We start from the raw sequence: 72,089 nt of genomic DNA on the forward strand, positions 1-72,089 counted from the left end.
GGCCAAGAAAATGCTTGAGGTTCTTCTTTTTTCCTCCAATTGATTCGGTGGCTTGAGCGTTTCTGTTCTAATGGTTTTAGATTCCAAGGCACCCAAGGCCCACCCCACCCCCTATTTCAGGCCGGAAGCGCGTTTAGGGGGCCAAGAGCCGCCGGTGAGACTGGAGCCCGGCGGAGGGGGAGGAGGCAAGCTCCCGGCTGGAGCGGAGCCGGCGGCCCGGCGCTTGGGCGCCTGTGATTGCTTCACTCTCGGCCGGGCAGCTCCGGGGAACGTGTCGGAGCAGATTTCTTCCCCGACGCATTCCTCAGCGCAGCTCGCCCGGCCGGCTCCATCTGCAGCCCAGCAAAGCCGGCGCGCCAGGGCCAGACGGCGGGGGTGGCTGGGGCGCGGAGCCCCAGGGCAGACGGGGCTGGGAGGGGTCCCTGGCGGCGGCCGCGCTCGGGACCCTTCCTTACCTGGAAAGGGAGACTTCCAGAGGTGGGCGGACTGCGACTGTTCCTTTGAGCAGTACACCTGACTATCCCAGCCGTTGGAGAGAGCCCAGTGCTGGTAGCCTTCGACGGGGATGAGCGCGTCGTGACGCGGCTCTGGGTGTCCGCTGATCCCAGGCACCACCGACACGTCCAGGTAGCCGGGCATCGCCTGGTAGGAGCTGGCGAAGCTGGGATAGAAGGCGAACTCCTTGGCCCTGGAGGACAGGTCGTCACCGGGAAGGGCGCCCGACGGCTCGGGGTACTTATCGCCCGAGTGATAAGCGCAAGGCTTTTGCTGCAGGTTCACGTTGTGCGACAGGCGGCAGCCGTAGTAGCTGCCACCGAATGGGTAGCCATAGCCCAGGGTGGCGCTGGATGAGGTGGGGGGAGCCGGTGGCGGGGCGCACTGGCGCGCCGCCTCCGGGGCCGGGATGTCCGTGTAGACGGCGCCCTGAGGGGCGCCCAGGGGAGCCGGCGGGCGGCCCAGCACGGGGTGCGGAAGCAGGTCGCGGCAGTGGCTGGCGGGGCAGCTGTTGCCCAGCCCGTCCATGCTCGGGGCTTTGCCGGGACTCGCTCCGCTGCAGCCGACCCCCGCTCCGCCCGCGCCGCCGCCTCCCCCGCCGCTGCCGCCGCCGCTGCCGCTCTCCGCCGCGCTGTCCTCATAGACGTACATAAGGCTCTCCGGCCAGCGCGGATGCAGGAGCAGCGAAGTCGTCATGACATGATCTGCTCGAGCTTTTTAAAAACTCCACTTGCCAGAGGCTGCGAGCTAGGGAGACACCTCGCTCCCTTTTCCCCTCCCCCATCCCTCCTCCCTTCCTTCCCCACCCCTCCCCTCCTCCTCCTGGTGTTTCCACCGCCCTCCCCACCTTCCCTCTACGCATGCGGGTACACTTCATTAAGAAATCACCGGCTCCAGCCTGCCTCCCCTAGGCCACCCTCTCGCGCTCACGTGACGCCGGCAGTGCACGTGACCTCCTGGTTGGGTCTCCTGGGGTTCCCACCCCTAGAGGCGGGGCGGGGCGAAAGGGGAGATGTCTCTGCTGATTGGCTCTCAGGGGGGCAAAGAGGAGGGAGCTGGGAGATTTAAAGGGACAGGGTACCGCCCCCTGGCAGGCCCCGGGGAGGGAGAGTGAGGAGGGTGAGGCTGAATTTGGCCGACGCAAAGGGGTCTGGCGAGAGCAGACAGTTCCTGGGCGCTTCCTCCTAGGCTGAGGAGGCGTACGGGTAAGACTGATTCCAACCCGCAAAGGTCTCTGACTGGATTGGGGCTTGGAGCTAAGGGTGGAGGAGACATCGTATTTTTTTTTCTTAATAAATAAAAAATCTAGAAAGCACGCGGAAGCGCACCGGCAAGGAGTAGGGAGCCCCGGGTCTGGCTGGAACCCGACGCCGACGCCGAGCAGCAAGACTTTGATGTCGGGATTGGGTTTCCATTTCCGACGTTCATACACTTTTTCCAAAGCTCCAATTTTCTGACAGGGACCCTCTCTAGTCTCGTTGCCCGCAGGTCTTCCTCCAGCGGAGCAGAAAACTGGGAGAATATAATAACTCCCAGACACAAACATCATCACACCGAGGGCAGGATGCTCTCAATGAAAAATTGAGATAGAATAAAGGAGAGAAATGGAGGCATTTCAATACACAGTAGAGTTTAAAAGCCTCGGAGTGAGATTTTTCAAAGGAAAGGGGGAGGAGGAGCAGGGATTCGGTCTAGGAAAGCTGAAAAGCCCTGGATGCGAACCAGAGCACGCGCTCTCGGATCCATATACAAAAGGAACGTGGCATGAGGGAGGGTAGGCACCGCTGCCCCTTTGGAGGAACGTTTCCCAGGCGCTACTCTGGGAGACCCCAGGAAGCCCGACCCCAGCCCCGCGGATCTGTCGCCGCTCTCGGCCATAAGCTGAGGGGCCAGGCAGAGTCTGGATCAACGCAATTCCCAGCCGGATAACCCCAACTTTAGCTCCCAGAGCGTTCTTGGGGTCACTCCCTTTTACTGTGAAGTGTTTCAATGCTTTGAAATTACCTAATCTTTCAAGAAAAAAATCAACACCAATTTATTAATTTTCTTAAAAAAAAAAAAGCCACCCTTTTCTCTCCTCCCAATTTCCCGACTTGTCGGACTTCTGTGCTCAGTTTGGATACCCCTTTCCGGAGAGCATCTTGGTGGAATTGAGCCATATTCCCTTTCAGCACAGGGCCTCCCTGAGGAGAAGCGGTAATAAACAGAGAAAAAAAGAGGGGAGAGGGGCTGCGGCATCTCCATCTTCCCTGTCGCTGCTAAACATTTTCAATGCTGGGTGCTCCTGTCCGGACAGCACACAGGCCGTGCTGAGGCAATAGCATCCGGCTAAGCCTAACCCACTGGATCCCTCCAACTCGAGGAGAGCAAGTGGCCAGGTCTGTACTGAGATCTGGCCCAGGGGCCAGCCGCCTCCCTTCTCCCTGTAGGGGCAAGGTCGTGTTTGACGATGGAGAGCGCCCTGGCGTGGGTGAGTTAGGATAAGAGCTGTAATGCTTATCTGTGTGATCTTCATTCGGACAGGCCATCTCAGAATTCCAGAAAGAAGGCTTCGGGCTGGGCTAGCTACAGTAGGAAGAAAAATATATCAGGAATCTCGGAAACGTCAGCAGGCTAGCTTGAGTGCCTGTTGAGGGCAATGATGGTGGAGGGAAGAGAGAGGAGTGGAGGGGAAGGTGGGTCTTGCTGGGAGCCAATTCTTGGCTAAGAAACTGGCTTCTCTTTCTTGGGGGCCCCAAGGTCAAGATAAAAGGAGGAAAGCAAACACGGCCTGGCTAGTCTAGACTGGGTCTTGTGACCTTGGCCCCCAAGTCTGCCTGCTGTCTGGCTGGTGGGGGTGGGTGGGTGGAGAAGTCCGCTGGTTTCCCAGAGGCAGGTGTTGGGGTGGTGAGAGGCCCTGGCTTCCCCTCCTCTGAAGTGCGGGGTCCGGGTCCCCGCAAAGAACCCCCCGGGCAAGGTGGACCAGGCTTTGGGGTGCAGCCGGGAGAAACAAAGGGCCTGAAATGGCAACCCCATTCCTGGGACTCACTCCAGGGTCTGGGGAATGGTCTAGCCCAACGTGTCTTCACCCCACCAGAACCCAAAGACAGACGAGTCCCTCCAGCCTTTGGGAATAAGGGGCAGAATAGTGAAAGGCTCGGTACCGGCGGCTCAGCAATAAATAAAATTAATAGTATGTTCTTTTCCAGGTTTATATAAGGGCATTAACTATTCCTATTGCAATGAGATATAGATTTAATTAACCCAGCAAATTTGCAATTCCATTTATTAGGGGCACGGTGCGGCCAAAATTTAGCGGCTGGTGGAAGGAGGGAAAAGTCGCCTTCCTTCAAGGAAGACCAGCCGAAGATGTAGGCCCCCAAGAGACTAGAGAGAGTGGGAAGGCTGCAGCGAAAGTTCAAGACTCAGGGCGTTTAAAGTGCTGGAGAAGCGTCTGCAGGCTCTGAACGATCCCTCACTCTTTTTTGCTCGGTTCCCCAAGAACTTCCGCGCCTGAAACTGCCTACTCCAAGAGTGGGGCGCCCCGGGAGTGGGGAGCGAGGCCTCGAGGAGAGAGCCTGGGGCAGGAGGCTCAAAGTAAAGCCTTGTCGGTTAACTAACTTTAAGCCTGGGGTCGCTTCTCCCTCCTACCCCGGAAAAAAAAAATGTGGATCTCACTGAGACACAAATAAAAGTAAATTAAGCACTGCAGGAGAATATGCACTACTGGAAAAGTCGTAATTACATCTCAGAGGCAATGAGGCGATCCCGCCCTAGAAAGCCAGGCGGTGAAATCCTCGGCCCGGGCGCTCGCTCACCCCCTACCACGCGGCCACACCTCGCTCCGCCCGGGGCTTCGCGGACGGATGATGGAGCTGGACTGCGGTTGACAGGAAGTCAAGAGGAATGAATAGGAATATGACCCTTCGGTCTCTAACTGTGTGTGTGGAGGAAAGGACGGAGCATTTCATCATACCAAAGGAAAATGGAAAACAGATCCTCTAGCCCCGTATAGAAGCCCCCGGGCTGCGCTGTCCGCTCTTTTTTTCAAAGGGACATTTGTGATAGCGAGACCACGGGAGCCGCTCTGCCCTCAGCGTCCTCTATGGACTGGGTTCACTGCTAAGGTCAACTCTGAAATTCTTGTTTTCAGAGGCTCCAATATATAAAAGCGATATTCGATGTGCCTTCCTACTGGAAGCGTGTGTTTGTGAGTGCGCGCGCACGGTGTAGGTGCGTGCACATGTCTAGCCTGTGTTTTTGGGGTTGTGGGCAGGCTCCATGCACTGTTTCAGCACATGTTCTTGTGGATAAAGCTCAAATGTATGCATGAAGATATCTGGCTCCAATCCTCTCTGTGCAAATAAAGATCTCTGCTGGTCTGTTTCTTTCTCTGGATACACAGTTTATATGCTCATCCTGCTCTCTACTTTGGAGAATGCAATGGCACCCCACTCCAGTACTCTTGCCTGGAAAATCCCATGGATGGAGGGGCTTGGTAGGCTGCAGTCCATGGGGTCGCTCAGAGTCAGACATGACTGAGCGACTTCACTTTCACTTTTCACTTTTATGCATTGGAGAAGGAAATGGCAACCCACTCCAGTGTTCTTGCCTGGAGAATCCCAGGGACAGGGGAGCCTGGTGGGCTGCCGTCTATGGGGTCACACAGAGTCGGACACGACTGAAGTGATTCAGCAGCAGCAGCAGCTCTCTGCTTAGACATCTCCAGGAGAATACCAGGAAAATGAGGAAGCAGATGTCTGTGTCTTTCTCAAGATGAGGGATGAAATTCCTGGCCTGCTGTGTTAGAGACCAAGTCGGAGGGGTAAGTTAGCAGCATTTGGAGCAGGAGCTCTGAAGCTTGCCGCACACACTGCAGGGTGGGTGTAGCTAGAATACCAGGTTAGGGAGAAGGGAATGAGCGAAATGAGGTTGATGTGTCTCATAGTCAGTGCCCAGATCGCCTTCTCTGGAAATCAAGCATCAGTTGATTTCCCTTCATTTCCCTGCCCCCATGCTCCCTTTCCTCTGTATTTCCTCTATATTCTCCAGAAAAAAGAAAAGGGGAAGGAAAAAAAAAAAAAAAGAGTTTGAAGCTCTGAAGCTCCTGCCCCCCTTTTTTATGGGAGAAATTCCAGTTTTAAAAAAAGAGGAGGGAGTGAGTCGAGGCTGCAAGAGAACAAAGAGCCTTACCACCATGGGGTCTGGATTCTTGCCCAGACTTGGGGCCTTGGTGGGCGGGCATAGAGTTTGGGGGGCCCTTTCAGGTCCACGATACAAGCTGCAGGCAGGATGAAAGAGGAAGTTTGTAGAGGACAGAGGACATGGGACTTGAGCTAACTAGGAAAACAGGGGATTTGGGGGATGGAGAGACCACAGACAGGAAGGGGTGGGAGTTGGGGGAGCGGGGGCAATGGTAGAGCCTTCCACACATTCAGCGGAAATTCCTAGTGGGTCACAAAGGGTGATACTGGTGGGGAAGGAAAGGAAAATGCCTGATCCTGTGACTCCCTGGCCCTGCCCGTTGCCCTCCTTGACCCCACCTCCCTGGCTCTAGCATGAAGATGCAGATGCCACTCCCAGGCTCCTGGATCCCTTTGGAACCTTCTCCACTTTCTCTCTCTACCCTCACAGCCTGGACTCAGAGGAGATCCACCCAGGCCTTTCCTCCAGTCTGAAGCATCTCCCACCTTTATTGTTCTCCCTCCTTGGGTCACTCGATTGAGGGAAGATGGGACCAGGATGGGTTGAAGCATTGCTTTGCTCCTAATTTGCTTTCTGCTCTCCAACCCAAACTTACTTTCCTCCAGGCCCTATTCACTTCCCTCTCTTAGACATCAGGGAAACCTGGCCTCTTTGTCAATTTAAGGCTGCAGTGCTGGCTGAGAATTTGGGAAGTCACGTTAAACATTCCTCTCTGGTTCTGCAGGGATCCACAGGAAGGTAGGGGATTAGGCTGCCATCTCCAGTCTTTTTCTGGATTCTCCTCCAGCCTGCCCTCAATCACAGACGCTGCCTGTTGTGCTCTGTGGTGGGGGGGGGGGCGGGGGGGGGCAGGGGGGGATCAGGTAGCCTCCAGTGGGCTCCAGGATTCCTGCCTCAGCCCTCTTTCTTCCAGTGCTTCCCATCCTGGCCCTCTCAGCCCTGCCAGGCTCCTCGCAGAGACCCTTTCCAACCCTCCTCAACCTCTCCTTCCCCAGCCCCACCCTTTTTCTAATTTTCCTTCTTCCTATTCCCTTTTTTTTTTTTCCAGCAGCAACTCTGCCAGTCACTTGCCCTCCCGCCAGGCAACATGGACAGAAGTTCTGGGAATAAACAGAGTTAAGAAAATTAACAAAGTATCTCTCCCTCTTCTTACTGCCCAGAGTCCCTACCCCTACTCCGTCTCTGCAGTGGAAGAGGGCCCCCTGTCCCCCTCCTCTTCCTCCAAACACCTCCTCCTTTTTGGAAACGCTTTAAAAATAGACAAATAAAAATCTCTCCTGGTTTTAGGGCCTGTCTGAGAGGGAAGTCCAAGTTCATTTTCAAGTTAGACAAGGGAGCTGAGGGGGGTTGGGGAAGAGGTGGAGGGGTGTTTGCTAGGGGGCTGTATTTTACTTCCTTGCAGAGATCTAACAACAGGCACTTTTGGTCAGAAAGCCAACAAACTGAACACTTGAAAAGGTATTTATCACTTTTGATAATTTCTTCCATCTTTTAAAGTTTAAATTTGGGGCTTCTAGAAAGGCGACAGACCATCTCTTCTCTTCTCTTCCCCACTTTCCCTTCCCCCTCGCCTTTCTGTGTGTTTCTTTAAGATTTCAGATTACTTTAAAAGAAGAAAATGGAAAATAACATTTTTCTGAGAAAGGATTATAAACCTCAATACAGCATTTTTCTCGATCAAAATGGACTGTTTTTCCTGTACCAAATAAGGAATAAATATAAAAGGCATAGCTGAAGGGGTGAACATTTCTTCTCTAACTAGGTGAAAGTCTGCCCTCAATTCCATCATGAAGCTGATTCCTGGAGTTTAGTGGCTCCTAAGAGGTAGACAGAGACGGTAAGAGGTTGTATGTATATTTCATTATGAGGAAGGGGGGAAATAATACTCTAAATGGATTACAACCTAGTTCTCCCCATGACCAGATACCCTCAGAAGTAACATTAGAAGATACATTCTAATCATTCTAATTGGAAAATAGTTGAGCTGGACACTAGAAATTAAAGAACTTTCAGAAGATCCCTCACCAAAAGAAAGAAAATGTAGTTTTCCTATCTCCGAAAAAGAGGGAAATGAAAACCCAAGACTCAGCTAAAGGAGGAAGAACACCTCTTTGGCAAAATAGCTGATCTTACTTGAGAAATATGGAGCAAAAAGGCAGGAGGAAGATTCAGTAGGTACTTGGGACAGGATTTCTGCTGGTGACAATTAATTCCACTTTCCTAAAAAGATAGAACTTGGTGAACTATTAGTAACTGGAAGGAAACTGTCCCTATGATATCTGTAAGGAGGGGACTGCTAGATTTTCTTTCCCTCACTGTCTCCTCCTTCTAACCCCAGTTTCTCCTTCTCTAGAGTGTATTTAGAAGAATTTTCTCTCTTAGTTATGGTCTTGTACATTCATGCAGTAAAGTCGATGAAATCTAAAGAACTAGAAAGGATGATTCGGACATCCATTTTCTCTCTTCTGAAAGATTACCACACTCACTTGCATAGTCAGAGGAAATTTAACTTAGATAAGAAAAAGTATATTTCAAGGTACAGAGGACACCTCAGACCTCTTGCACGTGATGGTCTTCAGCATTTCTGGGGAGCATGACTATAGGGTCCTGGTTTTTGAACACTGTTGGACAGTTCACAGGCTGGGGAACATGCATGGCGATGGCTGTGCATTGTGCTAGCATGGAGACAGGTTGATCATGCAGAGGTGCTGGTGGGGGTAGGCTGAGGATGGTGAAAGAAAGGGAAACACAGCTAGAATTTGAGCTTGGGGAGACCTCGAGAGGATCCTCTGACTCCAGCTCTCTACAGTGGTGGTCTTCTCTCCTTCAGCTGAGCCACTATAAGCAAATGGATGGGAGAAAAGATCACCCTTATGTCCGCAGAGATGCTATTTCTAAGGGGTTAAGGAAACCTTGTGCAATTCCTCTCTTACTCTGAGGACTTAGGACAACTTTTTCTGCTAGAATCTTCATCTGTGATTTGAAGCACTAGTAATTTTTTCAGTGCTTGGTTTATTAATGAAATTCTCTCCAAAGAAGTACTATAGATGTATTTCTCTCATCTATTATAGACCTATCATCACTAAACAAATAAATATGTAATATATGCTTTGTTAGATGTTAAGGGAACTTTAGATAAATATTAACATAAGATATGTACCCTCAGATACCCATCTCCATCTAATTAGGTACTCTTTGTAAAAAAAATTAATAATATTTCCCTTGAATATGAAACATAATCACATTTAATTTTTTTAAAATTGAAAGCCAAGCCTTTAATTGTCTTTATGCCAGTGCTGAGATGTGTGTGGGGAGTCTGGTGGACTTGTGGTTTGGTGGGTAAAAACATTGACACAGACACATGGGTTTGATAATCCACCCTCACCAGCGTTTTCCCTGATGCAGTTAGCTATTAATCAGAGATGATATTCAGGCATGTATGTAAGGCAGGAATGCTTTTTCTTAACAATTTTGCTAAAAGCCTTCTGTTTAAGAGAGAATAAAGACACCATGTCTGACGATATCCAGGATGAACTTTGCAGTATATAATTCTCAGACCTATTTCACCCCAGCCATCACTTAGCAGAATTACGTGCCTGCCAGAAACCAAATTGCCATCTAGCCAAACTTGGCAGAGTCCAGGCGTTGGCACTGTTCTTTCAGAGCGTTTTTTCCCTCTGCACAGATTTTTAGGAGATTCAGGTCACTTCTGGAGCCTGGATGGCTAGTTCCCTCAGTAAGAGCAATCACTGTCGCCTGGCTCCACCAGGAACGCGGCAGCAGCATCTAATTCCTTTCTCTTTTCTTTGTGGATTGCTCCCAAGACTTCGAGAACTCTTCCGTTAATTTTAACAGGCTGATTTTGTTTGTGTTTGTTACATGATAATTATTTAGTATTTGATTTCACTAACTCCGCCTAAACTGAAGCTTGGCAAAAGCCGCTTCACTCGGGAGCATCAATGACCGAGCCATGAAGACAGCGGGACTAGCGCCCGCGCCGAAAAGCTCCCGCTCCATTCCCCGTGGCGCCAGAGCAGAACCAGGGGACAGTCACAATCACAACTCACACCCATAATCTTGACTGATGCACTTGGGTGCCCTCCGTGGGCACTGATGGCCGAGCACAGCGGTGAGTACACTTCTCTGTGGGGCAGAACGGACTCTAATGAGATCCCAGAGAGCTCTGGGCGTGTGGGGAGGCGCGGGTCCGCGCGGGCGCCTAGAATTCAAGGGCGTGCTGCTGCGATCTGATGGTCCTGGAAGTTGGTCCCTGTGCCTCCGGGGGTTCCTGTGCTTATTTGAAAGGACGCGGATTTTTTGTTGATAACCAGCAGTGCCATGTCCAAGAATCAGCCAGCTTTCCTTTGCTTTTTTCTGTCTGCCTGCCTGCTCCTGTGGAAAGGGTACCTTCTAAATAGAGAAAGAAACCCCTCCCCTTATTCTCTATGCCTTGTGTCCAGTCTTGGGATAGGAAAGTGGTCTTCTAAAAAATCATACACTTACAAAGATTTCTCCCAAAGAGTTGAGAGAATCCCTGTTTTTTGTTTTTTGTTTTTTAAGTGGGGTTAAGTGGGTGGGTGGATGGGTGGGTGGAAAGGCTGGAGGCCAGAGGCAGAGAGCCCTGAGAACAGACTTCTGCAAAGCTTCCTAAATGTTAACTGGCCTTAGGGTTAAGGAGGAAAGCAAATCATTCAGATGTTAGGGATCTTCTATTAAATTATGGGTGGCTATGTGTTTGTTTCCATTTGCATATTTACATGTTTGTCACCATTTGCTTATATAATATGTATGAAGTGGCACAGTCATGCATGGTTCATGTAGAAACTCATGAAGACAATATCCCCTCCAACTGGATATGTTTCGGTTTAGTTTAGGTTTAGTTGTACACCTAAACCTAGTTCATATATACTATAGGCCTATAAATTTATGATACTAAGTGTTTTCTTTAGAATACTTTGTCCTTCAAATGGCAGGGGCAGGGGCACTGATAAGCAGTGGCAAATTTGTCTTTTCAAACACTGCCAGTAAGAGCGGCCTTTTAAAGTTTAGCCTCCTCATTCTTGTGGGGATAAAAGGTTTCTCAAATGTATTTGTCCTAGGAAGAAGAAAGTCCAGTCCCATTCCTTCTTCCCTCAAAATAACTGCTCCATTAGTCCCTGGGTTCTGGCTGTCTGGGTGCAAACAGAAGAGACTTCCCTCCCTTCTGCATGCTGGCCGCTCAAGGCTCACTCCTTAGGCTCTGAACCAGGCAGGAATCTCTCAGATGTTTTGTCCAGTTTGGAATATGGATCTGAATCTACTAGTTCAAGTGGGTTGATGCCCCAAATTCACTCTGCGATTGCATTCAGCCTAAGGGTTTTGTGGAGGGGGCTAGCCCTACCCAGCTGTGATCAACCTGGAAAAAACCCTGGACGTCCAAGAAATATGTTTTCCATTGACATAAGAAGAAAACCCATGTTTTCTCTCCCTCTTGCTCACTTTCTCTTTCATATATATATGCGTTCTGACAAATGTGTCTAGTTCTATGCCCTTCATCACAGCAGAAGCCATATCCTTAGAGGAACTGGTGCCCTGGAAAAGCAGATTCTGTCCTTTTAAGCCAGGAAAAAATGCACAAAGGACCCGTTCCACCATTGTGGAGCACAATGCACTGGTCTCTATTAGATTTTCCTTTTTTTTCCCTCTCTCTTTTTCCTCTCCATCCAGGAGAGTCTCCACAAGCAATCAGAATTCTCCTCTTCCTAAATTACACAAATAATCAATCCAAAGGTGAGAAGAGTTGTGAGAATGTTTTCAGGATTTCATCGTGAAGATGCTTTCTAGTATTGCTCTCCCCCGGCACCGTCCACGGACAACCTATGACCCGCCCCACACGGTGAACCAGGAGAATGCGGGCCATGCTATTTGAACAGGAAACATACCTGTGAAATTTCAAAATCTGCCTTGATGACAAGGTAGCTTCAGTTTCGAGAATCTAAAACTGTGTGTGTGGGGGGGGAGAGTCCCCCATCTCAAGGCCGAAAAGGCACCTTTTCCTGCCCTCGGGGGACAGAGCGACCTCAGGGGGTACAGACTAATGGGGGAGGGTCTTCAGTGGAAAAGCCGGCGGGGTCATAATCTCGCTCCAGACCTTTATTTAAACTTCAGTCGAATTATTTGATTTTTTTCTCTCCCAGGGCTTTTCAAGTTGCTTGCGAATCTTCTCTTCCTATCTAATTACCCAACAGCTTCCTCATCTTCCCTGGAGAACTGATGAAATCAGGCGCAGAGAATGGCCGCAGTTGAGCAGGAGAATCCTTCCCCTTCCCGCCCCGCGGCCTCGTGTGCTGACCCGCGCCTTCCGGGCAGTGACTTAGAGGGGTGCGGGCTGTGACTCCCCCACCGGGATCTGGGATCCAGCGGTCCCGACGCCTACTTCCATGGAACTTCCTGAGTCTTTGGGCAGCCGGGGTCGCGCGCCCCTCTCGAAGGAGCCCCAGACGGTTTGCACAATTTCAGACAGACGTCCCCGCTCCCAGCCTGGGGCCTGGAGACCCTTTTCTTCTCAGCCTGAACCAAACGAAATCTGCACGAGTCACAACCTCAGTTCCCAGACCAGGTGGCATCTACCCATTCACATCTTTGTTTTTTTGAGGGGAGCAGATTTAAAGAAGAGGGGAAAAAAAATCCTCGAATGGGGAGAAACGTGTTTCCAAACATTCCTAGCGGACCTTGTGTGTATGCGCGCTTCACTAGGGCCCGGCATCCGCCCAGCGCCTCCCGCCCTTCCCAGAAGCCGAGGCCGCCAGCACCTTCACTGCAGGGGACCGAATCACTTAACCGCATTCGCCCTTCCAGGACTGATGGCTCCTCAAAACCGTTTGTCCAGAAGTTCGCCTCCTTGTCCAGGCAGCGTGCAAGCTTCGGCCGCTGCGGGCGGGTACTCATCTCCCGCCTCTGCGGGGTGCAGCACCGGGAACCCCAGATCCTCCACGCCTTCGAACCCCCGACGCCTCCGAAGACCTCAGTTCGCAGCTTTGGAACTCCCAGAAACGACGTTCTACTCTATCACGGCGTTGCGGGGAACCCGGAGTAAATTCAACCCTTAAGTGTCTACACTAACGAATTCTTTCCTCCCTAAGTCCGTTTAATTTTACTTAGAGAGCCTCCGCTGCTCTTTGCTTTGGGATTTGACAGACCCCCGTCTCCATCAGTGTGTTTTTCCTGCGTGACTTCCAGATTATTTCAAGAAACCCAGCGGGGAAGGGTGCTTAACATAAAACTCCAGCGAAACTAGGGGAACAGGAAAACGTTCTCTTCCCACATACATGAATAAGGTAATGAGTGTCTCTGCAGAATGGAACATCTAGGGAAGAACGGAGATACCCTTTTATTTTTAATAGCGAGCCAGAGGCCTGAAATTTAGATAACAAGTTGCTGGAAACTTTGCCTTAGGTGATAAATCCAGTGAAGAAGCTGTTTGCTCCCATCAGGAGTGAGAAGCCAAGAGAGGCAAGTGTTTTTTTTGTTTTTAATTGTAAATATTCAAACTCTTCTTGAGATGACCTCATCTCTGCCAGATGTGTCTTCTGATCCTACCAGAATGAAGCATTTAAAAAAAAAAAAAACTTAAATCCAGTTTTGGAATTACCCTCGTGTCAAATATGATTTTGTTTAGGGTTGAAAGACCAGGCAGTTCTTCTGCTTTCACTGGATTTTTATGGCCTCTGTGTCCAGTGTTAAGCTGTATTGGATTCTTTTCAATAACAAAAAGTTTTTTAGGGTTGTGTTCTCTTCCACACTTCCCAAGACCTAGGGGTTTCAGGCACATCTTCATTACACAAGAGGCCAGAAGTTCTGTGGGAGAAGAACCCAGTCTCTTGTGAGTGGAGGGTCTGGGTAGGCAAGCTGCAGGACCCTGTCCATCTGCATGGCCACCTGATTGCCGTACCCTCTGTTCTTTCCCAGGAGTCCTCTCTTTTCCTCCCCATCTTTTCTCTCCTGCATTCACCAATACATGCCATCTTGGAAAAAAGATCTCTTTGGAGAATGATGCTCTTCCTTTTGAAGAAAGAAGTATTTTTACAAAGGTGCTGTAGAACCATTGGTTCTTCTTGAGGATTTTCCAGGTTGGTCTCTGTAGCAATTATTTCCCCCAAATCTTCACAGCTGGACTACATTCCCCAGTTTCCTTTACATTTTGAAGTGGCCACGTGACTAAGTTTTTGTTAACAGAATGCCATTTTCTAGCCAAAGCTTTTAATAAATGGATGTGCCCCTATCCCCTCCCCCAATGCTTTCTGTCTCCTTCTGTTTGATGCTAATCTTGAGGCCCTAGGGAACAGTGGAGATTCTCAAGGGAAGAGCCTGGCTCATTGAATCACATGTGGAGAACTGCCCACTGACAGGTATCATTTGCCTAGGACTTTACCCAAGGGAGAAATAACCTATTGTGTTTGATCCACTGTACATTTTGGATTTTATTATTGACTAACATGCTCTTTAAAAACAAAATCGTCCCTTATAAATGTCAATGGATGTTAGGTCACCTTTACTGGGGATAAAACCCCAAGAGGCTCCAAGATTCTTCTGCCTCTTCTTAGGTGACAGTCTGATAACAACTTCAAGTCATATATACAATTTCAAATCTGTAATTAGAATATCCAGTCTGTTGTATCTTCAAGGCCCTGAGTTTGATTGAATGTGATATCTTCTCCTCTCCCTAATTCAGGATTGCTTCAGTCTAGATGCCTATAGAGGGAAGGAGGGGGTAGTTTTGACTTATTACTTAGCATTGAGTTTTTCCTTCCCCCTATCCTCAGCTGCTGTTTCAGATCAACTAGTGGTTTGAGAGGTGGAGACAGTGGGGGATTGGTTTGAACAATGTCCAGTGACTTTGAGTTTAGATAAACTAACCAGATCAGGGCTGCTGTAGTGGCACACAGCACCAAATGAAGCAGAACTTTGGCCATTAGTTACTTAATTGGATATATAGACAAGAGAGTGGAGGTCTAGACAATTTATGAGTTTTAAGTAGATTTTCTGAATTATTAGTCTGATGTGTTTCCAAATTTGAGTAAAGAATCACCATTCATTCACTAGGTTGTATAGAAATGGCCCCCACTGATCTCCTGCAAAAATGGCTGGTATGTAAACATTTCTCCAAAGGTAAGGAGAATACATTGTTTTGAATTAGTTCACCCAAACTTCTCCCATCATCTTGCCTAGACTGTAGACTAGGCTCATTCACAGAGAATGAATTCCTGGTTTGCGGCCCTTTCCAATATTAGGAACTGGGCCCTTTCCTCTCTGCAGTTCTGTTTTGCATTCTACTTCTTCTTTTATGGAAATCACAGCAGTTGTCTGATAGTTAAAATGCCTGCCAGACTCTGGCATTTTTGAGATACTGGCATCCCTCTTTATAGCCAGTGCCAAGGCATTCAGGCCAGCCTTGCGGTCACCAGGTGGGGAGAAAGCCTGTCCAGCAACAGCATGCCAAGTGCAGAAGTGTTAATGATACTGTTTACTCTATCTGTGGATCCTGCTTGGCTATAGGTTTTTAGGGCTGTCTACATCCTGATAAAGGAAAACTTCAACCCTTCATTGGGTTATTTCAAAAAATCTAGATATATTGTAGTGAGTGGATGGATTAACCAGATGACATTTTCTTCCTGCTTAGGAACAGTTGCTTGGCATAACAGAGACCTTTTAAGTGTGCATTTTATTAAGTGGCATTTTCTGAGCCTGCTTAAGGGGAAGAGCTATTGAGTGGGATGTAGGTAGACAAAAGGCATTGAAATGTTGCCTACCATTTCTTACCACCTAAGAAACCTGCTTACAATTGTCAGCATGGAGGGATTTCAGATGTCCACAGAGAGCAACTAAAACAGTCTGGAAAATAGCCTGATCTTTGGAAAGAATGGCAGATTGGGTTAAAGATTGAATAATCCATCATGGATGACCACTTGGCCCATTTTCTCTGGATCATGTCCAATCTTCTAATTCACATTTTCAAGTGTACAGTAAGCTATATTCACTATCCTCCACTTTCTGAGAGCAGCCAAAGTGGGAAGGGACTTTCAGTCAAAAGAAGAGGCAGGTCTCTTTAATGAAACATGTTTTTCATACAGTGAGGGCTGTTAGACAATGGAATGGGAATTGAAGAGTATGTATCCAGTTTCCTTGTGTATCACTTTGAATACTAGATCTTTTCTAATTTACCTGAGCAGAAATGGATGAATACTAGACCAGAGACAGGAGCATGTCCAGGATGATCTCTCAAGACCCCTTTCCCCCCTCATTTTTGCTGTTGGCTTCTATAATTTACTGACAACGGTAGTACCTGTAAAATGTGTAGGATTCAGTAGCAGGGTCAGGGTTGCCGTCACGTCACTTGGCAGTCTTCAACAACATGACCCTGGCAAAGACTTTTGAATGAAAACATCAGGAAAGTGAACCCTCAGTGCCCCATCACCAGAGGACTGGCTGGGAGCTGTCAGGTTGAAATACTAGTCTATTTGGGAAGGGAAAGAACAGGAAGAAGGCCTCCGGCACTCCTCTCCTCCTCGAAAATGCCTCTCAAGCAACCAATGCCAAACACATCAAATTAAATGAGAAAAGAGATAGGAGAGGTATCAAGGCTGAGCTTCTACCCTAGCCAGTCTGTCAATCAACACCCCTATGGAGAGCAAGGCACTGCCCACCCTGGGGGCGGGGACACCACAAGAGGTGAGGTTGGTTTCCTGCACAGTGGGAGACTTATCCAGCCTGTGCGCAGAGGTGGAACAGGGGCTCAGGACCCAGCAAGAAAAGAGGAGAAGGCTGAGAGACAGAGGAGATGACAGAGACGTCCACGCACAGGGAGGAGGAGGAGGAGGAGGAGCGGGAGCTGAAGAGAGGCTGGAGGAATCTGCCAGAGAAGACTCCTCAAGGAGCGGAGGTCATTCAGAGCTGAGATGGAGCTGAGGGCAGATGTGGGGAACAGCTTGTGCCCCAGGTTGGGCAATGGCTTGTGCAATTTAGAGACTGGAGACTGTGTTGGTGTGCAGAGTGCAGGAGTCCAGTTGAGCAGAAATTCTGCAACAGGAAGTTACAGGAGAAGAGGGTAAGAAGCTGTTGAATTATAAAGCTGGCAGGAAAAGATGGGCCGGACTTGAATTTCTGGGTAAAAGCGTTTGTGGCCATAATGCTGACAAGGGAGGAAGATTTTGCCCTGGCTACCTTTCAGAAAGAAGTAAAATCCAAGCAAAGGAGGGCAATGCAGTCATCTTCGGTTAGCAACAGAGGGGTAAACAGAAAAAGCAAGCTGCTTCCCCAGTTCCAGCCTGAAGTAGCAGTAATATCTTCTAGCTACTGCAGGAGCATCCAGGGAAGAGCTAAGGAATGTGTGGTAGCATGTGCCTGTCTGTATGTCTCCATCAGTGTGTTTAAGGCTACAGGTACATGTCTTTATATGGTCTGATTGTGTTTCTTCTGGAACCCTTTAGAAAAAGTATGCAGAAGATGCACCAACAAATAGAGTAGTGCAACAGATTAGCAGGCATACCGCTGAAGGAGCTTGAGAAGTATACATCCCATGGAAGAAAGTGTAACACTGACCCCTTCATACACGCACACATGCTGAATAACATTCTCATATATATATGGATGTGTTTCTAATATATGTAGATCTGTATTAGAAAAGCACAGATGTGAAGATACACCATTTCAGATCCGCACAGAGGCACAAGTGCTATTAACTGCTGCCCATTTCATATACTATAGAAAAAATTAAAAGAATAGTAGACTTTAAATGGTGTTTAAATCATCTTATCTATTTTTTTTTTTTTGTCTATAAAAACGAACATCAGCTAACCAACTACTTCAAGCCACATAGTGCCTAATTTTTTTTTTGAACGAACTACAAAAAAATCAGTCCAATATCTAACTGGCACTAGCATGTGTGCTACAGAGGAAAGTGCACTGGACCCTGTAGGAGTAAAAATATATGAACTATTAGTCCATGTCTCTCACCTAATAGCAGACTGTCCTTTGGTAATCTACTTTCTCTCTGACTCTGTTTCTTTATCCATTAAGTGTGAAAGTTGTTTATAAACTCTAAGCTTCCTCTTAGCTATTGTCAGAATGCACATATATCACATATGCCGTGTTATCCACGTGGCCAGAAAGTTTGGTGAAAAAGATCAGAAGATGACCATAGTTATCCACAAAATGCCCCAATAATTTTTTAGTTCTGTTTTCTAATGGCAAAACTTTATTTTTTGATATTGTGAGGACTTTTGATATTGTCAGGGGTTAGTGACTGAAATTTTCATTTTTTAACAGCTGCATTGGTGTCACATAATGAACCTGAGAATGACTAGGTCTATAGTCACCTGTTCTGCCCAAATGTTGGAGACTGACTGCAAGTTACACGATGGAATGCTTTAGTTAAGTCAATGAAAAAATCAGTTATGTTGGCCATTTGGCACTATGTAGTCAAAAATTTTTTTTTTTAACTTTTTAAGCAGATTGAGTGTCTGTGTTACGGATGTGTGCCCATTTCCTCCAGAAATGGTGTTCAGGCCCTCTTCTCTCTGGATCTCTCTCTGCCTTTATCCTGATTAATATCGAACGCAAAGACTTTGCTCTGGTCTCCCAGAGCAGCCACATTCTGAAAACCTATTCATTTCACTTCAGTTCAGTCGCTCTTTGCGACCCCATGAATTGCAGCATGCCAGGCCTCCCTGTCCAACACTAACTCCCGAAGTTTACCCAAACTCATGTCCATTGAGTCGGTGATGCCATCCAGTCATCTCACTTCTGTCGTCCCCTTTTCCTCCTGCCCCCAATCCCTCCCAGCATCAGAGTCTTCCAATGAGTCAACTCTTCGCATGAGGTGGCCAGAGTACTGGAGTTTCAGCTTTAGCATCATTCCTTCCAAAAATCACCCAGGACTGATCTCCTTTAGAATGGACTGGTTGGATCTCCTTGCAGTCCAAGGGACTCTCAAGAGTCTTCTCCAACACCACAGTTCAAAAGCATCAATTCTTTGGTGCTCAGCCTTTTTCACAGTCCAACTTTCACATCCATACATGACCATCTAGACGGACCTTTGTTAGCATACTTTAAAGTTCCACATAGTTATGCATGTCGAACATACAGACCAGCAAATAATAGCACACTCTTTTTTTTGAAGGCTCCTATTAGAGCCCTGACACTTGCCATAATATTCCATTGCAAAAAAAAAAAAGTAAATAAATAAAGTCTGCAGCTGGTAAACTTCATCCTGAATGCCAGCAGGGTGCTGATCCCATAACACAACAGTCTGAGATAACCTGTATCACAAAGCTAAGCCTGTGTGATTATTTAGCATTTATAAAGCACTTTATCTGTGTTCTGTATGTCAGCATCATTAATGGGAGATAACTCACCAGGAGTAATAGCGAAGAAAAAAATTCATGACCAAAAAGGAAGAAAGAAGGGAAAGCTTAAAGGATCTGAGTGATTCAATAGGGGCTTGCAATTGCAGTTACTGGGTAATGGGGAGAGAGCAGAGATGCTATTTTGAAGAGGACAAGGAAAGCTCTTTTGTCTCTCCCCGGTGAATAGGAATGACTGAAGGTACACAAGGAGAGAATGAGTTCAGACAAGGGAGAAAACCCTGCCAGGGAGACTCACTAAGCCTGAGCTTGACCTAAAGAATTTATAGTTTGTCTTCTATAGCACCTTAGATCCCAGGGAAATTATCATCTAGCAAAGATTGTGAATAATGGTTGGAGGGTGGTTCTGCCTGGAGGCAGGGGGATGGACAAGATGCCCTTTTAAGGTGGCTTTCAAGCCCAGAAGTCTATTTTTGAATAATTTCATTTATTTTAATTTATTTGGCTGCATCAGGTCATAGTTGCAGACTCTCTGTTGTGTCATGCGGGATCTTTCGTTGTGGTTTGCAGGCCCTCTATTTGCAGCACACTGGCCTAGTTGCCCAAGGCAGGTGGGATCTTAGTTCCCCCAACAGAGATCGAACCTGTGTCCCTGCATTGCAAGGCAGATTCTTAACCACTGGACCATGAGGGAAGTCTCCAGAAGTCTAGTTTTTAAAATATAACATTAAAAATTCATTAACATTCCACTGTGGTTTGTTTTTTGTTCTAAAAGATTTTTTAATTGTAGTTGATTTACAGTGTTGTGTTAGTTTCTGGTGTACAGCAAAGTTATGCAGTTTTATATATATATGCTTTTTCATATTCTTTCCTTTATGGTTTATTACAGGATATTGAATATAATTCCTTGTGCTATATAGTAGGACTTTGTTGTTTATTTATTTTATATATGCTGCTGCTGCTGCTGCTAAGTCGCTTCAGTCGTGTCCGACTCTGCGACCCCATAGACGGCAGCCCACCAGGCTCCCCCGTCCCTGGGATTCTCCAGGCAAGAACACTGGAGTGGGTTGCCATTTCCTTCTCCAGTGCATGAAAGTGAAAAGTGAGAGTGAAGTTGCTCAGTCGTGTCCAACTCTTCACGACCCCATGGACTGCAGCCCACCAGGCTCCTCCGTCCATGGGATTTTCCAGGCAAGAGGACTGGAGTGGGGTGCCATTGCCTTCTCCGTATTTTATATATAGTGGTTTGTATCTGCTAATCTTAAACTCCTGTTTTATCTTTCTTCACCCGCTTTCTCCTTTGGCAACCATAAATTTGTTTTCTATGTCTGTGAGTCTGTTTCTGTTTCATAATCCATTTGTGTCATATTTCAGATTCCATGTGTAAGTGATATCACAGGGCATTTCTGTTTCTCTTTCTGACTTAGTTCACTTTGGATGATAATCTCGAGGTCCATTCACGTTGCTGCAAATAGCATTCTTTCAATCTTTTTTATGGTTGGACAGTATTCTGTTGTGTATACATCTTCTTTATCTGTTCCCTTGTTGGTGGACAGTTAGGTTAGTTCCATGTCTTTGCTCTTGTAAATAGTACTGCAATGAATTAGCTTTTTCTCCAGATATATGCTGAAGAGTGGGGTTGCTGGATCATATGGCGACTCTATTTTTAGTTTTTTAAGGAACCTCTATACTGTTTTCCATATTGGCTGCACCAGTTTACATTCCCACCAACAGTGCAGGAGAGTTCCCTTTGCTGCACACTCTCTCCAGCATTTATTTTTAAAATTTTATTTATTTAATATATTTTTGGCTGTGCAGGGTCTTTGTTGCTGTGTGTGGGCTTTCTCTAGTTGTAGCGAGCAGAGGCTACTCTCTAGCTGCAATGCGAGGGTTTCTCATTGTGGTGGCTTCTCTTGTGAGCACAAGCTCTAGACAGTTCAGCCTTCAGGAGTTGGGGCTATCAGGTTCTAGAGCATGGGCTCAATAGCTGTGGCACTCAGGCTTAGTTGTCCCAATGCACGTGGAATCTTCCCGGACCAGGGATCAAACTCGTGTCTCCTGCATTGGCAGGTAGATTCTTAACCACTGGACCACAAGGGAAGTCCCAGGATTTATTATTTGTAGACTTCTTAATGATAACCATTCTGACCAGTGTGAGGTGGTACCTTATTGTAGTTTTGATTTGCGTTTCTCAAATAATTAACAATGTTGAGCATCTTGTCATGTCTAACTGGCCATTTGTATGTCTTCTTTGGAGAAATGTCTATTTAGGTTCTTTTGTCTATTTTTGATTGGGTTGATTGGTGTTTTTTTTTTTCCCCAGTATTGAGTTGTATTAACTGTTGGCATATTTTGAAAATTAAGCTCTTTTGGTTTCATCGTTTGCAAATATTTTCCCCTAGTCCGTAGGTTGTCTTTTCATTTTGTTGATAGTTTCCTTTGCTGTGCAAAAGCTTATAAGTTCGATTAGCTTTTGTTTATTTTTTATTTTTGTTTTTATTTCCATCATTTCTGGAGAATAGCTTAAGAAAACATTGCTATGATTTACATCAGAGAATGTTTTGCCTATGTTCTCTTCTAGAAATTTTATTGAGCCTGTGGGCTCGGTAGCTGTGGTGCAAGGGCTTAATTGCTCCAAGGCATGTGGAATCTTCCCCAACTAGGAATAAAACCCGTGTCCCTTGCTTTGGCAGGAAGATTCTTGTCCACTGAGTCAACAAGGAAGTTCAAGACCTCAGGTTTAAACTTGGTTCTACCATTTGCTATCCGTGTAAGCTTTGGGAAATGATTTAATCTCCTTGAGACTTAATTTTCTCATTTGTTAAATGGAAATTTTGTAGAACATATTAATGAGATAGGCTTTTCTTTCCAGCATTATAGCAAGTAAAAATGCTTTACTATAAATCACTTAGAAATACTGGATAAAATATAAGTTAAAAAAAATACATATAGCTGAACTTGTTAGAAAGAAAATTCTCCTAAGGGACCAAAAATAAGAAGAGAACTGAAAACTTGAACCATAAATGGTGAGAACTGATCCTGAAGCTTCTTCTACAGTGTATTTAGGAGTGATTGCTGATCCTGGTAATCAAAGGATTGTTTTTCTTTTGTTTGTTTGTTTTGTTCTTAAAGCTAAACACCAATCAGAATGTTAATTTTAAAATATTATAAATACAGGAATATAAATAAATATTATAAATACAGGAACAAATATAAACTTTAGATTTATTTAGGTTTACTTATTTCTTCCAATTTGATATGTTTAATTAGATTAAGTAATTTGTATTCTATTGCTCCAGTTGATACTCACTATTTTTTTTTTTTTTTTTAGGATTTTAATGGTCGTATTAGATTAGGAATCAAAATTTGGCCCAAATAAAAAGGAAGATTAGAAAAAATATCTTAAAAACAAAGAAACAAACAAACAAAAATATCTGCTCCCTGAAAAAAATTATAAAACGACTGTACTCCAACTAGTATATGCGCTCCTTAGTAAAGGGAAAGAACAAAGAAGTTTATCTTGGTCTGGGTTCTGGTCTGGAAAACAATTGCAACATGTGAAAACACATTCTCCTATGATATGTGTGTGTGTGTGTGTGTGTGTGTGTGTGTGTGTGTTTTGCCTCCCTTCATGCCAGTTTGGGATTCAATTTTTTATTAGTGGGGCATGGTATAGGAATTCTTTAGTTGAGAAATATAACAGCAACATTGAACAAATTCTGGAGGCCATGCGGGGCACTCTTGGGAAATGCCCTTGAGATCACAGAGGATACCATTACATGCAAATGCATGGCATTTTAAAAGCACTCAGAATACATGGACTCCAAATGTGAAGACGTTTTAGAAGTGCCTTAATTCATTTATTCCCCTTATATATATTTCTTCTCTTTTTGCTGCACTGTGCAGCTTGTGGGATCTTAGTTCTCCAACCACAGATGGATCCCAGGCCCTTGGGAGTGAAAGCATGGAGTCCTAACCACTGGACTGCCAGGGAATTTCCTACTTTTTCTAATGAATACACAAGTAATAAACTATAAAACCTACGTCTGAAGTCTGAACTAGTTCTTTAAATAGATAGCAAAAATTTCGTGTCGATTAAGTATTTGTCTTAGTTTAATTGCAGTAATGGCTTTCTTAATTCAGTAAAATAATGTTGCTTCTTACCTTTGATATCATCTTAGATTACGTGATGTACAAGAGTCATTGTATGAGTCAGGATTCAGGACTGAAAAAAATATCTCCCTGGGGATTTTAAACAGGAAGAAATCAAGGAACTAAGTCCTTACAAATTATTGAATGGACTAGGTCAGGAAGCATCAGTTAGAACTGCACATGGAACAACAGACTGGTTCCAAATAGGAAAAAGAGTACATCAAGGCCTGCTTATTGAACTTGTATGCAGAGTACATCATGAGAAACGCTGGGCTGGAGGAAGCACAAGCTGGAATCAAGATTGCCGGGAGAAATATCAATCACCTCAGATATGCAGATGACACCACCCTTATGGCAGAAAGTGAGGAGGAACTAAAAAGCCTCTTGATGAAAGTGAAAGAGGAGAGTGAAAAAGTTGGCTTAAAGCTCAACATTCAGAAAAGTAAGATCATGGCATCTGATCCCATCACTTCATGGCAAATAAGTGAGGAAACAGTGGAAACAGTGGCTGACTTTATTTTTCTGGGCTCCAAAATCACTGCAGATGGTGATTGCAGCCATGAAATTAAAAGATGCTTACTCCTTGGAAGGAAAGTTATGACCAACCTAGACAGCATATTCAAAAGCAGAGACATTACTTTGCCGACTAAGGTCCGTCTAGTCAAGGCTATGGTTTTTCCTGTGGTCATGTATGGATGTGAGAGTTGAATTATAATGAAAGCTGAGTGCTGAAGAATTGATGCTTTTGAACTGTGGTGTTGGAGAAGACTCTTGAGAATCCCTTGGACTGCAAGGAGATCCAACCAGTCCATCCTAGAGGAGATCTGTCTTGGGTTTTCATTGGAAGGACTGATGTTGAAGCTGAAACTCCAACACTTTGGCCACCTCATGCAAAGAGCTGATTCATTTGAAAAGACCCTGATGCTGGGAAAGGTTGATGGCAGGAGGAGAAGGGGACGACAGAGGATGAGATGGTGGGATGGCATCACCAACTCAACGGACATGGATTTGGGTGAGCTCCAGGAGTTGGTGATGGACAGGGAGGCCTGGTATGCTGTGGTTCATGGGGTTACAAAGAGTCAGACACGACTGAGCGACTGAACTGACTGAACTGAGGGGAGCGGAAGCCTCAGTCAATTCTTTGTCTTTATCACACCTCCTTTCACAAAGATAAATGCATCACTGAAAGTAGAGAAAGGTGGTCCCTGCTCTGCTCTGCCTTCCAAATCTTTCATGCATACATCTTCTGGATGGAATCTAATTCGTACGCAGAATCTGGGAAATGTAGGTAAATACTTATTGTTTTGCACTCTAGATTCTCTTTTATGAAAAGATAAGGGAATGAGAAGGGATTTTCAGCTCCAGCAGACCATATCTATGAGGGTAGCTAAGTATAAAAACCAAATGGATAGAAGTGTATCATTTCATTAATTGCAAGTTAAATTATTAGCTATAAATTAAAGCCACAATAAGATACTATTAGATATCTACCAGATTGGCTCAAATAAAAAATTCTTCTTATAATACCAAGTGTTGGTGAGGTTGCTGAGCAATGGGGTGCTTATATATTGCTGATAGGAGTATAGTATATCTTGAAGAACAGTTTGGCATTATCAGATAAGTTTGAAGGTATGCGTATCTTAGGACTCAGGAATTCTTTTCTAAGTATATAACCTACACAAATGCACATCTATATGTACCAGTATACTTGAACCATAATGTTCATAGCAACATTGTTCATAATAGCCCCAATGGAAAACAACGAGATGTTCATAGTAGTAGAATAGTTAAATATTTGGTATATTAGACAGTGGAATAGTACATAAACATACACACAAAAATGAATGAGCCACAGATAAAGTAGGTAGATATTTAGTGTATAATATTGGTCCAAAGACAAGGACAGAAAATTTTACATACAGTATTTATTTTATAATGTTTGAAAACAAATGAAACTAATCTATATTGTTTAGGAATACATACTTAGGTGGTAGAGCTTTTTTTTTTTTAAATACAAGACAGAGATTACCATGAAAATCAGGATTGTGGTTACCTCTAGTGGAGAGGAAGACAGTGTGATTGGGAAGATGTAGAGGGAGGGCATCTGGGATTTGGCAACATTCTATTTCTTGATCTGTTACTGTAACTATAATAATTCAGCAATACATTTTTTGTGTACACTTCTACATATGTGGTGCACTTCAATTTTTTTTAAGTTTAAAAAAGAAACTAAGTGGGTGAATAAAAAGAAATCTCAGTTCAGTTCAGTCGTTCAGTCATGTCCGACTCTTTGCGACCCCATGAACACAGCACTCCAGGCCTCCCTGTCCATCACCAACTCCCAGAGTTCACTCAGATTCACGTCCATCGAGTCAGGGATGCCATCCAGCCATCTCATCCTCTGTCGTCCCCTTCTCCTCCTGCCCCCAATCCCTCCCAGCATCAAAGTCTTTTCCAATGAGTCAACTCTTTGCATGAGGTGGCCAAAGTACTGGAGTTTCAGCTTCAGCATCAGTCCTTCCAAAGAAATCCCAGGCCTGATCTCCTTCAGAATGGACTGGTTGGATCTCCTTACAGTCCAAGGGACGCTCGAGAGTCTTCTCCAACACCACAGTTCAGAAGCATCAATTCTTCGGTGCTCAGGTATAAGTAAAAAGAGAATTACAAAGCTAGAGGAGAGAGCTGCGGAAATTGTTCAGAAGGTAATGCAAGAGATAAAGAGGTAGAATATATTAGAGACTATAAGCTGAGTTGAAGAATGAGAAGGTCCAACATAGAGTAGTTCTGGAGGAGAGAATAAAGAGCCTGGGAGGAGGACACGTTTTATCAAAGAGATTATGGCTGAGAGTGTTCCAGAACTAACTGAAGACCTGAGTCCTCAGATTAAGATTGCAGAAATCTTCAGCAGGATTGATTCAACTGCATCCATACTCATATACCTTGCTATGAATGTTCTATTCAATTCCAACTACCGTGAGATAAGTTTAAAAAGCAAACAGAAAGACACATTATCTTCAAAGTAACAATTTTATTCACGGCAGACTTTCTGAAAGCCACAAAAGAGACTAGATAACAAGAAAAAATGTACTCAAAGTTCGAAAGTCTTAAATTTTTCAGCATGAATTCTTTAGTCCGCTATACTATCATTCAAGAGTAAGCATGAAATAGATAAATTTCCAGACAAACACAGTAGGTTTCTTAACACAAATAGACCTCCCACTAAAGACATTTTCTTTAGGGAATTTCCTAAAGAAAATTTCAACCCAGGAGGAGGAAGTGAGATAAAAATAAGAATTGTGAGAATAGTTTTGATGAGTAAAGACACTGAAAATGTGGTATATCTAAACAAGCATTGACTAGGCAAACAATAGTAATAGTGACTAATTTGGGGATATAAAAATAAGGGGTGTTGTAATACTGGACAGCAATAATGTATAAAAGGAGAGAGATACGATCAGAATTAGAGTTCCAAGTTTCTTGCGTAATTCGGGAGGACAATAGGGATATTGCCTAGGCCAATAAGATTACTGTTTAAAAATAAGAATAATCATGAAAAGAATAGAAATAGAATATACAACTTTCAAATTCGTAAAGGAGAAAAGGAAAATTTTTCAAAACTTTCATCAACTTCATACAAAGCAACAAGAGAGACACTGAAAAAATATAAGCACAAAATAATCGGGTACATATACAACAAAAGTTATTAGTAAGTTCATCAAATATAAATGGACTAACATCAACAGTTAACAGATTGAGATTGTCAGACTGGATTTTAAAATTTAGTTCTGTGCTGTTACATGTCATAATGACATAGAATGTTTGAGATTAAAAGAATGGGAAAAATACCAAATAAGCTGATATTACTATATTAAGATGGGACAAAATCAGCTTTAAGATACATAGAAAAGTGGCTACTGTTGGGCTTCAGGGAGAGGATAATAGGAAGTTATTGGTTAATAGGTACAAATTTTCAGTTTGTGATGGATGATGAAAAAGTTCTAGAGATGGAGAGTGGTGGTAATTGCACAACAGTGGAAATGTACTTAATGCCACCAAACTGTATGCTTAACATGGTAAGTCTTATGGTGTGCCTATCTTACCACAATTCGTTAGACCTTAAGATTTTTAAAATGTAATCACTATATAATCATGAAAACAAGTTTACCAGGAAGATATAGCATTTACTTTTATGTGCTGACTTAAATACATAAAACAAAGCTATAATAAGAAATTTATAAATTTACCATAATAGTTGGAGATTTAAAATTATAATTCTCTAGTAACTGGCACACTGGTAGATACAAATTAGTAAAGACATAGGAGATTTGAATAACACAAATCTTTATATAACAATTAGGAAATACACTGTGTTTTAAAAATATACAGAACCTTTCAAAAACTGACCACATATTGGACCACAAAACAAATCTCAACAAATAAAAAGAATTGGTGTTATCCATAGCACAGGGAACTCTACTCAGGGCTCTGTGGTGACCTAAACGGGAAGAAGATTCAAAAAAGAGGGGATATATGTGCACACAGAGCTGATTCACTTGCTGTACAGCAGAAACTAACACAACATTGTAAAGTAAATATACTCCAATTTTTTAAAAAGAATGTGTTATACAGGCCATTTTTCTCTGCATGCAAGCAATTAATTTAGATAGCAATGATAAAAAAAATTGAATTCCCATATAGTTGGAAATTCATGAAAAAATTGAAGTGTAACTAAAATTGGAAATTGGGTAATATTTAGACTGAATAATAAAGAAAACATACATTCAAAATATGTAAGATATAGCTAACATAGCATTAGAATAGTCCTTTATTGTCTTAATACATTAGAAAAGAAGAAAAAGAAACAAAAAGCTAAGTTCCAACTCAAGAAATTACCAAAAAAAAAGTCACAAAACCTCCCCTATCGTCGAAGCAGATGGAAAGAAATAATAATTGTAAAAGTTAAAATTAGAAATCAAGCATACAATAGGGACAATCAACAAAACTACAGATTGGTAAATGCTCAGTCACCAAAGGGTTCCAAGAAGTCTCAATAATGAGGTGGCTGGGATCACCTGCGTCTTAAAATGTCAGTCATTCTCTATCAAACTGCTCAGGAGATAGAGAGAGAACTCTTAATACAGTAGCTATGGGCACAGGTTGGAAATTATGCAACGGAACAGATTTTTGTCTCACCAAAGTAGATCTGGCTACCATATACCTCCTGAGGATAATCTGCCAACAGCGCAGACCAACAATGAGCCTATGATACTGTACCTGAGGGAATCAGCTAAGACAGGCTGATTATAGCGATCCCTTCCATCATGGAGAGGCTGTGCTTTGCCTCACTTGAATAGACATTTTTTCTGGCTCCAGATTTGCCTTCTCTGCCCATAATGCTTCTGTCAGCCCCCTCATCCATGAACTTATCAAGTGCCATCTTCACCATTATGATAAGCCATACTGTATCTCTCCCATCCAAAGTACACACCAAAAGAAGTGAAGCAGTGGGTTCAGGCTCATAGGATTCAGCAGTCTTAACATGTATTCTATTATGAAATGATAGAAGGGTCTAATGAAGATTCTACTACAGAGCCAGCTGGGAGATGATACTTTGTGAGTTTGGGGTGCTGTCTTGTAAGACTGACTGAGAGAGCCATGGTTGGAGATACTATTCCTATAGCCAAAATGTATGGATCTAGGTACTAACAAGTGTATGTAGGGTTGAATTCTCTCACGTATGTGCACATGTGCTCAGTAACTTCAGTCGTGTCTGACTCTTTGCAACCCTAAGGACTACAGTCCACCAGGCTCCTCTACCCATGGGATTTTCCAGGCAAGAATACGAGAGTAGATTGCTATGCCCTCTTCCAGGGGATCTTCCCGACCCAGGGATTGAACTCACATTTCCTTCTTTGCGGGTGGATTCTTTACCACTGAGCCAGCGGAGAAGCCCCGATTTCTCTCACTGTTACACATACTGACCAACTTCAACATTTTTCTTGCTTCTCATCCCTCTAAACTTAGATTCTGGTTTAGAGGTATTAATTCCTAGGAAACTTTTATATCCTTAATGCCACTGAATCAACGGGCAAAGGGGTTCTTGTACCAGCTGGGGTGAAACAAAGTGGTTGCTTTGCAGTGAGAGCAGGGGGTCTTCTGGGGTGCCTCACAGCAGCTCCATGACTAGGGTAGAGCTGATGGAAGATTGGAGCACCCCCAGTGCAGACAGAACCCCTGAAGTCTAGCTCCTTCAGGAATAAAGGTTTGGGCCTCTCCACCAGGAACCCAAACCAGCTAGGTGCTGATTGACAAAAACAACATGGAAAGGGTAGTTGATTAAGAAAGTTATAAGTAGCAGCTACAGCCTTGTTCTCAGAAGCTTTGGGCCATATGTGGGTGGTGTTGACAGTTATGACGGTGGGAGCAGCAGCTTCCGGGCCTCTTGATTATAACCACAGCGGTATGTTCTTCAACCAACAAGTTTAGTGGCACCTTCTGACTCCTGTTCTTTCAGTCTTTCCAACAGTTTTGTGAGCATCGTACATAGAGCATCAATGTGGTAGATTCCTTTCTGCTTAGAATGCCTGGAGTTATTTCTTTCCTTACATTAAGCTCTGACTAAAGGAGAAGGGGGCAGCAGAGGATGAGATGGTTAGATAGCATCACCTACTCAATGGACGTGAATTTGAGCAAACTCTGAGAGATAGTGGAGGACGGAGGAGACTGGCGTGCTGCAGTCCCTGGGGTTGTGCAAAGAATCAGACATGACTGAGTGACTGAAACACAGCAACATCAGGTAAGTGTGGTATTTGCCTAGGGATGATCAGATTGACTAATTTAAAAGACTAGAACCCACAAACAGACCTCTGCTATTTAAATCTGGTGTCTGATATTTCAAACCAGTAGAGAAAATGCTGGACTATGTAACTAATGCCGCTGGGGGACAATGGGCTTCCCTTAGGGGGGGACATTAAATCCTTTTCTCTCACTAAACAAGAAGTTAATTCCAAGTGGATTAAAGAGGTAAAGGTGAAAAGCAAAAGTGTAACACCATTAGAGGAAAATACAAGAAAAATTATTATGCTAATAACATAAATTTACATCTCTAGCTTATTGCCGTTGTTTAGTCACTAAGTTGTGTCTAATTCTTTTTGACTCCAAGGACTGTAGCCTGCCAGGCTCCTCTGTCCATGGGATTTCCCAGGCAAGAACACTGGAATCAGCTTTCTATTTCCCTCTCCAGGGGATCTTCTCCACCCCGGGACTGAATCTGCATCACCTGCATTGGCAGGCGGACTCTACCGCTGAGCAACCAGGGAAGCCCAAGGAATACTATACAGCAGTTAAACAAATAAATGAAAGCTTCTTGTAGCCACACAGATAAATACCGAAAACAATATTGAACAACAAAAGCTAGCTGAAGGATGAGTATGGTATGATACACTTGTAAAAATTAAGAAACATATAAAACAATATTGTATATAGCTTATGTTACATACAGATGAAATAAAAGTTTTTGAAAACTTCCATGATAATGATAAGCACCAAATTCGAGATGGAGGATACTTCTGAGAAAGAAGAACACTAATATGATAGGGGAAAATTATCCATGGGTTTTCCTTATATTTGTAATTTATTTCTAAGCTGAAAAGTTGGCACATAGTGTTAATTTTCTTATAATATATACTTTTTATATGACTGAAATATTTAATAATTTAAAAATAGGGCCCAGAACTCCCCTCCCAAAGAATATGAAAGTGATGATGACTTTTATGACATGTTAGATTTAACTGAGTATGTAAAAAGACACCACTGGAGGAATCCAGTGTTTGGCCACAGTTCTGGACCTGTGGTAGAAAATCACTCAGTAGCCACCCAGATTGTAATGGATGAAGTGAGTGACAGGTGTGTGGGATTTTTGTTCCAGAAAGTTGGAAAACTTGCAGCATCTGCAGTAGGTGGTGGCTTTCTTCTCCTTCAGATTGCCAGCCACAGTGGCTGTGTGCCGATCAACTGGAAGGGCGTTGAGAGAGGCATGAACAAAGCCAAAGAACAGATGAAGAAATGAGCAAATGAGGCAGCACCTGAAATCAGCAACAGAACTTGTCAAACAGAACCTTGCGATATCCGGTGGATTTGTGGGAGGCTTTTTGCTAGGCCTTGAATCTTCAGGATATGAATGTTCTGTCATGGTGGGGTCACCTCTGAGAAGTGGTGGTGACAAGATGATCTCAACATTTCTCAATGGCACGTTTTCCAGGATGACAAGAAATACCTAGCTGGACAATACCAGACCCACAGCTTAGCATTTTGCCATCTGAAATTTGGCAGACTAGTATCTACTACGGAGAAGGGAATGGCAACCCACTCCAGAGAATTCCATGGACAGACAAGCCTGGTGGGTTGTAGTTCATGGGGTCACAAAGAGTTGGACACGACTGTATAAAACAACCAGTAGAGTATGTGTATATAAGTATTCCTGAGCAAAACATGGCTTTTTTAAAAATTTGCAGTTGTTTAAAATTTGCCTATAAACACCACCACTGGGTGTAGATACATATAGAGAAAAAAAATCTGTTGGATATACTCCCCAGTGAAATATTATCCTTATTTTATTTAAATAAGATGTTCTCCATTGTGCTTTTTAGTATAGTGCTGATAATTAAAATAATTTGTATTATAGCTTCAACAGTAGGGCTGACTTTTTTAAAGATATATTTGCAATAAACTGAAGAACTATAATGCCCCTTTGTGGAAGGATTTATAAATAATAGAACTATTAAAGATAATAAGCAATTTTTTTAAAAAAGAGATAAGGACTAGGGTATAAAAATAGTCACTATTTATATGGAGTCTGGTTTGAGTGCTGTTCTAAGTGCTTTATGTGTGATAGCACATTTAAATCTCAAAAACAAGCTTTTTTCCTTTCTTTCTTTATGGCTGTGTCCCACAGCTTGCAGGAACTCAGTTCCTGAACCAGGGATTGAACCCAGACCACAACAGTGAAAGCCTAGAATCCTAACCACTAGCCACCAGAAAACCCCCTCAAAACAAGCCTTTGAAGTACTATTATCTTTAGTCTAGGGATGAGGAAATGAAGACGCAGAGAAGTTAAATAACTTATTTAAGATTAGATGGTGGAGCTGATCTGGGAGAAGAAGAGCAATTTGGCTCTGATTTTTAACCACTACACCAAATCGCCTCCTAGTCCTTAAGAACACACAAGAGGTTCTTAATATTCAGTTGAAATCTATGAGATTATGGTTTTTGTAGAACAAAATGGCCAAATATGTCAGCAATTGCATATGGTTCAAGCAATAAATGACTAAGAAATACAAATACAATTAAAATGATCATATGACAAGGCTCAATGATGACTCTGTCATTGCTTTTAAATGTATGGAAGACTTCTGCATGCTTGACCTAGATGTTGTTACCACTGAAGCACGAATGCCTGAAGTCCCTTCCTGACCATTAACTCTGAAATCAAGGAAAGAAAGGAAGGTCATAATAGTATAGGTGGTATAAGAGCCAACCACGGCGGGATTGCAGGGGGGAATGACAGAGTTGCCCTGTCAACAGCCTGAGTCTCCCTTCCCCTTTGCTTTCTCAGCTTGTCTCAGAAGCTGCCCCACAACAACCAGGACTTTGCTAAAGACTGGCTCCAAGGTCCTTACCTGCAGGCCTCTGAGTGAGCTCTTGAGAAACCCAGACAGGGCGTCAGGACCGTCTCCTTGGAGCGTGAAGAAGCATAAGATCAAAGATCTCTCTCCCCCAGCTCCTGGCTGCATCCTGACTCCCAGGAATTTGGAAATAGAAAGAGGAGACAGACAGACACTACCCCAGGTTCAACCTGTCTGATCTTTGTTTTCACAGTCCTAATTTTTCATCTGACGTTTCTGAGACTCATCTTTTGTGTCTATTCAATGGCATTGCCTCCTCCCCAGTCTCTGCTTCTAGTGAATCAAAATTTAACTCCATCTACATAGTTAAATTCAAAAGCAGAGACATTACTTTGCCGATTAAGGTCCGTCTAGTCAAGGCTGTGGTTTTTCCAGTGGTCATGTATGGATGTGAGAGTTGGACTGTGAAGAAGGCTGAGCACCGAAGAATTGATGCTTTTGAACTGTGGTGTTGGAGAAGACTCTCGAGAGTCCCTTGGACTGCAAGGAGATCCAACCAGTCCATTCTGAAGGATATCAACCCTGGGATTTCTTTAGAAGGAATGATGCTAAAGCTGAAACTCCAGTACTTTGGCCACCTCATGCAAAGAGTTGACTCATTGGAAAAGACTCGGATGCTGGGAGGGATTGGGGGCAGGAGGAGAAGGGGACGACAGAGGATGAGATGGCTGGATGGCATCACGGACTCAATGGACGTGAGTCTGAGTGAACTCCGGGAGTTGGTGATGGACAGGGAGGCCTGGTGTGCTGTGATTCATGGGGTCGCAAAGAATCGGACATGACTGAGTGACTAAACTGAACTGAACATAGTTAAAATGGTCTGTGTGAATCACTGCTTTCCTCACGTCCTTCCTCAAGAACAATCATTTACTGAATTCAATTCGGAACAGTTAGTGCAGATTTCTGCAACTCCTCATCACCTTTATAGTTACTCCTCTCAACCATGCAAAGCTGAATAAAACCCACGTCAGTGGTTGGATCTAGCCTGGAGCCTGTGTGGAAACACAAGACTGGACAGGATTGTATCTGAAAAGTGAAATTATGTTGCACACTATTGCATACCTGCTCTTTCTATGGACATGAACGTCTGAGTATGCACATGGAGGGGGTCCATGCATGAGTGCACAAATGTAAAGAAATGTGCCTGAAGGTGGTGTGAGCATTTTCTAGAACCCTATGCTCGAAGCTTCGCTCCATAAACCTCTTTTACTGGCAGGACTCTGAAAGCCAAGGGCTGTGTAATAATTCACGTTGCATCGTCCTTCCTCTCTTGCTCCTCTTCACTTGCCTGGGATGAAAACTAAAGGTTGATGGTGACGTCCCTTTGCAGGAGCCAGGAGTGCCATTCATCCTGTCTCTGTCAGCCTACCCCTCTAGAGCTTTCCTTCTCACTCCACTCCTTCTGTTTCGCTTTAGGAGCTCTAGAGGCCAGTCTTTCTGTCTGTCTCCTCTTCTTCCCCAAACCTTGTCCGCTGACTCCTTCTGAAATGTTCTCCTCACTGGGGCAGCCACCTTGGGTCAAGTTGAAGGAGAAGGACTTTTCAGCTGATCCAATCTTGAGACACCCTCCCTCCCTGGCCCTCTGCTCAAATAAAAGTCCTCCACAGGGATCCAAATAGCTCCAGAGGTTTCCTCCTTTTTCCACTCAAAGCTGTTTTAGTGTAACTTTTAAAGGTTCCAGGGAAGATAAATCCACACTTCTGTTGTTCCTCAAGAAGAGTATTTCTAATTCTCAAAGCTTTACCTTTTATCCTTTCCACTGTGGTTTTGGCCATATTCTCTTTAGATTGTTTTATTTTCACTAGATAGAAAGTTCCAGGTGAAGGATAAGGGATAAGGATGCCAGCAGCGACAGGGTGACCTGGATAGGGTGGTACACACTATTTTCAGTTTGTGCCTTGCAGCTTGTTAGTGATATATTTAGGCTCACCAAGAACTGGAGGATTATTTTGCCTGTCCCTTGACTCTTAGCCTCTCCCCTCCAGTTGAATTATCTCTCTAGTATTCATCAACTCCTAAGCAACCACTACCACTCCCAAGCAGAGTGAAATAGACTCCATTGCTTCAATAAGCCATCATAGATAGGAAACCCTTCCTATGGTTAGATCAACTCTCTCTGAAGCAGCAGCAGCTCTAATTCTGTGTAGATGGACCACCTTTGGCATCCGCCTTCTATGTAAAGAAAAAGTACCTCTTTTGATGGATTCCTATTCCATTTTCACACTTCTTCAAAAATCAATTCCATAAAACATGTCCTTATGACTTCAGGGTAAAGAAAGATTTCTTAAAACAAGATGTTAATAGAGTAAACCATAACAGACGAGATGGGTAAATTTGACTACATTAAAAATGTGTTTTCTTTAAAGGCCTCCATCAAAAAAGTGACAAGCCATGAACTAGGAGATATTTGCTATTCAATAACTTACAAAGAATTTGTGCACAGAAATACAAAGAATTGATTAAAAAAATCATTTTTTATTGTGGGCAAAAGACATGAATAGGTCATTCACTTAAGTGGAAATCCAAACAGTCAATTAACATCTGAAAAGATGTTCAAACTCTATAGTAATCAATAAAATGTAAATTAAAATTATCCATAGATTGGCAAAATTTAAAAAGGATGACAATACCAAATGTTGGTGAGGATAAGGAGCAAAATTCTTATATACTGCTGGATAGAGTATCATTGGCACAACCACTTTGGAAACAATTTAGTTTTATCTTCTAAAGTTGAAGATACATATCAGCCAGCAACTCTATTCATTGTGTGTGTGTGTGTGTGTGTGTGTGTGATCAAAAACATAGATCAAAAAATTTACCATCTTAACCTTAGGTGTGCAGTACAGTAGTGTTAACTATGTGCACAAAGCACATCTCTAGAACTTTTTCATCTTGCAAAATTGAAACTCTTCATACTGAACAATTCTTTTCCACTTCTCCCAGTCCCTGGCAGCCACTATTCTACTTTCTGTTGCTAAGAGTTTGACTATTTTAGATATCTCATAAAAGCGGACTCAGGCAGTATTTTTCTCTTTGTTATTGAATTATTTCACTGAACATGATATCTACAAAGTTCATCCATTCTGTAGCTAAGAAAATGTTTCCTTCTTTTTTTTTTTTTTTCCAGAGAAGGATTTATTACTTGCAGCAAGTAAGGGGAACACTTGCTTTCCCAAAGCAGAGTCTCTCCTTCTTTTTATAAAGACTGAGTCACGTTCCATTGTATTTACATTCTACATTTTCTTTATCCATTCATCTGTTGACAAACAACTGGATTGTCTCTATTTCTTGGTTTTATGAATAATGCTGCAAGGAACATGGATGTGCAAATATCTCTGTGAGATCTTGTTTTCAATTCTTTTGGATGAATACCCAGAAGTGGGATTGCTAGATCATGATAGTTCTATTTTTAATTTTTGAAGGAACCTCCATATCATTTTATATGTACATTTAGTGGCTGCACATTCCCACCAACAGGGCGCAGGTGTCCGAATTTTCCACATCCTCACCAGCACTTATTTTCTGTTGTATACTGTTGTTTGACAGTGACTTTCCTAATTGGTGTCAGGTGATTGTAGTTTTGATTTGCATTTCCCTAATGATTGTAATATTCCCTGGTGGCTCAGAGGGTAAAGCGTCTGCCTGCAATGCAGGAGACCTGGGTTCGATCCCTGGGTCAGGAAGATCCCCTAGAGAAGGAAATGGCAACCCACTCCAGTACTCTTGCCTGGAAAATCCCATGGACAGAGAACCCTGGTAGACTACAGTCCATGGGATCACAAAGAGTTGGACACGACTGAGTGACTTCACTTTCACTTTCAATGATTGTTCAGTTCAGTTCAGTCGTGTCCGATTTTTTGCGACCCCATGAATCGAAGCACACCAGGCCTCCCTGTCCACCATCAACTCCTGGAGTTCACTCAGACTCATGTCCATCGAGTCAGTGATCCCATCCAGCCATCTCATCCTCTGTGTCCCCTTCTCCTCCTGCCCCCAATCCCTCCCAGCATCAGAGTCTTTTCCAATGAGTCAACTCTTCGCATGAGGTGGCCAAAGTACTGGAGTTTCAGCTTTAGCATCATTCCTTCCAAAGAAATCCAGGGCTGATTTCCTTCAGAATGGACTGGTTGGATCTCCTTGCAGTCCAAGGGACTCTCGAGAGTCTTCTCCAACACCACAGTTCAAAAGCATCAATTCTTTGGCGCTCAGCCTTTTTCACAGTCCAACTCACACATGCGTACATAACCACAGGAAAAACCATAGCCTTGACTATGATTGTAATGCTTAAAATACTTCATATCCTTTTTGGCTATATGTAAATCTTTGAAGAAATATCTATTAAAACCCTCTGCCCATTTTCTAATTAGATTTTTTAATTGTTGAGTTGTTAGCTTCTTATATATTTTATATATTAATCTGTTATCAGATATATCTTTTGCAAATATTTTCTCCCATTCTGTAGGTTGCCTTTTCAATCTGTTTATTGTTTCCTTTGCTGCACAGAAGTTTTTAAGTTTGACGTGGTCCCATTTGTCTCTGTTTGCTTTTGGTGCCATATCCAGAAAACCATTGCCAGATCCAGTATCATAAAGCTTTCCTCTATATTTTCTTCCAGGAGTTTTATAGTTTCAGATCTCATATGCAGGTATTTAATTAAGTTTTAGTTAATTTTGGTATCTGGTATAAAGTAAGGGTCTAATTTTATTATTTTGCATATGAATATCCAGCTATCATAATACCATCTGTTGACATTATTCTTTCCACACTGTGTGGCCTTGGCACCTTTTTCAAAGATGATTTGGCTATATATATATTTGAGGGTTTGTTACCAGGTTCTCTATTCTATTCACCAGTTATATGTCTGTATTTATGCCAAAACCATACTCTTTGGATTACTGTAGTTTCTTCTTCTTCTTCTTTTTTAACAAATGAACTTTTCTTTAATTATTGGCCATGCTGGATCTTCACTGTGGTTCTTCTCTAGCTGTGGTGTGTAGGCTTAGTTGCCCCGCCAGCATATGGGATCTTAGTTCCCTGACTAGGGATTGAACCTACATCTCCTGTATTGGAAGATGAATTCTTAACCACTGGACCACCAAGGAAGTGCCTGCAACTTTTTAATATGTTTTGAAATCAGAAAGTGTGAGGCTTCCATTTTTGTTTTTCTTTTTCAAAATTGTTTTGGTTATTCAGGGGTTTTTTGAGATTGCATATGAATTTCAAGTTTCTTTTCCTATTTTTGCAAAAAAGGCCATTGAGATTTTGATAGAGATTGCATTGAATCTGTAGATCACTTTGTGTAGCATGGACTTTTCAGCAATATTAAGTCTTTTAATCTATGAACATGGGACATCTTCTGATTTATTTATGTCTTCTTTAACTTCTTTCCGCATTGTTTTAGAGTGTGCAAGTCTTTAGTTTCTTGATTAGGTTTCTTGTTTTGCATTTTATTGATGAGACCGTCACTCGGGTGTAACCACAAGAGGAGATAGAGGATATGCTCAGGAAAAATAAAGTTTATTATATTCACCCACACTAGAAACAGGAGGCACCCCATGTGGGACCACATGGGAAAACACCAGGGTGATCAGGAGGCAGAAGACAGGAGTGAGAGGAAAGTTTAAGCTGTAGAATTTCTTGGGATTTCCATGGAAAAGGTAAGGCCAGGAGAGGTAAACAACCTAGGGTTGGTTAGTTTGAGTAATTTTGGTGGACTTTGGGCTCTAGAGATGGTCTCTGGTTGCCTGGTATCTAGTCCTGGAATGATAAGGCAAAGGAATATTGCCTCTGGGGCTGCAATAGCTAGAGGAGGCATGACTGCCAAGTGGTTAGTTTGCATACCAAAGACATGCTTCCAGCTGGGTTTTTTTTACTTTAAAAATTGGCTAGCCCAGGAAGGGCAGTCTCAACCCAACCAGAAAGGTCTTTTAAGATGTCAGAACATCATAATGTACAAATAAAAACTAATATATATAAATGATAAATTTATCTATATACATTAAATATATACACAGAATACATTTATTCCTAAGTGATTTATTATTTTTGATATTATTATAAATGGGATTGGGCTTTCCAGGTGGCTCAGTGGTTAAGAATCTGCCTGCAATGCAGGAGACCTGGGTTCAATACCTGGGTCAGGAAGACCTCTTGGAGAAGGAAATGGCAACCTATTCCAGTCTTCTTGCCTGGGAAGTCCCATGGACAGAGGAGCCTGGAGGGCTACTTCCATGAGGTCACAAAAGAGCTGGATACAACTTAGCAGCTAAACAACAACAAATGGGATTATTTTCTTTCGATTGTTCATTGTTAGTGTATGGAAATGCAACTGATTTTTGTGTCTTGATTTTGTATCCTGCAACTTAGCGGAGTTTGTTTATTAAGTACATGGGCATCTGTTTTATTTATTTAAAACTTTATACATATATATTTTAAAAATAATTTTATTTCTTTATTTTTGGCCGTGCTGGATCTCTGTTGCTGTGTGCGCTTTTGTCCAGTTGTGGAGAGCAGGGGCTAATTCTAGTTACACTACACAGGCTTCTCACTGTGGTGGCTTCTCTTGTTGCGGAGCACTGGCCCTAGGGTGCTCAGGTTTCAGTAGTTGTGGTACACAGACTTTGTTGTTCTGCAGCATGTGGGATCTTCCTGGATCAGGGATCAAACCCATGTCTCCTGCATTGGCAGGCTGACTTTACCACTGAGCCACCAGGGAAGCCCTATTTAGGATTACATTTGATATATGTACTTTTCTATATGTATGACGTATCTGAAAATTATAAAAATGTTCACTCATTCAACAACTATTTATCAAATATCTGCTATGTGCCAGTCCCTATTCCTAGGGTTGAGACATAGGAGTGAAAAAAAAACCAGAAAAAAAGAAAAAAAAAAAAAGGATTTCAGAATTAGAAGGTGAAAACAGCAAACATTTAAAATAAATCTTTCAGCCAGGAAAACTGTAAGTAAATCTGTGCCAAATTCTGTTGAGTGTGACTTACAATAGTCCAGGAAAGAGCACCCAGATCTGCTATCCCAGAATAAGGCAGTGTTTATGACTCTCACGATCTGTTCTAGGCGAGAGGTACAGTGGTGAGGATGATCTAAGGGAAGGATTATATACTCACCCAGATCAACATTACAGGGAGAAGGTAGAGGCAGAGTTCATCCTAAATAGCGGTTAATCTAAAACCTCAGCTAATCCAAATAATCGGAAAAGAGCAAATATCATTTGCATTTGTCTTTGGGGTGTATTACCCTGCAGTTTTAGCATATCTATTCAATGCACTTTCTCTTGCACATTTTAAGAAGTAGTATTAACTTCACACAAGCTTCCTGGGACTACCCAAGAGAAAACTGCTGCTGATTCAGTCACTCACTCAACAAATGTTTATTGGTCTCTACTGGATGTCAGTTATTGCTCTGGGCACAGCAGATACAAGACAAGTAAATTTGATTCCTGTCCTGAATCAGTTTAGTTTATAGCGAGGTAGTAGAGGAAAACTGATTTCTCAAAGAACTTTAAAACAACATTATAAACGTTAAGATGAAAATAGGAACAAGGCCTTCCCTAGTGTTTCAGTGGCTGAGACTCCGGGCTCCCAATACAAAGGGCCCAGATTCTATCCCTGGTCAGGGAACTAAATCCCACATGCTGCAAGTAAAGAATCCACATGCCTAATATCACATGCTAGTAAAGTAATGCTCAAAATTCTCCAAGCCAGACTTCAGCAATATGTGAACTGTGAACTCCCTGATGTTCAAGCTGGTTTTAGAAAAGGCAGAGGAACCAGAGATCAAATTGCCAACATCCGCTGGATCATGGAAAAAGCAAGAGAGTTCCAGAAAAACATCTATTTCTGCTTTATTGACTATGCCAAAGCCTTTGACTGTGTGGATCACAATAAACTGTGGAAAATTCTGAAAGAGATAGGAATACCAGATCACCTAACCTGCCTCTTGAGAAATCTGTATGCAGGTCAGGAAGCAACAGTTAGAACTGGACATGGAACAATAGACTGGTTCCAAATAGGAAAAGGAGTACGTCAAGGCTGTATATTGTCACCCTGCTTATTTAACTTCTGTGCAGAGTACACCATGAGAAACGCTGGACTGGAAGAAGCACAAGCTGGAATCAAGATTGCCGGGAGAAATATCAATAACCTCAGATATGCAATGACACCACCCTTATGGCAGAAAGTGAAGAGGAGCTAAAAAGCCTCTTCATGAACGTGAAAGAGGAGAGTGAAAAAGTTGGATTAAAGGTCAACATTCAGAAAACAAAGATCATGGCATCTGGTCCCATCACTTCATGGCAAATAGATGGGGAAACAGTGGAAACTGTCAGACTTTATTTTTTAGGGCTCCAAAATCACTGCAGATGGTGATTGCAGCCATGAAATTAAAAGATGCTTACTCCTAGGAAGAAAAGTTATGACCAACCCAGACAGTACTTTGCCGACTAAGGTCCGTCTAGTCAAGGCTCTGGTTTTTCCAGTGGTCATGTATGGATGTGAGAGTTGGACTATAAAGAAAGCTGAGCCCTGAAAAATTGATGCTTTTGAACTGTGGTGTTGGAGAAGACTCTTGAGGGTCCCTTGGACTGCAAGGAGATCCAACCAGTCCATTCTGAAGGAGATCAGCCCTGGATTTCTTTGGAAGGAATGATGCTAAAGCTGAAACTCCAGTACTTTGACCGCCTCATGTGAAGAGTTGGCTCATTGGAAAAGACTCTGATGCTGGAAGGGATTGGGGGCAGGAGGAGAAGGGGACACAGAGGATGAGATGGCTGGATGGGATCACGGACTCGATAGACGTGAATCTGACTGAACTCACGGAGTTGGTGATGGATAGGGAGGCCTGGCGTGCTGCGATTCATGGGGTTGCAAAGAGTTGGACACGACTGAGCGACTGAACTGAACTGAACTGAATATCTAATATCTGGTGGAGTCAAATACATATAAATAAGTAAATAACTTTTTAAAGAGGCAAAACCCTTTTTTAAAAACAGAAAGAATAAACAAAATGCCAGGGGCATATAGGAGGGACCACCCAACTCTTTAGAGGGGAACACAGCCCTTTCAGAAGTGATGATATTTAAGCTGCATTGAAGAACAAGTAAAAATTTTCCAGAAGGAGAAGAGCATTTCAGACAGAAGAACCAACATATGAAGACATATGTGGCTTCACAGAGCACAGGACAATAGGCAAGTCAATGTGGCTGCAGCCTAGGGTAAGTGATGGGGAGTTTGCCTGACGGGCAGTTAGTGCCACACTCCAGCACTTGGCCTCTGTCCTATAGGCAATGCAGATCAAAGTTTGAGCAGAGGAGTGACCCAACTGGATTATATTTCAGAAAGATAATTTTGGTGGTGGCAGCTGTGGGGGAGGTGTAGAAGTTTGGGCTGCAGAATGGAAGATGCCTGGTTAATCAGTCAGTTCAGTCGCTCAGTCATGTCCGACTCTTTGCGACCCCATGAATCGCAGCACGCCAGGCCTCCCTGTCCATCACCAACTCCTGGAGTTCACTCAGATTCACGTCCATTGAGTCCGTGATGCCATCCAGCCATCTCATCCTCTGTCATCCCCTTCTCCTCCTGCCCCCAATCCCTCCCAGCATCAGAGTCTTTTCCAATGAGTCAACTCTTCGCATGAGGTGGCCAAAGTACTGGAATTTCAGCTTTAGCATCATTCCTTCCAAAGAAATCCCAGGGCTGATCTCCTTCAGAATGGACTGGTTGGATCTCTTTGCAGTCCAAGGGACTCTCAAGCGTCTTCTCCAACACTACAGTTCAAAAGCATCAATTCTTCAGCGCTCAGCCTTCTTCACAGTCCAACTCTCACATCCATACATGACCACTGGAAAAACCATAGCCTTGACTAAACGGACCTTAGTCAGCGAAGTAATGTCTCTGCTTTTGAATATACTATCTAGGTTGGTCATAACTTTTCTTCCAAGGAGTAAGCGTCTTTTAATTTCATGGCTGCAATCACTGCAGTGATTTTGGAGCCCCCCAAAATAAAGTCTGACACTGTTTCCACTGTTTCCCCATCTATTTCCCATGAAGTGATGGGACCGGATGCCGTGATCTTTGTTTTCTGAATGTTGAGCTTTAGGCCAACTTTTTCACTCTCCTCTTTCACTTTCATCAAGAGGCTTTTTAGTTCCTCTTCACTTTCTGCCATAAGGGTGGTGTCCTCTGCATATCTGAGGTTATTAATATTTCTCCCGGCAATCTTGTAGAAAGAAGTATATGGTGGTTGTTGCAATAGTTCAGGGTAATGATGATCATAGTCTGAGCCAAAACAGAGAAGAGAAGAGACAGCAGAGAAATGTATTCACAAGATATTTCTGAAATACAATTCAACTGGTCACAAGCCTGGATGATCAACTTGCTATGGAAGAGAGGGACTTAAAGATAATTGCAAAGTTTTTGGCTTGAGAGACTGAGTAGACAGTGACTCCATACACTGAGATAGGAAAAACCAGAGAAGGAAGCTTTGGAAAGATGATGGGTTGAAGAGTGAAAGGGGATTGGCATTTTAGGGGAAAGAGATTCAAGGATAGATTTATTTGGGGTGAGGGAAATGAAAACATGGATCAAGGACAGGTGAAAGAGGAAGGAGATGGGGTGAGAACAGAAGTGGAGAAGTTGATCTAAAAGCAGAAAGGTCACATCTGATCGAACCCAGGTCTCCCGCATTGCAGGCAGATGCCTTAACCTCTGAGCCACCAGGGAAGCCCCTAATTAACATAAGAGACTTGGAAAGGCTATTGGTTATAATAAAATTGAGAGACCAAGGGGATGGAAGTTGTGAGTGTTAGCTGGTTTTAAGGGAGGGGGCAGTAGGAGGAAAGATCATCTATCAAAGGTGAATAAGCGGTGTGAGATGTGAGAATACACTACTATATGTACTCTCTCCACTATATGTATTAATGAAATCATAATACCAAGCCCACAGTTACAATCTACAGCTTAAGCGCTTGCTATTTTCATAGATGTTCTTCTTACTAGTCCTTTGGTCTCTTAGAGCTTTTTTTCCCTGTAGACATGCTATTCAAAGTTGGTTGACATCAGAACAATTTCAGTTAGCAAATCAATGTAATTTCTTCACTTTTTTATGGTTAAATATAAAATTGGAACCACTGAGAACTGACTTCTGCACAAACTTCTTTTTTTAACTTAAGCTTCCTGATATGGCTCTTCCACTTTGGGCAATTTGATAAATGTTTAGCAAGCTGCTTAAACATTTGAATTCTATGGGACTTCCCGAAGTGTAAATTCCAGAGGAAATAGCTAGTCCTCTTCACTACCCATTGAGGACTTGTGTCCCAGGCACTGTACTAGATGCTAGAGGTTAAGAACCAGAGAGACACAGCCTTTGCCCCTGGGCAGCTGACAACTACGGGAAGCAGCTGTGCTCTGGAGTGTAGAAGGCAATGTGTTTGTTTATTTCACTGTTATCACTGTTTATCTGACAATAATTGATTTAGTCTGTAAGTTTAAGACAAACATACTAATATATTTGCTTTTCTTCAGAAATCATACTTATAAAAATTACATAAAGCCTGTCCCAAAACTAAGAAATGTTCATTGATTAAAAATAAGTCTGATTAGGATGCTTTACCGGGATACAAGAGTAAACTAAGGTGGTGTACAGTTTTTTAAAAAACAAACAAACAAACAAAAAAACCCAAAACGGCAATCTCACCTTGTTTGAACAATGTATTTTGAAAGGGTTAAACTTCAGGCATTACTTATAGGTAAAAAAAGACTGACAACCATAAGGGATACTATTTATAAAATAAACACAGCTCTAGAGGTTACATTTAAAAGGACAGCACTTTGGGCATCTGAAGACAAGGAGGGTGCGATGATCTGCCTTTCTCTGGGATGCAGGCGCAGATCTACAGGTCCCGTGGGTGGCACCAGGCCATTGTTTCTCAGAAAAGGGGAGAGTAGATGCCCTTTATCATCTGTTTCTTTTGTTTCCAGTGAGCAGTAAATGCCTAACACAACTAAGAAAAGAAAAATTAAATCTGGAAATGTCCCTGGTGGTCCAGGTAAGATGCTGTGCTTCTATTGCTGGGCGGCAGGTTTGATTTCTGATTGTAGAACTGAGATCTCACATGCCATGCAGTGTGACCAAAAAAATAGAAAAAAAGATTGTTTTAATTGTTAAAAGAATTAAATCTGAAGGGAGGCAGCCCTTTTTAAGGAAGGTGGCATGTTGCCTATGTGTCTCCATAACATCTCCAGGCAATTCTGTAGCAACTATGGTTACCCTTTGAGTGCTTCAGTTCTAACTCTGCCAGTTACACTGATTTTTTTCCTGAATGCAGCGACTCTTTTTGTTTTAAAATCTGTACATTCTTGTTTTGCAGATTCGGATATTTTTTCAAGTTTCTGACAGCATAATTGTTTGGGACATCTCAGCCTGCAGAGCGTCTTTATTTTTCTGTCTTGCTTTTTTCAGTGCTTTGTTAGCATTTTAATAATACACTAGTGACCTACATCTCCGATAGAGGAGATCCTTAGCAGTTTGAATTCTATTAAGTAATATTTTAAAAGATCAGGAAGTTTGAGGTCCTCATCTGCTGATACCTGTGCTTTTATTTTTCCTGTTTTCTGAAACTTTAAGAAAAAAACTTGCATGTATCTGTAGAATCCTGAGTTCCTAAAGCAGATAATGAAGAACCCATTCTATTGCAATCATCGCCAGCACTTTTGTGGGATCTTGTGATCCTATCAGATTTAGCAGATGTACCCTTCACTTGGTTATGATAACCTAAAAGGAACATTCATTCATGCTCAGAGAAATCATCTACAGCATTTATTCCAGAAACAACTACTCCATCTGCTGATATTAACCATGTTTTTAAAGAAATCTTCAAGTTTCTCTTTTTTATTCTTTTTCCTCGCACACTCAAATCTTTATTAAATTCCAAGAAGTTGTAGAAATTTAAATCTTTCCTTAAAATAGGACGTGCTGCCGCATAACACAGGAACACTTCATGCATTGCCACCGTCTTCTTGAATATTGCCAAATACCAGCTTCCAACTCCTGTTTCATCTTTGTGAATTCTTCCTTTGTCATAGACCCTTCTCCTTTTCCAAGTTTCTGTAGTTCTTCGCTTGAAGTATCGCAATCAGGTCTCGGCAGTGCTGGATGGATAGTGTAACCTGCATAGTCTTCATTTGCAATGAAGGAATCATTAAGCCAGGTAAATTTCTCATGCTCTCCAACAACAGAAAACTCATTTTATTAAAAATTTGGCAATGAACTCTTTGTGTGAACAGTGAATTTTACTTTATCTCTCTCACTAAGAGAATCAGATATGTCCCCCCATAAAGCAGCATCACTTTGAAAAATCTCCATTTATTGCTTTAGGTCCAAGATCCTCTCTGAGAGGAAGTTGGGACTGTTGTTCAGATCTTCCATCATAGGTGCTCTGAGGCAGGAGGGGCAATATGTTTCATACCCAATGGGATGTAGGGAAATTGTGCTCTGTTTGCTGAGGTATGCCTTTTTTGTGTGTTGCCTTTTTTGCAGCACATGGAATTTCTCTAATTGTGGTACACATGGGCCACATAGTTGCCCCATGGCATGTGGGATCTTAGTTACCCAACCCAGGATCTGAACCTTCATCCCCTGCATTGGAAGGTAGGTTCTTAACCACTGGACCACAGGGAAGTCTCTGGTGCTCTGTTTTATACTATAACTTTTAATGAGGCATTACTTCTTCTGTGTATAGATTATTAATATACAGTCAGTTTTTCTAAATTTTCATAAATTTTGACATGAGTATACATTTGTAATTTCATGGAATGCATGCCATGCAGCCATGCAATTAAAAGATGCATGTTCTTTGGAAGGAAAACTGACAAACCTAGACAGCATTTTAAAAAGCAGAGACGTCACTTTGCCAAAGTTGGATCTTAAAATAGACTGAGCGCCAAAGAATAGATGTTTTCAAGTTGTGGTGTTGGAGAAGACTTTGAAACTCCTTTGGACTGCAAGGAGATCAATCCAGTCAGTCCTAAAGGAAATCAACCCTGAATATTCATTGGAAGAAATGATGCTGAACCTGAAGCTCCAATACTTTGGCCACCTGATGCAAAGAGCCAACTCACTGGAAAAGACTGGTGCTGAGAAAGATTGAGGGCAGGAGGAGAAGGGGGCAACAAAGGATGAGATGGTTAGATAGCATCACCAACTCAACAGACATGAATTTGAGCAAACTCCAGGAGATAATGGAGGGCAGAGGAGCCTGACGTGCTGCAGTCTACGGGGTCACAAAGAGTCAGACACAACTTAGTGACTGAATAATATAACATAAAATACATTTGTAGAATCAGCATCACAATCAAGATAAACATATTTGTCCCACTCAGAAGATTCTTCTTGCCCCTTTGCCATCTAGCCCTCCAGCCTCAGCCCTTCTAGGCAACCGTTGACCTAACTTCTGTCACTGTAGAATAGCTTGCTTTTTCTAGAGTACTACATAAATAGAATCATAAATATGTTCTCATTATTACCTGGCAACAGTCATTTTTTGGCTGACTAATGAAAGGAAATGTGGATGATTTCTTTTAAAAATTTTTAAAATTTTATTTAGTTATCTACTTTTGGCTGTGGTAGGTCTTAGTTGCTGTGTGGACTTTCCTCTAATTGTGGCAAGCAGGGCCTACTCTCCTTGCAGTGTGCAGGCTTCTCACTGAGATGGTTTCTCTTGTTTTGGAGCATGGTCTCTAGAGCATAGGCTCAATAGTTGTGGGGCACGGGCTTGTTTACTCCGTGGCCTGTGGGATCTTCCTAGATCAGGGATAGAACCTGTGTCTCTACATTTTTTACCACTGAGCCATCAGGGAAGACCTGGATAATTTCCTAAAGAGGATGCATATCTATTTTAAAGTATAAGGGGAAATATTTAAAAATTAAATTTATACTCTGATCATGTGAATTTATTGATCAAGTGCTTCTGGAATTTGTGTGGGAAACTTAAATGCACATAGATTTGGCCATTTACAAATAGGAATACTCCTTTGAGTGTGATACAGTAGAAAATGAATTGATTTGGGAGCCAGAATTATATCTATATTTAGGCTCCATCATCCCTTCCCTAGAAAAGTGAGTCTGAATAAATTATTTAACCTCGCTGAGTTTCAGTTGTTTAACCCATAAAATGGTAACAATAAGGACTTCTTTATTTGGTGACTGGGAAAATTCAATTAGACTTGGATATGGAAGTTGTCTCACATTCAAATATTAGCTTCTCTCCCCTTAACAGTGATTCTTATTTCTATGAGAATATTACTTCAGAAGCATAAAGAAAGTCATCTAAAAATTACTCAACATAGAAATAGCTTTATGAGAACATATCTGGTGTGTAGAGCTATGATAATCTATGTAATCTTTTCTTACAGTAGCTGGTTAACCTTCCTAATTCTGCTTTGTCCTAAATGACATGAAAAAGAATTTGGTATTAGTATTCCCTGATTTCTCATTGATTAGGGATGGGAGGAGATAGCTAAGAGGCAGACCAGGGAGACCATCAGAAATTGATCAAAAAAAAAGACCATGGGTAAACTTCAAAATGGATAACCCCTACAGAGAAAAGACTGAGACCATGACGGTAGCTAAAATGAACCAAGTGCTGCTACGTGTGAGGCTTTGTGCTAAGGCTTTACCTTAATTTAACGCTCATAACAAACATTTGAGTTAAGAACTATTATTGAGCCCATTCTACAGATGAATAAATCAAGGCTTAGAGAAGTTTAGTAACTAATTCATTCAAACAGATGGAAGTGACAAAGGATTCAAACCTAAGTCTCAGATTACTTCTTCTAGAGAAACACAGATGAATCCCAGGCTTGAAACGTGTCCCTAATTTGCAAACACCCGATTCTTTTGTGGTAGGCCTCGGAGAAGTTTTACTCTCTTAGAAAGAGAGGAAAGGAAACTACTATAAAACTGTATCCTGGATTTTAGGAAAGTGACCATCCACAGTGACTTGAGTGGATTTCAGTCACTTCTTGATCATCTTTCTGTACCATTTTTTTCCCATGTGTCACCCATTTTAGGCCTTCCTCAGTCCCCTCCCCAGCATCACCCCCTAATACATGCCCTTGAGTTCCCTCACGGTTGGAAAAGTCCTCCTGTTGTTGAACCTCAACCATCCCATTGAAGTGGAGTCCCTCCAGTCCTGGCTAACACCCATTTCCCTCCAGGGCTATTTGTCGAGGAGGGGGTGAGTATGGACTTAATGACATGCTTTCCTTAACAATCTTCCAAACCTATCATCTAGGATAGGGTTTATAAGCATTCATCAACAGCACCCCAGCAAAGGAGGTTAGTAGGATGAGTCCACTACCTGTTTAGGAATCTGGAGGGCTAAGAAATTTGTACTAAGGCTCAGGGATTTTAACCTCAGTTCCTCCTGCACCACATGGCCTTCAGTAAGTTGTAAGCTGCTCTGGTTGTCCATCTTTTCCCTGCCTTCCTTCCGCCCCTACCGCCATCATCCCTGCTGGCAGAGTGAAGGCTGCGTTTTGCCTTACTTCCCACGGAACTAATTAAAGTCTACAAAGCACTTTGAGAATATTCAGTGTGGAGTTCTTGCCAAGAGAGAATTATAGGTGGGAAAGGCAAGGAATAGGAATAGACTAAACTGGAAGAGTTGAGTTGTTCCAAGAAAGGCTCTGAAAAGCCTCTTTCCACAGTGAATCTTAAGGCTTGTCCTTCCTTGGTCAGCCATCGCAGGGAAGATTTGCTTCTTTTCCCCTTTCACAGGCTCAGACATAAAGCCAACTGGGACCTGAGTTCTGCTGTTGAGTCTGCCCTTTCCCCTCAAAATCACACACAGACCCCTTTAGACAATACTTGTCTCACGAAAAAGGAAATGGTTGGATTATATATTAGTCTGGAGCGAGGTCCTCAGAGGCAGGGTGTTGATTCTGGGCTTTACACTGTGGTTGGTTCATCTTTGTGTTTGAACTTATGTACAGCCTTGAATGGGCACCTCTGGTTGGGGAGACTCTTCTGAGGAGTCAGATCCTGTCCAGGGGGAGTTTACCTATGAAGGTAAACTCAATAAAAGTTTACCTTTTACAACAAAAGCAACTTGAGAACAATTACAAAGCAGCACATGAATATGGGCAAAATACAATAGCACAATGGATGTTGTGGGTTCTGCTTTGCTTGGTAGGTTTAGGAATATGCCCATTTGAAAGCGGAGAACTTTTGGCTTTAATACCCGTCACTCATGTTACAAGCACCTCAGTCCTTGAGGTCTTTTAAATATGTCCTGCTTTTAAGCAGGTCTGCAGTACTTTGGGTATCTTTCGCGTTCTTTTCTCACTGTCTTATGAAACATTTTCTGGCTCCATTTCCCTCACTCCCATGTCCTGAATAGCAGAGGCTTTCTACTGTCTAAATCAACCTGTTCCCTTGTGGAACATGTCATGGAACCAGCCAATAAGCTTCCAGCTGAAGGGGAACGGCACTGTTAAATGTTCTTTCGTACGAGTCTCAAAGTACAAATGCTGATGTGGAGTGAGGAGGATGAAGGTTGGGAAAGGTTATCTACCCCTCATACATTCTCAGAGGTTAAGCTCCATCTCCATCAAACCAAGGCCTTTCACCTTCGTTGTCTCTGAACTGAGAAGACTCTTGAGAGTCCCTTGGACTGCAAGGAGACCAGTCAATCCTAAAGGAAATCAACACTGAATGTTTAGGGGAACTGATGCCGAGGCTGAAGCTCCAATCCTTTGACCACCGATGCAAAGAGCTGACTCATGGGAAAAGACCCTGATGCTGGGAAAGATTGAAGGCAGGAGGAGAAGGGGATGACAGAGGACTAGACGGTTGGTTAGCATCACTGACTCAGTGGACATGTGCTCGAGCAAGTTCTGGGAGATGGTGAAGGACAGGGAAGCCTGGTGTGCTGCAGGCCATGGGGTCACAGAGTCGGACACAACTGAGAGACTGAACAACAATTCAGTCGTCTCAGCTGTCCACATTTCTGGTAACCAACTAGATACCGACAGCTGAAAGAGATTTCTGATACAGATGGAAAGGTGTTCCTTGAGGGGTCTGATCCAGCAGGAAGAGTTTCTCTAGGAGTGGCTATTAGGAGGGTTTTGTTTTCTTCTACTCTCACCAAATGATAGAGCAAGGAGATGGCCAAGCCCAGGGATGCAGGGTAACAGGAAATAGCTGGGCCGAGACAAAATACCTGCCGCAAATGGTTCCAAAATCTTAACAAACAGAGATAATGGCAAAATGAACAGACAATAAGTGGGAAATGATCAACTCTTGCCAAAATTATATTCTCATTGGAAGAAGAAATAAGAAGAAAGGGAACTCTAGTTTGGGGAAGAGAAGGACATTATGGAGGTGACCCCTAGCTCCAGGATCGCCCTGCAACTGTGGTTTCACACCAGGAGGCTGTCTTTTCAGACTTGCAAAGTACATGACTGGAAGAGAAGGTTCTCTTCAGTGTGGGTCCAGCCAAGTCAAACAGGCCCAGTTTTCTCTGCCAGCCCCACTCTGCTCTGCGGGGGTTTTTTTTTGCCACCTGCTCTGTGCACCTATGTTCCTGATCTCCTTTTTTCTTCAAACTACATATAAGGCTTTTTGGACTCCATTGGAAATTTTTGAGGAAAATGGATGAATTATGTCTTAAAACTATTATGTCAGAGCAAACTTCTCTGACATAGATCAAAATAATACATTTCATGAACTTGAAATGGCAGAAGGGCCAATCATAATTTTTTGATACCTGTCCTAAAATCTCCTGTGGGTTTAGGCCAGGTATCAATTATTCAATAATATCAAAGAATATAAAATAATATCAAAGAATATCTGGCCTTGCCCAGAGGACCTTACAGTTTAGTGGAGAAACGAAACACAAAGACATGAGAGCAATGAAACAGCTCACACAAATCTAGGAAAATTACACAGCACATTGTGGAAAAGGGAGAATCGAAGCTAGATTTCCTTCTATTCTTCTTAACAATGAGCATTCACTGTCAGCCAGGTACAGTGCTGGTAGATAATTTAATAATACTCACAACCTTTGTGGTGGGAATTGTTACCATCATTTCAGAGATGAGACTAGGTAACTTGCCCTCAAAGCAAAAGAGTGGGTTGAGACACAGACCTATGTGACTCAAAACTCGTGCCTTTAATCATCACCTCATACTGCCTCCTTCTGCAGCAGAGCTTTCTACCCGGAAAGAAGCTGAAACTCCTTCTTTGCTTGAGAGGGGGATGTACACTCAGAGGCTGTGAAACTAGTGGAATGACTTCATGAACTTTTATCTTTGCCCAATTGGCTCGCCCAGCTCAAATCCATGGGCCACGGGGAAAAAAGAAAATGCAAACCACTGCATGCTCAAGAGATGCTAAGAACGCATATCTAGGAACCTTGGGCTGAAAGGTGCTTTGAGGGATCATTCGGCTTTCCCGTAGAAGGCTCTTTCTGCTCAGTCGTTCAGTCACGTGCGACTCTTTGCAGCCCCAGGGACTGTAGCCCCCAGGTTCCTCTGTCCATGGAATTTTCTAGGCATGTATGCTGGAGTGGATTGCCATGCCCTCCTCCAGGGGATTTTCTTGACCTGGGGATCGAACCCACATCCTTTGCATCTCCTGCATTGGCAGATGGATTCTCTACCATTAGCACCACCTGGGAAGCCTAGAAGGCTCTTTAGACTCAGTGGAATTCACTCTGGGAAAGCAGAAGACCAGTATCTTAGTATAGTGCAAGCTCCCTTGCAGTAGAAGATTACATAAAGCACTTCATGAGCCTCTAGATTGCTTATTCCTCAATACAGCTTTTGTTGTTTCCCTAGACTCAGTGAAATTAGTAAAAAGGGATATTTTGGGGATCGCTCCTTCGACTTTCCAGCATAGCAGTTTTCCCATATGTCTAGCCTCAATCCTTGCTGCTGTGAAATAAGCCTGAGAGATTTACTGCAGCTAGGAAACATGCCACATACAAAGGTATATAAAGTTATATACAATATAAAGCTGTATACAATGGTCATTGTCCTCCAATAGCTTATGCCATTGTGTATAAGTAATTACAATACAAGCAGGATTCAACAGGAGAGTAGTATGAAAAGAGACTGTAGTTCTTGGGACCAAGAGCCCCATCAGTCAACGATATTTACACAAGTGCTAATGGATCCACAGTCTGTGTAAGGAAGTTTTGAGTAAGAACACTCGGTCCTATGCTCAGTTTGGGCTACCAGCCCACCCTCTCCCAGTGCTCATGGACCATTTACTGGGCACTGATGCTTGCAAGCACTGGGAATGCAGAGATGACTGTGAAGTGATCCTGAGAGCTCTCACATACCTAGGGATCCATGTCCATCCAACACATCCAACTTTAGCATGGAGTTTAATTAGGGAGCGTTGCAGGGAGCACAGGGCTTAATGCTCAGGGTGCCGAGTCAACAGTTTCTCCACCCCACTTCCTCAGAGAGTGGGGGAGTTGTAGGAAACCACAGGAGTTTCACTAATCCCCCATCAATAGCACCCACTGCATTACTGGCCTCATTATTTCTTAATGGGACTTCGTTGATTACAGACTGCATAATTACAGTGACAGACTCCTTTTGGTTGATGCGGGGGGGTGGGGACTGGGGCAAGAAAATACGAGTGAGAAGGTATGGAGGGACTATGGGTGCAGGCCACCCTGTCCTACCCCCACAGTCCAGGGCAGAAGCTAAGGTGTGGAAATCTCTGATCATCAATATTGATCCTCCCACCACTGCCTTCCCCCCAGTTAATCAATCCTCCAGAAATAAGCAGGGAAGTCAACTTCCTGTGATAGCTGTTTTCTTAGTATAACTTCTTTCTTTAGGCTTTTAATGTTTCTGGTAGAGTGGTGGGGGTGGTTTAGTTGCTAAGTCATGTCTGACTCTTGCCACCCTATGGATTGTAGCCTGCCAGGCTCCTCTGTCCATGGGATTTCCCAGGCAAGAATACTGGAGTGGGTTGCCGTTTTCTTCTCCAGGGGATCTTCCGGACCCAGGAATCAAACCCGGGTCGCCTGCATTGCTGGTGGATTCTTTACTGACTGAGCTACTAGAGAAGGTAATTAGAGAGACACAGCAATATCATGTCACTGTTGAACCACAAATATAATTCCTGGCACACAGGAAGTACCTAATAGATATTTGTTGAATACATGAAAGATTACTGAGAGAGACAAAAGAGGGAAAGGCGGACAGAGAGCTAGCTGATGACACATCTATGCTGGGCTACTTGAATCAAAGTACTGTTCCCCATCCACTGAAATCAGTTGGCAACACCAAAAGGCACTTTTAGCATTATACACGTGCATCTCGTGATCAAAAGAGAAGAATGAAGAAGGGAGAGAGCTTTTTCTATGTGAGTAGATAGGTGCAGCTGTCCCAGAAAGGCTGAGGTGAAAAAACAGGAGAATAGGCAAGGCGAGGTCAGAAACACTGAGGGAAAACGTGTGGAGCAGAACGGGCATTTCAGGCCTTAAAGGTCTGGGGCTGATCCAAAGTCACATTTTCAGTAATATGATTTGGTTCTTTTGTGGCCTCGAACTGACCTCACATTGTCACTACTTGCCGTATCACCATAGCTATCCCAAGTACTCAGTAAATATTCTTGGTTTAATCTCAGGCAACTCTGGATCAGTTGTTCTAATAAAAATGAAGTGGGCAATGAACATTTTTTATTATTAAATGTTTTCCCCTCTGTGCTGTGCAGCCTGCAGCATATTAGCTGTGGGTTGAACCTGGGCCCATGGCGGTGAAAACACTGAGTCCTAACCACTGGACTGCCAGGAAACGCCGCCCAAATGTTTAAATTTGATTTGCCCGAGGAGTTACATCTTAGCAATTATGACTTATATAAGCAATCCCATTTGAAAGAGTTTGCAATGCTGATTTGGGAATGACTGGGATAGGGCAGCCAGGATGCATGTTGACAGGCAAGGAAAAGTCATGTTAGGTTTTTAAATTTCCCAAAGATAGTTGGCATGCCAGCGTTTAATAGTTGACTCTTTGTACTCACATTCTTTTTTTTAAATTTTATTTCTTTTTAATTGGAGGATAATTGTTTTATAATATTCTGTTGGTTTCTGCCATGTATCAACATGAATCAGCCATAAATATACATATGTCCCCTTCCTCTTGAACCTCCCTCCCACCTCCCACCCCACGTACCCACATTCTGGACTACATGATTTATGGAAATTTTAATGTTTTAATGTTCCTAGCTTTTATTTGTCCTAGTCATAATCAGATATAGATATATCTCAGGGCTGTTTCTCTCTTCTTTTATATAAACTGGTTTATGCCTTATTCTGGTAGAGTATTATACTGTCTATAAAGCTCCCTAAATTAATCACCCAGTAGTTTAAACATAGTAAACATGTGAATTGTCTCAGTTAATTGGCCCAAGAAATTGTGTTTATCCACACCACCATATTTCTTTTTTCTCCTCACACTTTCCCTGTCATGCTGAGCTAATGTCAGAAGCAAGAAACATTTGTTCTTGAAAAATGCTGAATTCATATCCAGAATTAGAGCAAGATCTTAAATAGGAATTTAAGAGGGACTTCCCTGGTAGTCCAGTGGCTAAGACTCCATTCTCCCAACGCCAGGTCCTGGGTTCCATCCCTGGTCAGGGGACTAGATCCCACATGCCAAGTTTACATGCCATAACTAAAGGTCTCACATGCTGCAACTAAAAAAACCCTGCATGCCACAACTAAGATCCAGCAGAGCCAAATAAATACATATTTTTTTTAAAAAAATAAGAATTTAAGAAATATCTCACTGACTTGGAGGATTATCAGATGACATGTGGATCAGTGACTTCTGAGGTGACCACCTTGTGTTCAGGGAGCAGAAGGAAAATCCAGAGACAGGAGACCCTCTTCCTACAGGTAGAGTCCAGTCCCATCGGGGAGACAGGATGGCACTCACAACACAGGGACCAAGGCAAAGAAAGACAGAGACAGACCAGGAGGCACTTTATTGAGCTGCAGAGATAAGTGCTGGAAAGATGGAAAGAAATGAAACAGAAAAATCAAGGTCAGGACTAAAGATTAACATGAAGGGATAGCTTTTCTGGTAAGAGGCTTGAAATGACCTCTAAAAATGGTTTGCCATTCAATTGACTCAGGAAACTCAACAAAATCATGCAAATCACGAGGTTCATATCTTTGTGTTCACTCTAAGAACACTCATGGAACTGCCCAGGCCATTAAGGGTATGTATATCTGAAAAGCCACCAAGTACCTGAAGGATGTCCCTTTACAGAGCTGTGAGTTCCACTCTGTCATTACGATAGTGGAGTTAGGAGGTGGGCCCAGGTCAAACAGTGGGGCCAGATGCAGGGTCAGTTCAGTTCAGTTCAGTCGCTCAGTCGTGTCCAACTCTTTGCAACCCCATGAATTGCAGCACGCCAGTCCTCCCTGTCCATCACCAACTCCCGGAGTTCACTCAGACTCATGTCCATCGAGTCGGTGATGCCATCCAGCCATCTCATCCTCTGTCATCCCCTTCTCCTCCTGCCCCCAATTCCTCCCAGCATCAGAGTCTTTTCCAATGAGTCAACTCTTCGCATGAGGTGGCCAAAGTACTGGAGTTTCAGCTTTAGCATCATTCCTTCCAAAGAACACCCAGGACTGATCTCCTCTAGAATGGACTGGTTGGATGTCCTTGCAGTCCAAGGGCCTCTCAAGAGTCTTCTCCAACACCACAGTTCAAAAGCATCAATTCTTCAGCGCTCAGCTTTCTTCACAGTCCAACTCTCACATCCATACATGACTACTGGAAAAACCATAGCCTTGACTAGATGGACCTTTGTTGGCAAAGTAATGTCTCTGCTTTTCAATATGCTATCTAGGTTGGTCATAACTTTTCTTCCAAGGAGTAAGCGTCTTTTAATTTCATGGCTGCAATCACCATCTGCAGTGATTTTGGAGCCCAGAAAAATAAAGTCTGACACTGTTTCCACTGTTTCCCCATCTATTTGCCATGAAGTGATGGGACCAGATGCCATGATCTTCATTTTCTGAATGTTGAGCTTTAAGCCAACTTTTTCACTCTCCTCTTTCACTTTCATCAAGAGGCTTTTTAGTTCCTCTTCACTTTCTGCCATAAGGGTGGTGTCATCTGCATATCTGAGGTGATTGATATTTCTCCCGGCAATCTTGATTCCAGCTTGTGCTTCTTCCAGCCCAGCGTTTCTCATGATGTACTCTGCATATAAGTTCAATAAGCAGGGTGACACTATACAGCCTTGACGTACTCCTTTTCCTATTTGGAACCAGTCTGTTGTTCCATGTCCAGTTCTAACTGCTGCTTCCTGACCTGCATATAGGTTTCTCAAGAGGCAGGTCAGGTGCTCTGGTATTCCCATCTCTTTCAGAATTTTCCACAGTTTATTGTGATCTACACAGTCAAAGGCTTTGGCATAGTCATAGTTTTTCTGGAACTCTCTTGCTTTTTTGATGGTCCAGCAGATGTTGGCAATTTGATCTCTGGTTCCTCTGCCTTTTCTAAAACCAGCGTGAACATCTGGAAGTTCATGGTTCACGTATTGCTGAAGCCTGGCTTGGAGAATTTTGAGCATTACTTTACTAGCGTGTGAGATGAGTGCAGTTGTGCGGTAGTTTGAGCATTCTTTGGCATTGCCTTTCTTTGAGATTGAAATGAAAACTGACCTTTTCCAGTCCTGTGGCCACTGCTGAGTTTTCCAAATTTGCTGGCATACTGAGTACAGCACTTTCACAGCATCATCTTTCAGGATTTGAATGCAGAGTCAGTGGCCCAAAAAGAGTGTTGAATTTTTACTGCACGTGCTCAGAATGCAGAGTAATGCTGAATTAAGGGCTTAGATACAGATTCTCTGGTTATTGAACACATTCAGATAAACAAAGTCCCAAGATATGGCACTCATGGTCAGATCAACCCATTCATGAGCTCTTCCTGCCACACTGAGATGGTTCTTACTGAAAAATAACACACTATTCCTAAACCAGAAGATGGAGTTGCACAGAAGAAAAAGATACCCCAGAAGAAACGAAAGAAACAAAAACTTCTGGGAATAAATGCCATAAGAAAATAAAAAAGGAGAGAGAGAGAAACGTGAACGGATATACACAAGATGCCATGCCTATGTCTCTATGTATGTTTTGCAAGAGGCATCTGAAAAGGGTCGTGAAAAGCAGTGGCCCTAGATCTGTGGAGAAAAGCAAGGAAAGGGCCTCTAGTCTGGGGAAGAAGGTAAGAGGGTAAAAGACAGGAAGGTGTGATGAAAATTAGGTCACCAGCCTTCTGTTCTCCCAGCTGATTCAGACTCACACCCACTACTGGTGGGCAAGCCAGTAGCTTCTTGCCAGGCTATTTGGCCCATGAAATACATCTTCAGGGTCCAGAAAATGAAAAAGAGTGATCTTGCTTACATACAGCTTTGAGCCTCTACTGAGGAACACTCAGAGTTAAGTCCACTCTAACATGAAAAGATGGGCACTGGGAGAGAACCGTCTTCCACACCACAAAGGGCTTCAAATCTCTGAAGAGTTATTGTTTGTGGGACCACAGGCAGCTGTTCTTCATTCTTTCTGGGGAAATAAAAACCACAAAGAAGTAGAATGAAACTATAGAAGCAAGGATTGAGTTAGACAGAGGAAACATTTCCTGAGTGAAGCAACCCCCCTCTTGGTAGTGTTTAGGGCAGGCTTTCTGATACTCACCCATCAGGATGACTTAGATGCCAGTTAGTTGAGCTTGTTGGAATATAGTGCTAAATGCAATGTTTCATTGCAGAGCTCAAATATTTCCTCATCTGTAAAATGGGCAAAATTATCTTATTTCACAGAGATGGCATGGGAGAAAATGCATAGTCCCACAAGAGGCCCCTAGCAGGTAGCGTGTGTGTGCACGCACGCGCGCGCGCGCGCGAGAGAGAGACAGAAATCATTTCCTCAGTAAATACTGACACTTTTCTTTGCCCCCTCAGTTTTCTTAAATATAAAATGAGTATGGAGTGCGTCCTTTAGAGGCTTAGTGTGACTATCAAAGGGTCCAACAGATGGGAAACATTTAGATACTGTAAACACACAAAGACATATGTTATCATTAGAAGCTCTGTGAACGTATTTTACCATATTGTTCTATCAACATATTGCAGCAGTAAAGAATTCTCCTGCCAATGCAGGAGATGTACAAGAAGCAGGTTCAATCCCTGGGTCAGGAAGATCTGCGGGAGTAGGAAATGGCAACCCATTCCAGTATTTTTTCCTGGAAAATTCCATGGGCAGAAGAGTCTGGTGGGCTATCGTCCATGGAGTCGCAGAGTCAGACGCGACTGCGCGCACATGCACTCTGCTATCACAGGTCAGTGTTTTTGTTTCACAAATATAGGCTATAACCCTTGTCCCTGGCTCAGAACAACACCCTTACGCTGCTCAAGAAAAGCCAAAATAATCCTAAAATCTCAAACTTCCCTGACTTCAGATCAGTTCTAGCACAGGAGAAGAAAGAGAATAGAAAGCTCGTAAGTCAATCAGGACTGAGTACAAATCCCAATACCACTATTATTTAGTATCTTTGAACCTTGGTTTTCTTGTTCACAAAATGGAGGTAAGTATGATCTCCCATTTGGACCATTTTAAGGTTTTAGTGAAATAAAATATATGCAAGGCCTGGCTTATTGAGAATGGTCTTTGAGTATTAGTTCCCTTCACACAAGACACATTGCATCTTATTACTGGGCAGGGTTCTGCGTGGAGACAGGAGCATGAACACATTGATGTTTAACAATTTAAGATTTGGAGCAATATGTGAAGGGCAGGGAGAATCACAGAGAACCTCTAAACCTGGACTGCAGAGCCTTGACAGAACGACCATCGTTTCCCTAATCCGTTCTTTCTTTTCTGTAACCTTCTCCAACAGAAATTCCTCTTTTTTCCCTGTAGGCTAATGTTCCACTTTAAATAGTTTTCAGCCTCAAAGTAGCCTCCGGGTCCTGCCTTGTCCAGGAGAAGAGGGCAAGGAGACTGATGATTAAGAGAAGATGCTTCCACCCAGGTCTTGCCCAGCTCATTTCGAAAACTGGTCCAATATACATCCATGATAGTTTCCAAAGCACTTCTGCTCTTGACAGAAGGGAGCATGTTTCCACATCCCTCACCTTGCTAGGGGAGAAGGAAGGGGCCTGGAGGGGAAGCTGAGGTCTGCAGGTGCATTCGTGTACCTCTGCAGGTACACACATTAGACAATGTGTCTGCATGGATCTGTGTTAGCGGAGGGGAAGGTGGCATAATCCTAATGTGGGGAGGCTTGCTATTTGGGTGAATGTATGACTAGTGAGCACATACACTGGGTTACTGCTGAAGCATAGTTGTGTCTGCAGGTGCCAGTGTCTATCTAGCATGGCATAGGTGCTACGGACTGTGTATTATGTATGTTGGTGTTTGTGGCTGAGAAATATGATCACAGAAAGTCTCATGCAGATAGAGCTCAATTGTCAAACTAAAGTGGAAAAACGAAGCCGTATATATATATATGGCTGAACTGAATTTGGCAATTTGGGCAAAAAGCTCACTTTTTAATTCTCAGTCTGTTTCTCAGTGCAGTCTTCAGACTAAACCATTAAAATATAAACATTATAAGGGCAGGAATTTTGACCATCTTATCATTTTATAAACATTTTATAAAATGTCTTTGACCATTTTATCTGATGTATCCTCAGCACCTAGAACAAAGAATGCTTGGCACAAGGTAGACATGAGATAAATATTGGAATGCCTGTGTGCTTGCTAATCACTTCAGTCGTGTGTGACTCTGTGACCCCACGGACGGTAGCCCGCCAGGCTCCTCTGTCCATGGAGTTCTCCAGGCAAGAATGCTGGAGCGGGTTGCCATGTGCTCCTCCAGGGGATCTTCTTGACCCAGGGATTGAACCTGCATCTCTTATGTCTCCTTCTTTGACAGGCAGGTTTTTTACCACTAGCACCACCTGGGAAGCCCAAATATTGAAATAAATGTCTTATAAGTGAAAGAAAGTGAAGTCGCTCAGTTGTGTCTGACTCTTTGCGACCCCATGGACTGTAGCCTACCAGGCTCATCAGTCCATGGAGTTTTCCAGGCAAGAGTACTGGAGTGGGTTGCCATTTCCTTCTGCAGGGGATCTTCCCGACCCAGGGATTGAACCCAGGTCTCCCACATTGCAGGCAGAGGCTTTACTGTCTGAGCCACCAGGGAAGCACTTATAAATGAATAAGAGATTTATTTGAACTTCCAGGCCCATTCTGGCTTGGCCAATTAATGAGGGAGTTGGGATGATGGCAAAGAAAGACTAGGGACCTGCTGGACACTGATACTTGAGGAAGAAGAAGCATATGAAGAACGAAGCTGGAAGAATTCATCCAAGCAGTCTCCTCAGGTGGATGGGGATGTAAAACAGAGAGCTGTTAACATTCTATGGGAGAAGTTATTCCTGAGTATTTGTTCTCTAACATTTTATGAGGATCTACCGTGTGGAGGATACAGTATGTGGTGGGGTGATTATAATGATGAGCAAGCTGTGGTCTTGAGGTATGCATTTTGGTGAAGACAATAAAATGGGCATGGGCCTTGCTGCTGCTGCTAAGTGGCTTCAGTCGTGTCTGACTCTGTGTGACCCCATAGATGGCAGCCCACCAGGCTCCTCTGTCCCCAGGATTCTCCAAGCAAGAATACTGGAGGTGAAGTTGCTCAGTCATGTCCGACTCTTTGTGACCCCGTGGACTGTAACCTACTAGGCTTCTCCGTCCATGGGATTCTCCAGGCAAGAATACTGGAGTGGATTGCCTTTTCCTTTTCCAGGCATGGGCCTTAGTGATGTTAAATTGCTTCAGTCATGTCTGACTCTATGCAGCCCTATGGACTGTAGCCCCTTGGGCTCCTCTGTCCATGGAATTCTCCAGGCACGAATACTGGAGTGGGTTGCCATGCCCTCCTCCAGCGGCTCTTCCCCACCCAGGGATTGAACCCATGTCTCCTACATCTCCTGCTGTACAGGGGGATTCTTTACTGCTGAGCCACCAGGGAAGCCTATAGGCGTTAAGTAAAGGTTTGTATAAAGTGCTCTGGGAGCAGATGGGATGGTGGAGGAGCTAGGTTTTGAAGCCTGAGTTCTTTCTCACTTGCCCAGTGCAGAAGGGGACAGGGTTTTCCAAGCAGAATAGGGCGAAACCCCTGATGCTCGTGGGAACAGGAAGAGGTGGGGCTTATTGTGCCCAGGGGCAATGACACAGAGAATGCACAAGGAATCCAGGCTTGTAGGTACAAAGATTTCCTAGAGATGTTGTCCTGAACCAGAAAATCCATAAAGCACAAACCTAATGATACAAGTACTGTGTCCTGACTGCACGTGTAGCATTGATTTCATGTGCTGTGCTTAGGTGCTCAGTGGTGTCCAACTCTTTTCAACCCCATGGACTGTAAGCCCACCAGGCTCCGCTGTCCGTGGGTATGCTCCAGGCAAGAATACTGGAGTGGGTTGCCATGCCCTCCTCCAGGGGGTATTCCCGACCCAGGGATCAAATCAGGTCTCCCACATTGCAGGTGGATTCTTTACCATCTGAGCCACCAGGGAAGCCCAAGAATACTGCAGTGGGTAGCTTATTCCTTCTCCAGTGGAACTTCCCAACCCAGGAATTAAACTGGGGTCTCCTGCATTGCAGGCAAATTCTTTACCAACTGAGCTACCCGGGAAGCCCATTGATTTCATACTTGTGGTCAACAGCAAGAAAAGGGCAATGTGTGGATAAGGATTAAGAAGTTACATGGAGGTTTTTATGAGACAATATCATATGACAGCACTGTAAAAATGCAAATGAAAGAAAACGGAAAACAGCTACTGAGAAGACTTTCTTCATAAATTCACTTAAGGAAACACAGCCCATGTATAGAAAATGGCTCAAAAACACTTACAAAGCAACATATAAATAGTGCAAATAAATACAACACAGATCGAGTCCCTGGTGCTATGTAAACACAGAATAAACAAGAAGCCAATATTGGATGAGGAGAACTAGGGAATGCTTCCTGCAGGATGGAGATTTAATTATTGGCAGGCCTGGGATAAGGGTATGTTAAGTAGAGTTACTTGCAAATGAATCAAGCCACATTCAGAAAACAGGCAGAGTGAGAAAATCATCAGAGCCCCCCTGGCTTACTCCCATGGAGGCTGTTTTCCTGCCTGCCACACTGAGCACATTACTCATTTGCTACTTGGAACAGTCTGTTTTCGTTTCCTATGCTGGCAGACACCCCTGTCAGACGCCCCACTTGGTTTCTCACAGACAGTTATGACTTTCAGATTTGCTGTGGCTCCAGGAGTAAGGGGGTCGGTTAGCCCAAGACCACAAAGAGGCAATTATCTTGGTTAATTTAGGTGTCAAACTACTTTACTTGAGTATCAGGCTCATCCCTCCAGTTTTCTGCTCCCCACAGCCTGGCAGTTGACTATCCTAAGACCAGCATATGTAGCACAGAGTCTTGGAAAATCTGAAAACGTCCAATAAAATGCAGCTGTACGAACATCAGGCAGGACCTTTGGGCCCCTCAACCATCTTTTCCGTCTGCCATGTGGTTTGATGTACACAGCTATCTTTAAGTTGTTGTTCAGTCGCTAAGTCGTGTCCGTGGATGGTAGTACGCCAGGCTTCCCTGTCCTTCAGTATCTCCTGGGGTTTGCTCAGGTTCATGTCCATTGAGTTGGTGATGCTATCTAACCATCTCATCCTCTGCTGCCCCCTTCTCCTTTTGCCTTCAATCTTTCCCAGCATCAGGGTCTTTTCCAACAAGTTGGCTGTTTGCAGTAGGTGGCCAAAGTATTGGAGCTTCAGCTTCAGCATCAGTCCTTCCAGTGAATATTCAGGGTTGATTTCCTTTAGGATGGACTGGTTGGATTTCCTTGCAGTCCAAGGGGCTCTCAAGAGTCTTATCCAGCACCACAATTCGAAAGCATCAATTCTTTGATGCTCAGTCTTCTTTATGGTCCAACTCGCACATCCGTATTTGACTACTGGAAAATCTTTAAAAGCCTATGCTAATTTCCTGTAGATGAATGAGTAAAGATCAGCTTCTGGTTTTGTTAGGTTTGAAAATCAAGGTAGTCACTGACCTAGAAAAAGAATGTGAGTCTGAAAGGACCCCTCATGGTGATCTCTAAACTGAAACACTGTTAGCCTAGACTTTTGTCAATGTAAACTGCCTGCTCTAGAGGTAGGTTTGAGAAGAGTTTAAAAGGAAAGGATTTGGTAATTTAAACAACGGTAGAGAGGGAGAAGAAGAGGAAGGAGTCAATAAAGGTGACCTGGCTTCTGGTAGAGGCAACTGGATGCCCCCAACTGAAATGGGGTCTACAAAAGATAGAGCAGTTTAAAGAAAGCAAATGAGTTCTACTCTTGAGCACATTAAATTTGAGCTACTAGGGGGACTTCCCTGGTGTTCCAGTGGCTAAGACTCTGTGCTTCCAAGGCAGGGGGCCTGGGATTGATCCATAGTGAGGGAACTAGATTCCACATGGCACAGCTAAGGCCTGGTGCACCCAAATAAATAAAGAAATAAATTGTTGTTGTCACTGTTTAGTTGTTAAGTGGTGTCTGGCTTTTTGTGACCCTGTGGACAGCAGCATGTCAGGCTTCCCGGTCCTCCACTATCTCTCGGAGTTTGCTCAAATTCATGTCCTTTGAGTTGGTGATGCCATCCAACCATCTCATCCTCTGTCACTCCCTTCTCCTGCCCTCAATCTTTCCCAATATCAGGGTCTTTTCTAATGAGAAATGGCTCTTCCCATTAGGTGGCCAATTTGAATTTTTAAAAATATGAGCTACTTGTGAGTAGACAGTGGCTGGATACATCAGTCCGTTCTAGCCTTGCCTACTCTGTTTTATTTAATGCTATGTAGCCTTAACCGCCTACCATATTTCATGTCCTCAGATGATACATGATGTCTAACATTTCTTTAGTGTCCACCCGCAGAGAACCTCAGATGGGGTCCACTCACAATTGGGGCTAATATTTGTTGTTGATTAATGAATGGGCTGGGGAAAAAATATTTGAAGTCTCTTCAAGAGAAATCTCCTCCCTCATAACTTGCTAATTCATTGGGGGCAGCATGTTTCTTTGGACCCAGTATAGACCAGTTTAGACCAATATAGCTTTGCTATTTCAGTTTGCTCTCTTTTTTTCTTTTTGAAATAGTCCTGGTTGTATCTATGCACTAGGTTAAGTTGTCAAACTATATTAAGCTGAAGTTAGGGTAGGTGATTTCGTAAGTCTGTCTCCATGATGCATTACTATTATTTTAGTCTATTACTTTATATCATAAAAATGGGTTGGGAGACAAGCCCAGCTTGTCCCACCCCCATAGCAAATGTACGCATGTCAAATAGTGCTAAGAGGACACCGGGAGAAGACTCTGACCCCGGAGACCAGAGACTTTGGAACCATCTATTTGTGGTAGAGACACCTTATGCTCCCACATATGAATCAGTAGAGTTAACTCTTCCCCCCATTTCCTCACTGCTAGGAAGAGTACTCCCTCCAGTTTGTGGAAATGTGGAGCTAATTTTTAAGTTCCCCCTAATCTTTGCCTTATACAATCAAACTATCACCAAACCTCTCACATTCTTTTACCTTTTTATTTCTCAGATTCTGCTCTTCTCTTCTGATTTCTTGGCTCTAGAAATCAGAGCCTGAAGTAGAAGTTTCTGTGATAACGTTTTATTGAGGAGTACAATTCTAGGAAAGCAAGAGTGAAGGATGGGGAAAGCAAAGCAGAAAGAAGGAGCAAACCAAAAGGATTGTGTTGGGACTTCCTGGGTGGTCCAGTGGCTTGGGACTCTGTATTCCCAATGCAGAGGGCGCAGGTTCAATTTTTGGTCAGGGAACTAGATCCCACATGTTGCAACTAAAGATCCTGCATGCCACAACTGAGGCCTGATACAGCCAATTAATACATTTAAAAGGTAAATACTAAATAAAATGATTGCATTATATAGCTTACCACAGCTTCTTGAAAAGTTGTTGCTTCACGTGGGAAGCTGTCTTCAAATGAGCCATGTGAAGCAACTGTAGCCCCAGTCTATCCAGGGGAAAAAAGGAAAACATTTAACTGCTAGCTCACATTATTAAATTTTTGTCCCTTGAGGTGTTAACTATCTCATGTATGTGAGTGTGTATATGTGTGTGTGTGTGCATGTGCGCTGTGCACAAGCCTCTTAAGCATCAATAGCAGCATGGAAGCCCCAGGGTAGGGGACAAAAGACGTAGAGCACAGGTGTAAGGTGGGCCAGTCTGGGCGTGTCTGCAAGTTGAGGGACCTTGTTCACTGGGGCTGAACTCCCCGAACTCCTAGCAACAACAGACTCCCCTGCCAGAGGCTGAATCTGGCATACTCCTTTATCATTCTTATAGTCCTAAACCTGGTCTAGAACCAAATTGGTTGTCTGGACTATCTCAACAGACTCCTAGCCATCTTTCATGTTTTCTTGTGTCTGGTCTTTCCCTTCTTTATTTTTTAAATTTGTATTGAAACATAGTTGAATTACAATGTTGTATTAGTTTCAGATATACAGCAAAGTAATTCAGCTATACATATATATTTCTTTTCCAGATCCTTCTCCATTATAGGTTATTACAAGATACTGAACCCTGTGCTATACAGTGGGTCCTTGTTGATTATCTGCTTTATATACAGTAGTGTATATATTTTAATCCCAAACTCCTAATTTATCCGTCCTCCCTCTATCCTCTTTGGTAATATAAGTTTGTCTTCTATGTCTGTGAGTCTATTTCTGTTTTGCAGGTAAGTTCATCTGTATCATTTTTTTTTTTTTGTATTCCATATATAAGCAATATCATATGATATCTGTTTTTCTCTGACTTACTTCACTTAGTTGATTATCTCCAGGTCCATCCACATTGTTACAAATGGCATTATTTCATTCTTTTTTAATGGCTGAGTAATATTCCATTGTGTATCCCTTCTTTCAATTAACCAGTTACTGGTAAGAAATAAAAAATCCATAAAAGTTGTTTCAATCGGGTCGCTGCGTTATGCAGTAGCTACTGTTGTTCATCATATCAAATCAGATCCCCTCAGTTGGGGCGTAATTCACCCCTTGTGCTGCTTCAGCCCTTTCGCTCCGTCGAATGGCTTTCTAAATGGAATCTCTTCTCTGGTTCAAGTCCCCTGCCTCCTCTCTTTCGTATCTGACACACTCATGCAAAACCTTAGGACTTCATGTCAAAAATGTTCTCCGGTAATGCAAACTCCTCTCCTTATAAAAATAATGATAACTAAGATTTCTTAATGCTTACTGTGTTCCAGGCATTGTGCCGAAGACTTTGCATATATCATCCTCAGTTAACATTTTTAAAAAAGCCTTTAAAGCAAGTAGTATGATTATCCACATTTTATAAAAGAGTTAACTGGTACTTGGAATGATTGGGCATTTTGCCCACGATTATATGGCTAATAAACTGCACAGTAATGACTTAAACTCTGGTTTGCCTAAACTCCACATAAAACTTCTTATTTGCAGGAAGACTTCCCTTGTTAACTCAACCCGGTAGTGACAACTCTATTGCTCTGTGACTGCTCAGCAGTTACAAATATAGTTTCATTATGCTGCTTTGCCTCTTTTGAAACATTACCTTATTAAGTGTTCTTAAGTCTTTTATTGCTCTGTGTGTGTGTGTGTGTGTGTGTGTGTGAGAAAGAGAGAGAGAGAGAGAGCACTTTCCCAAACTAGACCTTAAACTGGGAAATCCCAAAACTCAGAGACTGACTTTCATGACTTTCGTTAATCATTTGGTTTATTCTTCTTAAAATAATTTTTATTGGAGTATAGTTTTTTTTCAAGTTTTAAACTTTTTATTTTGTATGGGGGTATAGCCTTAAGAATTTGTGATAGTTTCAGGTGAATAGCGAAGGGACTCAGCCATACATATACATGTATCCATTCTCCCCCCAATCCCCCTCCCATCCAGGCTGCCACCTAACACTGAGCAGAGTTCCATGTGCAATATGGTAGGTCCTTGTTGAGTATCCATTTGTGAATATAGCAGTGTGTACATGTTGATTTACAGTGTTGTGTTAGTTTCAGGTGTACAACAAAGTGAATTAATTATACATGTACACATGGCCACTCTTTTTAAGATTCTTTTCCCATATAGGCCATTACGGAGTATTGAGTAGAGTTCCCTGTGCCATATGGTAGATCCGCATTACTTGTCTATTCTATATATAGTTGTGTGTATATATCAATCCCAACCTCTCAATTGGTCTCTTCCCCCTTACCTCTTAGTTTCTTTTGTACATCTGTAACTCTACTTCTGTTTTTTACATAAGTAAGTTTATACTTTTAACAATTAATTTTTATTGAGATGTAGTTGCTTTACAAAGTTGTATTAGTTTCTACTGCACAGCAAAATGGATCAACCATACGCATCCATATATCCCCTCCCTTTCGGATTTCCTTTTTGTTCAGGTCACCACAGTACATTAAGTAGAGTTCCCTGTGCTGTACACATGTTCTCATTTTGCGTTTTTGTTCTCAGTCGTATCTGACGTTTTGCAATCCTATGGACTGTAGCCTGCCAGACTCCTCTATCCATGGGATTCTCCAGGCAAGACAGCTGGAGTGGGTTGCCATTTCCTCCTCTAGGGGATCTTCCTGAACTGCATCAGATTCTTTACTGCTGAGCCACTACTTTATATATTGTATCAGTAGTGTGTATGTGCGTTTGTACTTTTTTTGGGGGGGGGGGGACTGAATATATATTTATTTATTTATTTTGGTATCTTTCACTTTATTTTATTTTTTATATCTCTGTCATCAGAGGGCATAACTCTGCTCTTCAGCACTAGAAGCACAAGAATACTAGAATGCTTACAGAACACCATTCAGATGTAATTTTGTATAAAACAATGGGGTGGCCACACACAGAATAAGAATCCACTCCTAGATTCTCCTCCCTAAGGCAAAATGAAGTCAAGGATGGCCCAGGGAAGAGATGCGGGACGGACTTAGGACAATAGTGATCTTTATTTACAAAGATAAAATTTGGCTGGGTAAGGATACAGTGAAAAATTTTAAGTCAAGAAGGATATGATTTACTATAATCACGTTTACTAAATCATGAAGTAATGGGTCAAGGGGGCACATTTTAATACATAAAAGAACACCTGAGGATCTTGTTAAAATGTGGGTCTTGATTCAGTAGGTCCAACGTAGGGCTGACATTCTGCATTTCTTCCAAGGTCTAGGTAATGCCAATCCTGGGGTCATGAGCCACATTCTGAGTAGCATATATCTAGACTTTGCAAGAGACTCCTGAAAATAAATAAAGAAAATGTAACAACTCTAGTTGAATAATGTAAAGAAACTCAGATACACTTCCCAGTATTCTGAAGTTGCATGTGTTGATAGTTTATTCCTTCTTGCTGCCGAGAAGTATCTCATTGTGTGTATCCCACAACTTGTGATCCATTTACCAGATGATGGACTTTTGAGTTGTTTACAGTTTTAGCTCTATTATGAATAAGGTTGCTGTGAACATTTGGTGTCAAGTCCTTGTGGAACATACATGGACTGTTAGGGATAAATCTGGGTTAGTTTAGCCTTGGTACTAAGGCATCATCCTTCTGGAATTTCCACTGATTACTCCAGCTGTTCAACGATGGCTAAGTGAATGAAATCCGAATGTTTCCCAGTCCTGTGTAAATTCTAAGAACTGTCCAACTTATACTTATCTGCTGTTGTTCTTTGCTCAGCATCATGGAGTTTTACCCTACCCAGGCACAGATTAGTATTAATCCAAAAAATTCCAGGAGATTGTAGGCAGACTTCTGGAGCTCTTTCTCTGCATAACTCCTCCTCTGAACTCTTCTTACCCACCAATTCTAGCAGTCTCAGCTTCCCCAAACTCCAGTTTCCACCTCAGCTTGGCGTGACCCCCCATACTCTGCTTGATGCCTCCTGTCTCTGCTGCTACTGTTTCCACATTGCCTCCAGGCTGGAATCCAGGGTGAGGATAGGCTGCACCTTGTTTGTGTCCCTCTCTCAGGGATCACAGTCTTGCATCACTTCTGGGCTCAATATTTGAGAATATCTTTTCGTGTGTATTTTCTAGGTGTTTACAATGGGAAAATACATTCAAATTCAGCTCTTTCCTTGTAAGCAGTCCTCTTACCTGGCTTCTTATTTTCTTTTACTCTTCATTTTTCATATTCTGCAGTTTCACTGACACTAGTTAAGTATGGAGTTTCTTTATTCAACTTGCTTGGAACTCATTGGGCTTCTTAGCCACTAAGCAGTTTTAGAAAATTCTGTAGGGTGATTAACTCTTCAAATATTGCCTCTGCTCTATCATTTCTCTCCTTCTGTTTTGGAACTTTAATTAATATATGATAGGTCTTCTCACTCTATCTTCCATATCACACAACTCTCTTCTATATTTTCATATTTTTGTCTCTGTCTCTCTGTGCTGCATTCTGGATTTTTTCTGACTTATCTCTCAGTTTGCCTGTTCTCTCTTCAACTGGATGATCCAATCTGCTGTTAGATTCATTCTACAGTAAGTCCTCTACATATGAACCTTCAATTGTGAATTTTCAAAGATGAGAACATGTGTTCCATCAACGTCAGATGTGAGTGAATTGCAGCTTGCCCTCTGTCTCCTATTGATGATCCTTCAGTTCAACCATCTCCCACTTCCTCTCCCTCCTCAAGTCAGTAACTCTTCTTGTCTGTTCATTCGATGCTAGCTGGTCTGATAGAGTGCCTGAAGAACTATGGATGGAAGTTCAAGACATTGTACAGGAGGCGGTGATCAAAACCATCCCCAAGAAAAAGAAATGCAAAAAGGCAAAATGATTGTCTGATGAGGCCTTACAAATAGCTCAGAAAAGAAGAAAAGTGAAAGGCAAGGGAGAAAAGGAAAGATACACCCATCTGAATGCAGAGTTCCAAAGAATAGCAAGGAGAAATAAGAAAGCCTTCCTAAGTGAACAATGCAAAGAAATTAAAAAAAACAAACAATAGAATAGGAAAGACTAGAGATCTCTTCAAGAACCTTAGAGATACCATGGGAACATTTCATGCAAAGGTGGGCACAATAAAGGACAGAAATGGTATGGACCTAACAGAAGCAGAAGATATTAAGAAGAGATGGCAAGAATACACAGAAGGACTATACAAAAAAGATCTTCATGACCCAGATAACCATGATGGTGTGATCACTCACCTAGAGCCAGACATCTTGGGGTGTGAAGTCAAGTGAGCCCTGGGAAGCATCACTGTGAACAAAGCTAGTGGAGGTGATGGAATTCCAGCTGAGCTATTTCAAATCCTAAAAGATGATGCTGTGAAAGTGCTGAATAAATATGCCAGCAAATTTGGAAAACTCAGCAGTGGCCACAGGACTGGAAAAATTGGAGATTCCAATCCCAAACAAGGGCAATGCCAAAGAATGTTCAATACCACACAATTGCACTCATTTCACACTCTAGCAAAGAAATGCTCAAAATTCTCCACTCCAGGCTTCAACAGTACATGAACCGAGAACTTCCAGATGTACAAGCTGGATTTAGAAAAGGCAGAGGAACCGGAGATCAAATTGCCAATATCTGTTGGATCATAAGAAAAGCAAAAGAATTCCAGAAAAGCATCTACTTCTGCTTCATTGACTACAAGAAAGCCTTTGACTGTGTGGATCACAACAAACTGTGGAAAATTCTTAAAAGAGATGGGAATACCAGATCACCTTACCTACCTCCTGAGAAATCTGTATGCAGGTCAAGGAGCAACAGTTAGAACTGGATATAGAACAACAGACTGGTTCCAAATTGGGAAAGGGGTACGTCAAGGCTATATATTGTCACCCTGTTTATTTAACTTATATGCAGAGTACATCATGAGAAATGCCAAGCTGGATGAAGCACAAGCTAGAATCAAGATTGCTGGGAGAAATATCAATATCCTTAGATATGCAGATGACACCACCCTTATGGCAGAAATCAAAGAGGAACTAAACAGCCTCTTGATAAAGGTGAAAGAGGAGAGTGAAAAAGTTGGCTTAAAAACTCAACATTCAAGAAACTACGATCATGGCATCCAGTCCCATCACTTCATGGCAAATAGATGGGAAAACAATGGCAACAGTGCCAGACTTTA

At 43.0% G+C, this 72,089-nt stretch overlaps 1 protein-coding gene and 1 pseudogene across 1 annotated transcript in view; both read right to left on the reverse strand.

The window, feature by feature from the left end:
• HOXC13 (homeobox C13) overlaps positions 1 to 1,191 on the reverse strand; it is a 6,444-nt gene extending 5,253 nt beyond the window's left edge. Inside the window, exons 1-2 of the mRNA XM_052641375.1 lie at positions 456 to 1,191; positions 109 to 111 (exon numbers count right to left, since the gene is read on the reverse strand). Coding sequence (XP_052497335.1) covers positions 109 to 111; positions 456 to 1,191 — 739 coding nt within the window. The remainder of the gene's footprint in view (positions 1 to 108; positions 112 to 455) is intronic.
• Positions 1,192 to 31,035: 29,844 nt separating this feature from the next.
• LOC128048087 (sorting nexin-6-like) lies at positions 31,036 to 46,300 on the reverse strand (annotated as a pseudogene).
• Between the last annotated feature and the right edge of the window lie 25,789 nt (positions 46,301 to 72,089).

The sequence above is a fragment of the Budorcas taxicolor genome, chromosome 5 (genome assembly GCF_023091745.1).
Source record: "Budorcas taxicolor isolate Tak-1 chromosome 5, Takin1.1, whole genome shotgun sequence".
NCBI lineage: Eukaryota > Metazoa > Chordata > Mammalia > Artiodactyla > Bovidae > Budorcas > Budorcas taxicolor.